This window comes from Triticum urartu, chromosome 1A, assembly GCF_056163025.1.
Source record: "Triticum urartu cultivar PI428250 chromosome 1A, HENAU_Tu73, whole genome shotgun sequence".
Lineage (NCBI taxonomy): Eukaryota > Viridiplantae > Streptophyta > Magnoliopsida > Poales > Poaceae > Triticum > Triticum urartu.
Genome location: NC_141873.1, coordinates 403585608 through 403657696, shown reverse-complemented (window position 1 = coordinate 403657696; position 72089 = coordinate 403585608). Strand labels below are relative to the sequence as shown.

Below are 72089 nucleotides of genomic sequence, written 5' to 3'. Positions count from 1 at the left end.
CCCTGCGCCGCCGTCGATTAGGGTCTTGGTGACTTGCACGTTGCTGATGATGGGTGAACAAAGCATCGGGAGGACGCCGGCAGTAGCCGTGCACTTGAGGTGGTCTGCTGAGCTGAATGTGATGGCACACTAGGACCATCTAAGCGGGGCGTGGCCTCGAGCTTAAGGATGGCAATTTTATCCATGGATATGCATACCCATGGATATCCAACCCGAATGGATAGGGTTTGGATATGCTTTTGTGCCCATGGGCAGCGCCCAAACCCAACCCGATTGCTCGTGGGTAGGGCATGGATCTAATCTTGTACCCATGGGTATACCCAAACCCGACCCGATAGTATGATTTAATGGGCCAAAATCTGCTATCCTTACCCCACGACCACATGTCCCACTTCAAGTTTTCACTTTGTTATCTAAAACATGCAAAAGAAATTGCATAATCCCTGTCGTAACTTCTATTAGTTGACATTCAATCCCCACCGCAACATACTCCAGCGCCTTCCCTTATTTTTATCTCCTCGTTAAATCACTCGTCATTCTCATCTTTTAGTAAAAATACTAAATGATATTGGGTTGTTAGTGGACGCTGATTGGCCATAAGTTGATGTTTACTATAAGTGAAGCCTAGCCTGCCATGAGGTGAATAATGGAAGAGCTTACGTTAACATGGTGTTATGTCTTATTTATATGCCTTGAGAGGACCTAATGGATATCCAGTGGGTATGGATAACCATCGGGTTTGGACATGGACACAACTTTTCACCTATGGATTTTTTGATGGGCAGGCAAAGACTGTTTTCATGGATATGGATATGGATTTGATATTGTTCAACCCGATCCAAACCCGACCCATTGCCATCCTTACTCGAGCTTGGGGAGGACTGCATTCACCTCATGAGCAAACTGTTTGAAGATACGCTGTGAGGCTGGGGCTTGAGCTCCGCCCAAGATGCATGCGATGGCACGCGGCTCCTGGAAGCCCCCAGCCCCCTCGTCTTGGTGGTGGTCGTCATTCCTTCTTGGTGGTGGCGGTAGTGGAGGAAGACCGGCATTGCCCTGAGGGCGATCCTCACGAGGCTGATCCCTCCAGGCGCCCTCACGAGTCTGATCCTGCCAGTGGTCCTCACGAGGCCGGTCGCGCCACTCCTGGCACGGGCCACGGTCATCCCAGTGTCCGCCACCATGTCCTCCTCCTCCTCGGCCGTAGCCCCGGTCGTTGCGCTCAGGGCGTCGACCGAAGCGTCCTTCTCGAATGGCTCTGAGCTCTCGATAGTCGCTGGTGTTGTGGCTATGCAGGTTATGGAAGGCACAGAACGGTCGGCTGCTCTTGGATCACTCAGGTTGGTCGCTGCCGTGCTTTGGAAGCGGCCATTCTCGCTCGATGTGGACCTTGCTCAGCAGTCAGGACCATATGAGGTTTCAGGAGTCCGGGCTCCGCCTTGGGATGCGGCAAACGGTGCTCAAGGTCCTGACAGGTGTCCCTTCGTCGGACGACTTTCCTGGGAAGAATTGTCTGTTGTACCACTACAAGAACAAGGCTGAATTCGCAGGGAGCATGCCTCCCTTTGACGAGTGGGGGCTGCGTCTGGACAGCCTGGTGGGGTCCCGCAAGAACCCTGTCATCGTGGTTCCCCTCTTCGTCGCTGGCGCCGAGCTCGTCCCGAATGTGGGTGGAGGGGGACGAGCACCGCCAGAGGCTGGCGACTCGAGTGCTGATGTGCGGACGCCGCCTGGGGCTCCTGGGGCGTCGTCCTCAGAATCCCGTGATTCTGGGACGTCGGTCGCTGAGACGGTGCAGCATGCGGCTCCCGAGGCCGAAACTCCGGAGGCCTTGGGAAGTCGCGGTGAGACGGCGCCCGACTATTCTCCGTAGCCAGGCACCCTTAAAGTTGTTCTCTCGAGCACTTCTCTAGTTGCACCCCATACTGGCCGCCACGTTCAGCGCTTCGGTCAGCTTTGCGTGGACTTCGAGGAGCTCCGCAAGAGGAAAGGATCTCTGAGCGGGAGCGGTATCTTCGGGCCGTTGAAGCGACGAAAGTACATCGCCGTCGACGAGTAAGTACTGCACCTCGTGATTTCTTGATTGCTACTTTCCTCCCTGGCGCTGGCTCTTCAGAACCCCTTCTGCCAGGGCCGTTGAGTCCCTAGAGAAGCAACCCCCGCCTTCTTCTGCACCCCCGATGGCCTTGAGCATCCTGAGCCTGCATGCTGCGCCTGGAGCCGAGCCGGTCGAGGGGGTGCGCTTGCCTTCATGGCGTTTTGAATCTGCGGCTCCGTCGACCTTCCTCCACGGCCTAGCTTGGAGCTTGGCAGGCGTTCCCCGGACTCCTCCTCTGGTCATGGACAGCAGCTGGTTGGCTTCGGTCTTCAGCTCCTCCTCAAGCAGCGGGCCCCGACTGGCCTGGGCCCCTCGTGAGGTCAGGCTGGCACCTGGAGCGGCACCAGCCCACAGCCCCCTGCTGAGAGGGGGTGCGCGGCTCCACGTCCCGCCTGCAGCCCCCGTAGCGGAGGACGAGGTGGGCCGTGCGTTGGAGTTCGAGCGCGGGCGGAGCGTCGTTCGTCATGAGCTCTTCCAGGAGGCGATGGGCGCGATGAGCCGACTTGGTGAAGAACTCACGGGTGTCGACGCGCGCCTCGAGGCCGAGGGTCTTCGGCTGGCGAAGGAGTGTCACAAGCTGAAGGTGGCCATCAACCTCGAGCGCCACCAACGCGAGCTGGACAACAGGAAGGCCGAGGCTTCCCTTTGTGGCGTCCCGTGAGGCCTGCTCCCGAGCTTTGGAGGAGGCTTGGGAAGCTGACCGCCATCGCGAGGCCGCGGAGAAATGTGCGTGGGAGCTCCAAGCCAGGAGCGTTGTCTTGGATCAGCAGGTAGAGGCGCGCAGGGCTGCTCTTGCGTCGTTGAGGGGGTCGCCCGCTGAGGAGGAAGAGATCCGGAAGCGCGAGGAGGCGCTGGCGCTAGAAGCCATGGAGCGCGGCCTTGAACTCGAACGGCTGGAGACAAGGGAGCGCCAGGTTGCTCAGGCAGAGGATGACGTCGGCACGCGCGAGGTCAGGGTCCAGGAGGAGGTCGACCGCCGTGTGGCCGAGGCTCACACGGATCTCGAGAGCAGGAACAACCTGAAGCTGAAGCTCGTGGAAGCTGGGGCCGCTGGTAGGAATGCTGCCCTCAAGTCCCGGCTGGTCGAGGTGGAGCTGCGCGAGGAGGTCACCGCATCAGCCCTGGCCTCGGTGCAGGCTGAGCTGGTTTCATCCTGCATTGAGCTGCTCTCTCTTCGACAGCAGGTCACCGACACCGAGTCCGTCGCGCGGCAGAACAGGGATGACATGCTTGAGGGGCGGACGTTGGAGCGTGTGCACGCCCCCATGCTTGAGGACCTCAGGAACAGGGCCAACACTGCCATGGGCCATATCTGCGATGAGAATGCTCCTCATCCCCATGCAAACGACTACGCCAGCCACCTCCGCTTCTTTGGGGATGTGGTGACACGCCTGCAGAACCGTTCCGAGAGGGCTCACCAACTTGTTGAGGAGAGGAGTCGCAGTCTGCTCGGGCGCGCGTTCTCCTCCGTCTTCAGCCACCTCAGGAACATTGACCCCAACTTCGATTTTGACGCCACCATTGCTCCTGCACCAGAAGCCATCTGGGGCGATCTGGCGCGATGGGTTGAGGACAATGTGGATGCGCTGGTCAGGGCCTTCACTTCTGACGACGACGGGGTAGTGCTCGTGGCAGACGAAGGCGTCGTGGTTGACGACGGCGACGCCGGCGCCGGTGAAGGTGGAGGTGACGCCAATGATGGCGACAGCGACGCCAGCGGTGCATCAGAAGATGATATGGGAGACGCAGTGAGCGCATATCTGGCTGATTCCTCGTTCCCCTGACGTTTATCCTATAAAAACTTGGGCGTGGCCCTGGAAGACTGTAAGAGCATTTTGAGAGGGGGAGCCCCTCATGTAAACAATCGCAGCTTTTATCCTTCTGTGCTAAATTGAGTACGTGTCTTCACGAGCTTACGCATACCGGGGCAAGGTTGTTGTTGTGGTTTACCTTAGCTTGGACGAGCCCAAAACCGGTCTGAGAGATTGCGGGTTTTTGAAGAGCTCCTGATGAGTTCATCGACACGCCCGAGGGGGGCGCATGATAAGCAAGCGCCAGCCACGGCTTGGCGCGTGCGTGGCTCGTGTGCTTCATGCCCAGCCCGGCTCGCGAGGGGCCCGCGAGGGAGGAGCGACTCGCGTGAACTCCGAAATAAGGCAAGAACGAGACTGCGGTAAATAGCTCGAACGAGAAAAGGCATCCCCCCACGCGCATCAAATAAAATTCAACTTCAACTTAAATCCAAATCCAGAAGGCAGGGTTACAGAAAAGAGATCCAAAGCAAATGGTCGCGTCCGGCGTCTAGTCTAGTCTTCGACGTCTTCTCACCAGCACGGAGCTAAGTGCTGCCACTAGGCGTAGGAGGGAGCCCCCGAGGCCCGGGGGCGGCTCTCCTGAGGCTCCGAGGCGTGTACAGCCCCACTCATTATTACGTGAGAGTGTCACAGGCGGAGATCTTCACAGGCGTGAGCCTTACTTCATATCGCCTGACGAGGGCCCCGCCTTGCGCCACCCCCTACCACCGCTGGGACGACCGGAAACCAGGACGGCCCAACGTGGGCAGAGGGGACGCCAGCGGCGCCCTCGGCGACAACGGGTCCTCTGCCAGGGGAAAGGTCGCCATCGCCACCCCGGCAGAGGGCCTACCTTCGGGCATTGCCTTGCTCCATGCGATACGGGGAGGGGCCTTGCTCCTGGCCCCGTCCACGCAGCCCCCAGCGGGTCTCTCCTGTCGGGGCGGGCATTGCCTTGCCGGAACCATCGTTTGGCACCATGACCTGGTTCATCTGTGACTCATGGTTAGCGTAAGCTTGCCACTAAGGGATTAATGGTACCCTGTATCTGTCGTCGATGGCGCGACCGGCGGGGCTCTCTGGCGGCTCCTGGAAGGCTTCAGCTCCTAACGCCTCCTCCTCCCATCCTGGCCCGAGGAACGAGCTAGGGTCGTCCTCCGGCGTGTACCCCTGGTCCATCATGCGGGTCACATCGGCTTCTCGGGCTGTCACCCCAAACACCTCGCCGTAGTACCCCATGCTCCACATCGCCCGTCCCAGCGCGGCGTCCTGAGGATGATAGCGCGACGCCTCGCTGGGGCCATGGGGGGCAGCGCTCCTGCCCATGCTCGTCGGAGGCGGCGTGGGGGCAACGGGGCCCCCGGCACCGTCGGACGTCCTGGTGTCGATGAAGCCCCCAGGCGCCCCCGAGGGCGCGTGGTTGTGGCCAGGCCCGTCGTGAGGTCCAGTAGCGGCCCGGGAAGGGAGCAGGTAGCAGAAAGGCGGCGCTCCTGATGCCGCCGCATCCAACAGCTCAGCGATATGTTCCAGCAGTGCGTCGCGTCCGCTCTCCATCAGCCGGCACCGCAGCAACTCCCGCACCACCGTGAGCGTGACCCACATGTTCACCTGCTCCCGCCGGGTGTGTTGTGCCGTTGCTGCGGCGTGGCTTGCAACCCATGCAGCGGCTCGCGCTTGTCGTGGAGTGAGGGTCGATGATGCCTGGCAGCACCGCCCGCGCCCCACAGTGTTAGGCGGCGCTCACGCCGCCTGGAGCACGAGGTTGAGGTCTTCATGGGCAGGTGGCGCCGCCTAGGCTGGCCAGGCTGCCCAGCGGTCGGAGTCGGCCCTTGGGTCGCCGGACATCAGGGCCGCGGAGCGTCGGCGGGTCGATTGGCGGGGAAGAGACTCCAGCGCACCCCTACCTGGTGCGCCAAATGTCTGATCACGGGTTCAGGAAAAACCCTCGAGGTTCGAACACTGGGGTGCACCCGAAGGTTTTCTCCCTATCGATCCACGCCCTAGCTCGCTAAGATCTCGCAGATGAACTCGACGAACTCACAAGACAAAGGCACAAGATTTATACTGGTTCGGGCCACCATTGTGGTGTAATACCCTACTCCAGTGTGGTGGTGGTGGATTGCCTCTTGGGCTGATGATGAACAGTATAAGGGGATGAACAGCCTCCTGAGGTTGAGATGTTCTTGTGCTTGGTGAACTTGTGTGAGTGAGATGCCTCTGAATGAGTTCTCCCTCTCCCCGAATCCATCTTTTTCTACTATGGTGGCTAGTTCTACTTATATAGGCCCTGGTCCTCTCCCCAAATATTGAGTGGGAAGGGAGCCAACAACGGCCAATTTGAAAGGGGACAACTAGTACAACTTATCCTGACAAAAGTAGTCTTCGCCTGCAAAAGTTTCTGGTGGTGACGCCATCTTGGGCTCCATGGTCACCTCCATCTTGTTGTCCTGCTGGTCTTGGTCTCATTGCACCGATATGGAAACCTTTCCTTGATGCCTCAGTACTCCGCGCCTGCGCTTGCCCCCTTGGCACCAAAGAGGAAGCAAGGACACTGCGCGCTGGCGCCCGCCTAGTCTCGATCATCATGGCTCACGTCACGAGGACCTCGCGAGGTTTGCCTTGTCTTGATCTCGCCGCCCCTCGTGAGCCTGCCTGGCGAGGCCGCTCCTGAGGAGGTCTTGCATCGTCCGCCTCGCGAGGGTCTTAAATACCTTGTCGATGAAGATGGGCCGTACAGACCTGCTAGCCCAGCCATGTCGTGGGCCGCAGGCAGGCAAGCCTGGGGACCCCCGTTCTTGGAACGCCGATAGCAGGCGATGGGGAACGACGGGGTGGCCCGCCGATGGGAGCCGTCTGAGCGATGCGGGCGGCGAGGGCAGCCCGACGCTCAGCGTGAGTGCGGCAAGCGTCCGCCATGGAGACGATGGAGCAACAAGACGCGGAGCGACGGAAGGGAAGCTTCGGCTCACCCCTACCTGGCGCGCCAAATGTTGGATCACGGGTTCTGGCAAAACCCTTAAGGTTCGAACACTGGGGTGCGCGCAAACATTTCCCCCCTACCGATCCATGTCCTAGCTCAGCTAAGATCTTACGAACTAACTCGACGAAATCACAACACAAAGGACACAAGATTTATACTGATTCGGGCCACCGTTGTGGTGTAATACCCTACTCCTGTGTGGTGTGGTGGATTGCCTCTTGGGCTGAGGATGAATAGTACAAGGGGAAGAATAGCCTCCTGAGGAGAGGCGTTCTTGTGCTTGGTGAACTTGTGGTCGTCCTGGTCTCTCTTGGCCAGACCGACCGATCGATCGATCCCCTAGCTACGGTGGTGGCTAGTCCTATTTATAGGGGCCCTGGTCCTCTCCCCAAATATTGAGTGGGAAGGGAGCCAACAACGGCCAATTTGAAAGGGGACAGCTAGTATAGCTTATCCTGACAAAAGCAGTCTTCGCCTATCAAAGGCTCTGGTGGTGACGCCGTCTTGGGCTCCACTGTGACCTCCGTCTTGCCGTCCTTCTGGTCTTGGTCTTGTTGAACTGATATGGAAACCTTTGCTTGACGCCTCGGTACTCTGCGCCTGCGCCTGCTTCCTTAGCACCGAAGAGGAAACAAGGACACTGTGCGCGCTGGCGCCCGCCTAACCTTGCTCGTCATGGCCCACGTCACTAGAACCTCGCGAGGTTCGCCTAGCCTTGATCTCTCCGTCCCTCGTGAGCCAGCCTGGTGAGGCCGCTCCTGAGGAGGTCTAGTGTCGCTCGCCTCACGAGCCTCGACCCCTCGCGAGGGTCTTGAGTCCTTGCTGGTGAAGATGGCCTGTACGGGTCCGCTCGCAGAGCTAATGACCCACAAGTATAGGGGATCTATCGTAGTCCTTTCGACAAGTAAGAGTGTCGAACCCAACGAGGAGCAGAAGGAAATGATAAATGGTTTTTAGCAAGGTATTCTCTGCAAGTACTGAAATAAGTGGTAACAGATAGTTTTGTGATAAGATAATTTGTAACGAGCAACAAGTAACAAAAGTAAATAAAGTGCAGCAAGGTGGCCCAATCCTTTTTGTAGCAAAGGACAAGCCTGGACAAACTCTTATATAAGGAAAAGCGCTCCCGAGGACACATGGGAATATCGTCAAGCTAGTTTTCATCACGTTCATATGATTCGCGTTCGGTACTTTGATAATTTGACATGTGGGTGGACCGGTGCTTGGGTGTTGTTCTTACTTGAACAAGCATCCCACTTATGATTAACCTCTATTGCAAGCATCTGCAACTACAACAAAAGTATGAAGGTAAACCTAACCATAGCATGAAACATATGGATCCAAATCAGCCCCTTACGAAGCAACGCATAAACTAGGGTTTAAGCTTCTGTCACTCTAGCAACCCATCATCTACTTATTACTTCCCAATGCCTTCCTCTAGGCCCAAATAATGGTGATGTGTTATGTAGTCGATGTTCACATAACACCACTAGAGGCTAGACAACATGCATCTCATCAAAATATCGAACGAATACCAAATTCACATGACTACTAATAGCAAGACTTCTCCCTTGTCCTCACGAACAAACGTAACTACTCACAAAGCATAAACATGTTCATAATCAGAGGGGTATTAATATGCATATAGGATCTGAACATATGATCTTCCACCAATTAAACCAACTAGCATCAACTACAAGGAGTAATTAACACTACTAGCAACCTACTAGCACCAATCCCGGACTTGAAGACAAGAATCAGATACAAGAGATGAACTAGGGTTTTGAGATGAGATGGTGCTGATGAAAATGTTGATGGAGATTGCCCTCTCCCGATGAGAGGAGTGTTGGTGATGACGATGGTGATGATTTCCCCCTCTAGGAGGGAAGTTTCCCCGGCAGAACAGCTCTGCCGGAGCTCTAGATTGGATCCGCCAAGGTTCCGCCTCATGGCGGCGGAGTTTCGTCCCGAAAGGTTGCTTTTATTTTTTTCTCGATGAAAGACTTCATATAGGAGAAGATGGTCATCGGAGAGCCACCAGGGGGCCCACGAGGTAGGGGGCGCGGCCTAGGGGGGACGCCCCCCACCCTCGTGAGCAGGGTGTGGGCCCCCTGGTCTTCATCTTTGGCGAGGATTTTTCATTATTTATTATAAGGTGTTCCGTGGAGTTTCAGGACTTTTGGAGTTGTGCAGAATAGGTCTCTAATATTTGCACCTTTTCCAGCCCAGAATTCCAGCTGCCGGCATTCTCCCTCCTTATGTAAATCTTGTAAAATAAGAGAGAATAGCCATAAGTATTGTGACATAATGTGAAATAACAGCCCATAATGCAATAAATATCAATATAAAAGCATGATGCAAAATGGACGTATCAACTCCCCCAAGCTTAGACCTCGCTTGTCCTCAAACGAAAAGCCGAAATCGAAAAATATGTCCACATGTTTAGAGATGAAGGTGTCGATAAAAATAAAATACGGACATGAGGGCATCATGATCATTCTTAGAACAGCAACTTATATAATTCTTGTCATATGATATCTTATGCTAGAGTAATAATTCAATCACAATATCAAGTATGAATCGTAAACTTCATTGAAAACTAACAAACTATAATCTCAGTCATTGAGGCAATTGCAATTTACCATAACATAGGAAAGAGTCAATATATAAGAGCTTTTCAGCAAGTCCACATACTCAACCATCATATAATCTTTCACAATTGCTGACACTCACGCAATACTTATGGGTAAGGAGTTTTAATCGGACACAGAGAAAGATAGGGGCTTATAGTTTTGCCTCCCAACATTTTACCTCAAGGGTAATGTCAACAGTAATAGTTCATGAAAACTCACATCCAATTAGCCATATATACCAGGATCTTTCCAACATACTGTGCTTGCCAAAGGATAAAGTGTAAAAAGGAAGGGTGAAAATCACCATCACTCTTATGCAAGGTAGGAGATAAAAGTAAAATATAGGCCCTTCGCAGAGGGAAGCAGAGGTTGTCATGCGCTTTTATGGTTGGATGCACAAAATCTTAATGCGAAAGAACGTCACTTTATATTGCCACTTGTGATATGAGCCTTTATTATGCAGTCTGTCACTTTTATTACTTCCACATCACAAGATCGTATAAAGCTTATTTCTCCCACACTAATCAATCATACATATTTAGAGAGCAATTTTTATTGCTTTGGGTCGATGACAACTTACTTGAAGGATCTTATTCAATCCATAGGTAGATATGGTGGACTCTCATGGCAAAACTGGTTTAAGGGTATTTGGAAGCACAAGTAGTATCTCTACTTGGTGCAATGAATTTGGCTAGCATGAGGGGGAAAGGCAAGCTCAACATGTTGGAGGATCCAAGACAATATAATTTATCTCAGATGTAAGAAAACATAACCCATTACATTGTCTTCCTTGTCCAATGTCAACTCTTTAGCATGTCATATTTTAATGAGTGCTCACAATCATAAAAGATGTCCAAGATAGTATATCTATATGTGAAGACCTCTCTTTCTTTATTACTTCCTATTAATTGCAACGATGACCAAAACTATGCTTGTCAACTCTCAACAACTTTTATTCATCATACTTTTTCTATGTGAGCTCATTAGTCTCCATGGGATCCATATGATCTCTTTGTTTCTTTTTATTTTTTTCTCTTTTCTTCTCTTTTATTTGGGATCATGGCAAAAATAAGCAAGCCCTTGACTCAATCACTAATCTTTATTATATAGCTCACGGACTCGATTACATAGAAGGATAATAAAGCAAAACTCACAACTAGATCATACCATAAACTTTAATCTACTAGATCAAAATACTCCTAATAGGATCGAACTAAGGAAAACGGTAAAGATAAAAGTGATGGTGATACGATACCAGGGCACTCCCCCAAGCTTGGCGGTTGCCAAGTGGAGTGCCCATACCAGATACTCAATTCTTCTTTGTTGGAGGAGACGGTGGAGGTGTTATTGATGATGCAGGCTTGTCATCCATCTTCCAAGGCATAGGTTCACCATCATAGAAGGATGATCGAGTCTCCGGAATCCTCGAATCTGCAGCCAAACTCATTCTTTTGAATCTATATTCATACTCACAGTTTTGGTTTTGCAGGTCATAGATTTGGGCTTGGAGGTGCTCGATCTTCTCATGTAGCTTGAAGATAGCCTCCTCGGTGTTCTTGGCATCCGGCTTGTAGTTGTTAGTGAACTCCGCGAGCATCATGTGGCTAGCGTTGATTCCACGCTCCACCATCCCCTGGCACTTGAAAACTTGTTGCTCCATTGCTTCGAGCCTCGTCTCCATGCTTCTGATTCCCTTTGGTCCCTCAGCATCGCGGATGTACAGCAACCCATCACGCATCTCAATAGTTTGAGGGTGTCGCAACACCTCCGCGAGGTAAGGGTTGATGACCTTCTCGAAGAACTTGTCCTTGGAAGCACTTGGGGACGTCATGATAATCTAGATCTGTCAGAAAAACAGCTCGAAACAAAAACGGGAGATTTTTGCGTGATACGGGAGTCAATACTCCCGGGAGATTATATAGTGAATTTTTACCGACCAAAATACGTATCGTGCAAGAAAACGGAGTCCGGAAGGCACACGAGGTGCTCACGAGGTAGGGGGCGTGCCCAGGGGGTAGGGCGCGCCCTCCACCCTCGTGGGGCCCTCGTGTCCTTCCTGGACTGCTACTTAATTTTCTATTTTTCTAAATATTCCAAAACGGAGAAATATTGCCTTAAAAAATTGTTTTGGAGTCAGTTTACTTACTGTACCACATACCTATTCCTTTTCGGAGTCTGAAACATTCTGGAAAGTGTCCCTTATGTGTTCCTCTGGGGTTACGGTTTCAATAATATTGGTTTCAACATTTATGGGATTACCTAAGATATAATGTTTGATTCTTTGGCCGTTTACCACCTTCGGATTTGTGCCTTCGAAGTTGTTGATTTTTATGGCACCAGAACGATAGAGCTCCTCGATAACATAAGGGCCTTCCCATTTAGAGAGAAGTTTACCTGCAAAAAGTCTTAAACGAGAGTTGTATAGCAATACATAATCACCTACATTAAACTCACGCTTTTGTATCCTTTTGTCATGCCATCTTTTAACCTTTTCTTTAAACAATTTGGCATTTTCATAAGCTTGGGTTCTCCATTCATCAAGTGAGCTAATATCAAATAACCTCTTTTCACTGGCAAGTTTGAAGTCATGGTTGAGCTCTTTAATAGCCCAATATGCCTTATGTTCTAGTTCGAGAGGTAAGTGACATGCTTTTCCATATACCATTTTATACGGAGACATACCCATAGGATTTTTATATGCAGTTCTATAGGCCCATAATGCATCATCAAGTTTCTTGGACCAATTCTTTATAGACCTATTGACAGTCTTTTGCAAAATTAATTTGAGTTCTCTATTACTCAATTCTACTTGACCACTAGACTATGGGTGATACGAGATGCAATTCTATGATTGACGTCATATTTAGCAAGCATTTTACGGAAAGCACCATGAATAAAATGTGAAGCACCATCAGTCATTAAATATCTAGGGACTCCGAACCTCGGAAAAATAAATTCTTTAAGCATTTTAATAGAAGTGTTATGATCAGCACTACTAGTTGGAATAGCTTCTACCCACTTAGTAACGTAATCAACAGCAACTAAAATATGTGTATATCCATTAGAGGCAGGAAAAGGTCCCATATAATCAAAGCCCCAAACATCAAACGGTTCAATAACAAGTGAATATCTCATAGGCATTTCTTGACGTCTACCAAAATTAGCAATTCTTTGACATTCATCACAAGATAGGACAAACTTACGGGCATCCTTGAAGAGAGTAGGCCAATAAAAACCGGATTGCAATACCTTATGTGCAGTTCTATCTCCCGCGTGGTGTCCTCCATAAGATTCGGAGTGGCACTTGCGTAGGATCTGTTCCTGTTCATGCTCAGGTACACAACGTCTAATAACACCATCTACTCCTTCTTTATAAAGATGTGGGTCATCCCAAAAGTAATGTCTCAAATCATAGAAGAACTTTTTCTTTTGTTGGTATGTGAATCTAGGTGGTATAAATTTAGCAACTATGTAATTAGCATAATCAGCATACCAAGCGGTACTATGAGAAGTACTTATGACATTTAATTGTTCATCAGGAAAGCTATCATCAATAGGTAATGGGTCATCAAGAACATTCTCTAACCTAGATAAGTTGTCTGCAACGGGGTTCTCGGCCCCTTTTCTATCAACAATATGCAAATCAAATTCTTGTAGCAAGAGAACCCATCTAATAAGTCTAGGTTTAGCATCTTTATTCTCCATAAAATATTTAATAGCAGCATGATCAGTGTGGATAGTTACTTTAGAATCAACAATATAAGGTCTAAACTTATCACAAGCAAATACAACTGCTAAAAGTTCTTTTTCAGTAGTAGCATAATTTCTTTGAGCATTGGGTAGAGTCTTACTAGCATAATGGATAACATTTAATTTCTTATCAACTCTTTGCCCTAGAACAGCACCAATAGCATAATCACTAGCATCACACATAATTTCAAAGGGTAAATTCCAATTAGGTGGTTGAACAATAGGTGCAGAGACTAATGCTTTCTTAAGTATTTCAAATGCTTCTACACAATCATCATCAAAGACAAATGGTATATCTTTTTGTAATAAATTGGTCAGAGGCCGAGAAATTTTTGAGAAGTCCTTAATGAACCTCCTACAAAATCCAGCGTGACCAAGGAAACTTCTTATACCTTTGATGTCCTTGGGACATGGCATATTTTCAATAGCATCAACCTTGGCTTTATCAAATTCAATACCTCTTTCAGAAACTTTATGCCCCAAGACAATACCCTCATTAACCATATAGTGGCACTTTTCCCAATTCAAGACAAGATTAGTTTCTTCACATCTCTGCAAAACTCGATAAAGATTTCTCAAGCAATCATCCAAAGAAGATCCATAGACGGAAAAGTTGTCCATGAAAACCTCACAAATCTTTTCACAAAAGTCAGAGAATATAGCCATCATGCATCTTTGAAAGGTAGCAGGTGCATTACATAAACCAAAAGGCATACGTCTATAAGAAAAAGTACCAAAATGGCATGTAAAAGTAGTCTTTGATTGATCTTTAGCCGACACAGGTATTTGAGAGAAACCAGAATAACCATCTAGAAAGCAGTAATGCGTATGTTTGCATAATCTTTCTAGCATTTGATCGATAAAAGGTAAGGTGTAATGATCTTTCTTAGTAGCCTTATTTAATTTGTGGAAATCAATTACCATCCTATAACATGTAATAATTCTTTGTGGAATCAATTCATCTTTATCATTAGGAACAACAATAATACCTCCCTTCTTAGGGACACAATGAACATGACTTACCCACTGACTATCAGCAACGGGATAAATTATACCTGCCTCCAGAAGCTTTAGTATTTCTTTTCTTACCACTTCTTTCATTTTAGGATTCAGACGTTGTTGAGGATCACGAACTGGTTTGGCATATGCTTCCAAATTTATTTTGTGTTGACATGGAGTGGGACTAATGCCCTTAAGATCATCAAGAGTATATCCAATAGCAGCACGGTGCTTCTTCAGAGTTTTCAATAATCTTTCTTCTTCATGCTCTAAAAGGTTAGCACTAATAATAACATGATATATCTTCTTTTCATCAAGATAAGCATATTTAAGATTATCAGGCAACAGTTTAAGCTCAAACACGGGATCACCCTTAGGTGGAGGAGGATCCCCTAGGATTTCAACAGGCAAATTGTGTTTCAGCATAGGTTCCTGTTTAAAGAATGCTTCATCTATTTCTCTTCTTTCATTCATAAACATATCATTCTCATGGTCTAGCAAATATTGTTCTAAAGGATCATTACGAGGTACGGCAATAGAAGCAAGACCAATAATTTCATCCTTACTAGGCAATTCTTCTTCACGCTGTTGTTTACTAAATTTAGAGAAATTAAATTCATGAGTCATATCATCTAAGCCGACAGTAACAACATCCCTAGTGCAATCTATGGTAGCATTAACAGTATTTAAGAAGGGTCTACCAAATATAATGGGACAAAAGCTATTTTGTGGGGAACCAAGAACAAGAAAATCAGCAGGATATTTAGTTTTCCCACACAAGACTTCAACATCTCTAACAATTCCCATTGGTGAAATAGTATCTCTATTAGCAAGTTTAATAGCAACATCAATTTCTTCTAACTCAGCAGGTGCAATGTCATGCATAATTTCTTTGTATAAGTCAATAGGTATTGCACTAGCACTAGCACCCATATCACATAAGCCATGATAACAATGATCTCCTATTTTAACAGAAATAACAGGCATGCCTACCATAGGTCTATGTTTATCTTTAGCACAAGGTTTAGCAATTCTAGCAGTTTCACCGCAGAACTGAATAACATGCCCATCAACATTATCAGACAAGAGATCTTTAACAATAGCAATATTAGGTTCTACTTTAACTTGCTCAGGGGGTGTATATGTTTTAATATTGCTTTTACGAACCATAGTTGAAGCTTTAGCATGATCCTTTATCCTAACAGGGAAAGGTGGTTTCTCAACATAAGAAGTAGGAACAATAGGATCATTATAAGTAATAGCCTTTTCTTCAACTTTAATAGGTGCAACTACTTTTACTTCTATGGGAGGATGATATTTAAACCACTTCTCCTTAGGGAGATCAACATAAGTAGCAAAAGATTCACAGAAAGAAACTACTATCTCAGAATCAAGTCCATATTTAGTGCTAAACTTACGGAAAATATTGGTATCCATAAAAGATTTAACACAATCAAACTTAGGTGTCATACCTGACTCCTTCCCATTATCGAGGTCCCAATCTTCAGAGTTGCGTTTAATTCTATCCAATAAATCCCATCTAAATCCAATAGTCTTCATCATAAAAGAGCCAGCACAAGAAGTATCAAGCATGGTGCGATTGTTACCAGAAAGCTGAGCATAAAAATTTTGAATAATCATTTCTGTTGAGAGCTCATGATTGGGGCATGAATATAACATTGATTTAAGCCTCCCCCAAGCTTGAGCGATGCTTTCTCCTTCGCGAGGCCAAAAATTATATATATAATTGCGATCACGATGAACAAGATGCATAGGATAAAACTTCTGATGAAATTCCAATTTCAATCGTTTGTAATTCCAAGACCTCATATCATCACATAGCCTATACCATGTCGATGCATCTCCCCTCAAAGATAAGGGGAAGACCTTCTTCTTAACAACATCTCCGGATACACCTACAAGCTTAAATAATCCACAAACTTCATCCACATATATTAGATGTTCATCAGGATGTTTTGTTCCATCTCCTAAAAAAGGATTAGCTAGCAGTTTTTCTATTATACCCGAAGGAACTTCAAAACAAGTATTTTCATTTTCATTTTCAGTAGGTTCAGTAGGTTGAGGAGAAACTCTTTGCTCTACTGGTCAGGGTGAAGATACCCCAAACAAGCCCCTCAGAGGATTACTTTCCATAATAACAAGTGACAGTAAATTTCAGCACACTATATAAATTTTTCCTCACCAAATTCCACCTACCAAAGGCGCTTCACTCCCTGGCAACGGCGCCAGAAAAGAGTCTTGATGACCCACAAGTATAGGGGATCTATCGTAGTCCTTTCGATAAGTACGCGTGTCGAACCCAACGAGGAGCAGAAGGAAATGATAAACGGTTTTCAGCAAGGTATTCTCTGCAAGTACTGAAATAAGTGGTAACAGATAGTTTTGTGATAAGATAATTTGTAACGAGCAACAAGTAACAAAAGTAAATAAAGTGCAGCAAGGTGGCCCAATCCTTTTTGTAGCAAAGGACAAGCCTGGATAAACTCTTATATAAGGAAAAGCACTCCCGAGGACACATGGGAATGTCGTCAAGCTAGTTTTCATCACATTCATATGATTTGCGTTCGGTACTTTGATAATTTGACATGTGGGTGGACCGGTGCTTGGGTGCTGTTCTTACTTGAACAAGCATCCCACTTATGATTAACCTCTATTGCAAGCATCCGCAACTACAACAAAAGTATTAAGGTAAACCTAACCATAGCATGAAACATATGGATCCAAATCAGCCCCTTACGAAGCAACGCATAAACTAGGGTTTAAGCTTCTGTCACTCTAGCAACCCATCATCTACTTATTACTTCCCAATGCCTTCCTCTAGGCCCAAATAATGGTGAAGTGTTATGTAGTCGACGTTCACATAACACCACTAGAGGCTAGACAACATGCATCTCATCAAAATATCGAACGAATACCAAATTCACATGACTACTAATAGTAAGACTTCTCCCTTGTCCTCATGAACAAACGTAACTACTCACAAAGCATAAACATGTTCATAATCAGAGGGGTATTAATATGCATGTAGGATCTGAACATATGATCTTCCACCAATTAAACCAACTAGCATCAACTACAAGGAGTAATTAACACTACTAGCAACCTACTAGCACCAATCCCGGACTTGAAGACAAGAATCGGATACAAGAGATGAACTAGGGTTTTGAGATGAGATGGTGCTGATGAAGATGTTGATGGAGATTGCCCTCTCCCGATGAGAGGAGCGTTGGTGATGACGATGGCGATGATTTCCCCCTCTGGGAGGGAAGTTTCCCCGGCAGAATAGCTCTGCCGGAGCTCTAGATTGGATCCGCCAAGGTTCCGCCTCGTGGCGGCGGAGTTTCGTCCCGAAAGGTTGCTTTTTATTTTTTTTTCTCGACGAAAGACTTCATATAGGAGAAGATGGTCATCGGAGGGCCACCAGTGGGCCCACGAGGTAGGGGCGCGCGCCCCCGACCCTCGTGAGCAGGGTGTGGGCCCCTTGGTCTTCATCTTTGGCGAGGATTTTTCATTATTTATTATAAGGTGTTCCGTGGAGTTTCAGGACTTTTGGAGTTGTGCAGAATAGGTCTCTAATATTTGCTCCTTTTCCAGCCCAGAATTCCAGCTGCCGGCATTCTCCCTCCTTATGTAAACCTTGTAAAATAAGAGAGAATAGCCATAAGTATTGTGACATAATGTGAAATAACAACCCATAATGCAATAAATATCGATATAAAAGCATGATGCAAAATGGACGTATCAAGAGCCACGTCGTGGGCCGCAGGCAGGAAAGTCTGGGGACTCCCGTTCCCAGAACACCGACAGATAGTAACTTGATATGAAGTTTCATGATCATTATCATTAGCTTCGTCCTCACTAATTGGTGTAGGCATCATGGGAACAGTTTTCTGTGATGAACTACTTTCCAATTCAAGAGAAGGTACAATTACCTCATCAAGTTCTATTTTCCTCCCACCCAATTCTTTCGAGAGAAACTCCTTCTCTAGAAATGATCCATTCTTAGCAACAAATATCTTGCCTTCGGATCTGTGATAGAAGGTGTACCCAACAGTTTCTTTTGGGTATCCTATGAAGACGCACTTCTCTAATTTGGGTTCGAGCTTATCAGGCTGAACCTTTTTTACATAAGCATCGCAACCCCAAACTTTAAGAAACGACAGCTTAGGTTTCTTGTCAAACCACAATTCATACGGTGTCATCTCAACGGATTTAGATGGTGCCCTATTTAACGTGAATGCAGCTGTCTCTAATGCATAACTCCAAAACGATAGTGGTAAATCTGTAAAAGACATCATAGATCGCACCATATCTAATAAAGTACGGTTACGATGTTCGGACACACCATTACGCTGTGGCGTTCCAAGTGGCGTGAGTTGCGAAACTATTCCACATTGTTTTAAATGAAGACCAAACTCGTAACTCAAATATTCGCCTCCGCGATCAGATCGTAGAAACTTTATTTTCTTGTTACGTGGATTTTCTACTTCACTCTGAAATTCTTTGAACTTTTCAAATGTTTCAGACTTGTTTTTCATTAAGTAGATATACCCATATCTGCTCAAATCATCTGTGAAGGTCAGAAAATAACGATACCTGCCGCGAGCCTCAACACTCATCGGACTGCATACATCGGTATGTGTTATTTCCAATAAGTCAGTGGCTCGCTCCATTGTTCCGGAGAACGAAGTTTTAGTCACCTTACCCATGAGGCATGGTTCGCAAGCATCAAATGATTCATAATCAAGTGATTCCAAAAGTCCATCCGTATGGAGTTTCTTCATGCACTTTACACCAATAGGACCTAAACGGTAGTGCCACAAATATGTTGCACTATCATTATCAACATTGCATCTTTTGGCATCAATATTATGAATATGTGTATCACCACGATCGTGATTCAACAAAAATACACCACTCATCAAGGGTGCATGACCATAAAAGAGATTACTCATATAAATAGAACAACCATTATTCTCTGATTTAAATGAATAACTGTCTCGCATCAAACAAGATCCAGATATAATGTTCATGCTCAACGCTGGCACCAAATAACAATTATTCAGGTCTAAAACTAATCCCGAAGGTAGATGTAGAGGTAGCGTGCCGACGGCGATCACATCAACCTTGGAACCATTTCTGACGCGCATCGTCACCTCGTCCTTAGCCAATCTTCTTTTAATCGGTAGCCCCTGTTTCGAGTTGCAAATAGGAGCAACAGAACCAGTATCAAATACTCAGGCGCTACTACGAGCATTAGTAAGGTACACATCAATAACATGTATATCAAATATACCTTTGTTCACTTTGCCATCCTTCTTATCCACCAAATACTTGGGGCAGTTCGGCTTCCAGTGTCCAGTCCCTTTGTAGTAGAAACACTCAGTTTCAGGCTTAGGTCCAGACTTGGTCTTCTTCCCAGGAGTAGCAACTTGCTTGCCATTCTTCTTGAAGTTCCCCTTCTATCCTTTACCCTTTTTCTTGAAACTAGTGGTCTTGTTAACCATCAACACTTGATGCTCCTTCTTGATTTCTACCTCCGCAGCTTTGAGCATTGCGAAGAGCTTGGGAATAGTCTTTTTCATCCCTTGCATATTATAGTTCATCATGAAGCCTTTGTAGCTTGGTGGTAGTGATTGTAGAAATCTGTCAATAACACTATCATCCGGAAGATTAACTCCAGCTGACTCAAGTGGTTATGGTACCCAGACAATCTGAGTATGTGTTCACTGACAGAACTGTTCTCCTTCATCTTGCAGCTATAGAACTTGTTGGAGACTTCATATATCTCAACTCAGGGCATTTGCTTGAAATATTAACTTCAACTCCTAGAACATCTCATATGGTCCATGAAGTTCAACGCGTCTTTGAATTCCTGATTCTAAGCCGTAAGGCATGGCACACTGAACTATCGAGTAGTCATCAGATCGAGCTTGCCAGGCGTTCATAACATTAATAGTTGCTCCTGCAATAGGCCTTTCACCTAGTGGTGCATCAAGGACATAATTCTTCTGTGCAGCAATGAGGATAATCCTCAAGTTACGGACCCAGTCCGCGTAGTTGCTACCATCATTTTTCAACTTAGCTTTCTCTAGGAATGCATTAATATTCAAGGGAACAGTAGCACGGGCCATTGATCTACAACATAGATATGCAAAAACTATCAGGACTAAGTTCATGATAAATTTAAGTTCAATTAATCATATTACTTAAGAACTCCCACTTAGATAGACATCCCTTGAGTCATCTAAATGATCACATGATCCATATCAACTAAACCATGTCCGATTATCATGTGAGATGGAGTAGTTTTCAATGGTGAACATCTCTATGTTGATCATATCTACTATATGATTCACATTCGACCTTTCGGTCTCAGTGTTCCGAGGCCTAGGCTCGTCAAGTTTAACCCGAGTATTCTGCACATGCAAAACTGTCTTGCACCCGTTGTATGTGAACGTAGAGCTTATCACACCCGATCATCACGTGGTGTCTCGGCACGACGAACTGTCGCAATGGTGCATACTCAGGGAGAACAGTTATACCTTGAAATTTTAGTGAGGGATCATCTTATAATGCTACCGCCGTACTAAGCAAAATAAGATGCATAAAAGATAAAAATCACATGCAATCAAAATATGTGACATGATATGGCCATCATCATCTTGTGCCTTTGATCTCCATCTCCAAAGCACCGTCATGATCTCCATCGTCACCGGCTTAACACCTTGATCTCCATCGTAGCGTCGTGGTCGTCACGCCAACTATATATTGCTTCTACAACTATCGCTAACGCATAGTGATAAAGTAAAGCAATTACATGGCGATTGCATTTCATACAATAAAGCGACAACCATAAGGCTCCTGCCAGTTGCCGATAACTTTTAGAAAACATGATCATCTCATACAATAACGTATATCACATCATGTCTTGACCATATCACATCACAACATGCCCTGCAAAAACAAGTTAGACGTCCTCTACTTTGTTGTTGCAAGTTTTACGTGGCTACTATGGGCTTCTAGTAAGAACCGTTCTTACCTACGCATCAAAACCACAATGATGTTTCGTCAAGTTTGTTTTTTAGCCTTCAACAAGGACCGGCCATAGTCAAATTCGATTCAACTAAAGTTGGAGAAACACACACCCGCCAACCACCTTTATGCCAAACAAGTTGCATGTCTATCGGTGGAATCGGTCTCATGAACGTGGTCATGTAAGGTTGGTCCGGGCTGCTTCATCCAACAATACCGCCGAATCAAAATAACACGTTGGTGGTAAGCATGATGACTATGATCGCCCACAACTCTTTGTGTTCTACTCGTGCATATCATCTACGCATAGACCTAGCTCGGATGCCACTGTTGGGGAACATAGCATGCAATTTCAAAAAATCCTACGATCACACAAGATCTATCTAGGAGATGCATAGCAACGAGAGGGGGAGAGTATGTCCATGTACCCTCGTAGACCAAAAGCGGAAGCGTTAGTTTAACGTGGTTGATGTAGTCGAACATCTTCTCGATTCAAACAATCAAGTACCGAACATACGACACCTCCAAGTTCAACACACGTTCAGCTCGATGACGTCCCTCGAACTCTTGATCCAGCAAAGTGTCAATGGAGAGTGTGTCCATATTGGCTCCTACATATTCCATGAAGAACTTTATCGGCTAAACCTTATGACAATATATGTAATTCCCTTTGTCCATCGGTATGTTACTTGCCCGAGATTCGATCGTCGGTATCTTCATACCTAGTTCAATCTCGTTATCGGCAAGTCTCTTTACTCGTTCCGTAATGTATCATCCCATAACTAACTCATTAGTCACATTGTTTGCAAGGCTTATCATGATGTGCATTACTGAGAGGGCCCAGAGATACCTCTCCGATACTCTGAGTGACAAATCCTAATCTCGATCTATATCAACCCAACAAACACCTTCGGATATACCTGTAGAGCATATTTATAATCACCCAGTTACGTTGTGATGTTTGATAGCACACAAGGTATTCCTCCAGTATCCGGGAGTTGCATAATCTCATAGTGAAAGGAATATGTATAAGTCATGAAGAAAGCAATAGCAATAAAAATTAACGATCATTATGCCAAGCTAACGGATGGGTCTTTTCCATCACATCATTCTCCTAATGATGTGATCCCGTTCATCAAATGACAACACATGTCTATGGTTAGGAAACTTAACCATCTTTGATTAACGAGCTAGTCTAGTAGAGGCATACTAGGGACACTTTGTTTTGTCTATGTATTCACACATGTATCAAGTTCCCGGATAATACAATTCTAGCATGAATAATAAACATTTATCATGATATAAGGAAATATAAATAACAACTTTATTATTGCCTCCAGGGCATATTTCCTTCACTTATTACAGGCAAAAATTGATTCTTCCCCCTGACTCCAACAGTTATATCTTCGCACAGAACGAAGTGCATCCATAACTCCCCTGACAGTTGGGACCTACCAGGTCGAAGCGTACGTAGTGTTATGTGTCTAGTCGCAAACATGTAGGTACATACTGGTGGATCGTTCTCTTTCCAACGATGAACAGTGGCTGAGCAAGGACCGCCGTGTGTCGTAGTAGAGCCTCGATGTAGCAGTTCAAGCAGTCCTATAAAAATGGTGTACATGGCCACGCTACAAGAAAGTAAATACGGCCACGTACGTACATACGGGCGGAGTCTCGAATGCGTACAGCAACGGCGTCCTGTTCATCTACAGCCAACTGGCTAGGCCGGAACGGAGGAAACAACGTCATGTTCATGATCGAGAGGCAACCGATTGGGTCGTAATGCGTCCTGCTCATCGGGAGCCAGCCGGCTTGGACGGAACAGCCAAAATGGGGTCATGTTCATCGACTCAGGGTCTGGCGTACCACAAAACGGAGGAAATAGAGTTCTCTTAGACCGCCTACGGTCGAAACGGTGTCCTATTCATTGATAGGGGTGTGGCATTCCGCAAAACGGAGGAAACAAACTTCTCTCCAACCGCCTATGATCGAGACAGGGTCATGTTCATCGGTAGGGGTGTGGCATACCGCAAAATGAGGAAACGGACTTTTCCCCAACCGCCTACGGTCGAAACGGGGTCCTGTTCATCAGGAGGGGTGTCGCGTACCGCAAAACGGGACTCCACGGGCTACTGTTCATCCACCATCGATTACCTCTCCAGCCTCCACCTGCTACTATTCATCCACCGTCGACTTCCTCTAGCCTCCACCTATGACTGTTCATCCACCATCGACTTCCTCTAGCCTCCACCAGCCACTGTTCATCCACGGGCTACTACCCATCCAGTCTCTATCGGCTACTGTTCAACCAAAGTCCATGGGGTCCTATTCATCCACCCCAACCGACTGGGGTGTATGGCGGCCTTCTCGGGGTCCTGTTCATCTAGCGGCAAACGCATACTACCACGAGGTCCTGTTCATCCAGCAGCTACCGCCCACACACGGTCGGGGTCCTGTTCATCCAGCCCTCACCGAGAACTGTTCATCCACAGCCATCCAACTGGTTGGACTCACCATGTCTTGACTCATTCTACATATCGCGCGTGCGGCAGAAACGAGCACTGTTCATCTAGAGGCAACCCAACTAGCTAGCTACTACATCTCGCACGGGGTTTCGATCGGCTTTAGTAAGCAGTAGCAGCGATCGATCGGGTTCAGTTAGCAGCGAAGGAGTCGGTCGAGATCAGTTAGCAGCAAAGGGATCGATCAATCGACTTCAGTACGTAGCAGTGCGATCGCTCGGGTTCAGTTATAACGACACGGCTCGCACCACATGCGCGTGTACGAGAGAGAAACACGCAAACCACACTGCATCGCTCGGCCCTAACCACCAACCATAACCGGGAACTCCGCGGAAATTTCCCCGCCCTCACTTCTACCATGATTTTTTATGTCATGGACGGCCCAAAGACTGTCATGCAGGTGTTTCCCCAGCCCGCCCAGGACGAAAAGCCCATTTTCTATCATAGAAGTAGGAACCCACCACATATATGATGATATGTGTTTTTGTCACAATTATCATCATAGAAGTGTCATAACCATGACAGAAAAAATTCGTTCGGGCCATAATGTCACAGATGTGTCTTTTTTAGTGTCCGCACCATCGCAAATCAACTCTTCCTTGTATGCTCCAACATCCTCATTCTTCTTGCCTAGCTTTGCATTTTTTTGTTCATCCGGACGAGCATGAGGAGATCATCATCAACATGGGTGTTAAGCCTTTGCCTCTTGGTGGTGTTTTAAAGTTCCTTCGTTCTCACTTCTCATTTCCAATAAACTCCTTGTAACAATGATGCACAGTGAAGCCTTTGAAGTTTTTTCTCTTGTTCCTTTGCTTGTAAAGAGCTTGAATTATGGGCTCATACTCATTCTTAGGCACTCCAGTTTGGCAGTGCTAGGTCGACTTGATCAACACATCTAGACTGCCAGTTCCACTGGTCTTGGATCACACTTCGACGATGAGTGAAACTCAATTGTGCGGTTGGAGGGAATGTACACATGTCTATTGTAGAGTCCCTGAGCCTCATAAAAAATCGGTCCTTTGTTTGATACATCCCGGTCGTGGCATGAAGAGAGATGTTCATCCAGGAGACACACAAAGCCACATCTTCCTCGGTCTTGTAGTTGCACAACTCACTAGCCTTCTTTTTCCATGTTTGGGTGTCCAGCTCCTCCAATTCGTCCTCCTCGACCTCGTCATTTCTCATTATCTTTTGGCTTTGTGGCATAGTCATGGCAATATCGTCAAGGTCAACTGTGTGGCCTGCATTTAGTTGTTCCATGAAACCGTCTGCATTATCATCCAATTGCTCACTACAATAGCAAAGAAAAGAGTCTAGCGGTCGTGCCTCATTCAATTGGGAACTATAAAACAAAAAAGAAATAAAAAGGAAGAAAAATACCATGTGGGCATTTCCTCGAACACCCCGGCCTCACTCCTCTTCGGCCGCCGAAGGGGTAGGGGGTGGCGGTGCTGTTGTATGAGCCCGAGGGGTAGACGTCGCGCCTTAAGTACCACAGATGGTGTGATTGCTGCATTTTCAAAGTAATAGTATCGATCTCATAGAGAGCTTAGAAAAATGGTCCTTTGCCTCTTATAGAGGTTTATCAAAATGTGCCTGCAAATTATTTTAGATTTCAATCAGTAGTGGTGCGAATATGAAAATATCGCAAGAGTGTGTGAACAGAGAATAATGTGTGCTAGTAAGTAAGAACACGAGAGTAATGGAAATGATGTAAACTGCACTAGGGCTAAAGGCGTTCTTTGGGTGTCTGGATTCACCACTAGTATTCATGCTACTTAATTATGCGAAAGCACAATTCTCTGTTCATATATGCAATCCTTGTTATATGTTTCTTTTGTATGGTCGGAGCCAAATTAAGGTACGTGCATAAAATTGTAGAGCCATATCATGCAATCCTTGTTATATGTTTCTTATAGAGGTTTATCAATTCATAGTATTTCCTGTGCAATTTACGAAGACGTTGAGTGAATAAATTTTCGCTTTACGAAAATAACGGTCTCTTCACCAATCATTTTATTTTATTTATTTTCGGAAGTCCTGATTCTTTTTGAGACAAGAAAGTCCTGAAATACAAAGACCATTGCCCAAAACCTGTCTAGGGATGTGCCATTGGGCTGTGAATGCACCCATGCCACAAGCCCATATACACCTACATGTTCTTCTAAAAAAAACTACATGCTCATACGGCGACGCAAATACTATTTGGCGCGCGGGTCGCTGCCTAGCGACCGCACACAATCCCCTCTTCACGCTGCCTATATGTTTGGGCAGGCCCAGCTAGCAGTTTTCGGTTTTAGGAAGGAACCTTCCCAAACCGGTTTTTCTTTTTTCTTGTTTTTCCTTTCATTTTTTCCTATTTTTCTTCTTCATTTTTTATCTTTACTTTATGTGTTTCTTTTCTTTTTATATTCACATTTTCTTGAAATGCATGAACATTTTGAATCAGTGATCAGTTTTTGAATCAATGTCCGTTTTTGGTTATTTTTGTTAACTTTTGTAAAAAATATTCATGATCATTTTTTGAATTAACAATTTTTTGTTCAAATTCAAACATTTTTCCAATAGGTGAACTGTTTTGTAAAATCATGAACATTGTTTTTAATCCAGGAACATTTTATGATTTCAGAAGCATTTTCCTAAAATTCATTTTTTTTTTGAATTTGAAACTTTTTTGAAATCTCAAACTATTTTGAAGATGAAAAATAAAAACAGGAAAGAAAACAAAGGAAAACGCTTGTCTTCATCCGACTGATCTTTCCGTGCGCATCCACCACCTCCGTGGGTGTTTGATGTGTTGTTGATCAGACGGTCAAGTGTAACCATTTTTTTTGCGGGGTAAAATTTTTCAATCAATCAACTAGGAACAATACAGTCCTTTGCCACGAGTTCAGCTATCTCGTCAGGCCCCTGCCTCAGCCATACGGCAGTCCTAGGGTCAGCGTGACCCATCTGCCCAAGAACATGGCTGACATTATTTTGGTTTCTACTCACATGCATTAACACATGCTCTCTACCTCCTTCCAGTAACAAGTTCTTTATTACACCCACTGTCGTCGCCGCTGGGGATCTTATCATATCTGATTTTTTTTCTTCAAGTATGAAAGGTAGCGTACACCACTCCAGGGTCAATGCAATCCCTTCACGTATAGCTTCGATCTCCGCCTCCAGTGCACTTGAACACGTCCTCAAGAATCTGCAAGAAGCAAAAATGACGGTGTCATGTTCGTCGCGCAAGATCATGCCCGAGCCACTTGTGCCATCCGCCTGAATATATGCACCATCAACGTTTAACTTAGTCCAGCCTGGTGGAGGCCTGTGCCATCGCTCTGGAGGTCTGGTACAGGCTGCCCTTGCTGGTCTGAGCTTCTCCTGGCGTTGCTGAAACTTGGAGACTACCATCTTGCCCTTTGACATGCCGACATTGGGATGTTGCTGGAGGCACAAGATAGTGTCGACGTAGCTTGATAAAAATCTCTTGGATACTTCAATTGGGGGAGCCAGCTTGTGGTGCGTGATTTCGTTTCTCACGTGCCAGCACCTCCACATTGTCATGAGAATAGGAAGCCGGATGTGCTCCTTTGTTCAGTAGGTGAAGGAGCCATTCTCGACCAGTGTTCTGCAATAGATCCACGTCCGGGAGGCACTAGTCTTCCGCCATTGCTTTCCAGAGAGCTCACGCTCTTGAACACATGTAGAGTGCATGGAAGGTGTCCTCTCGTTCCACCCCACAAAGAGCACAAATATCCGTTAATTCTAGGGTCCTCTTCTTTTTGTTCTCCGTTGTAGCCAGAGAATTTGATGACACTCGCCAAGCAAACACACGTACCTTCGAAGAGGGTCAAGCGTCACCCTCACCTACTTAATGTTCTTACAACTCCACCTCTGTTTCAAAAGCGTTTCTACAACTCAGCACCTGTTGTAGACAGACTACACAACCAAGTAGGAATCCGGTATCCTTTTTCCATCCCTGCAGGCTAGGGAGTGTAGCGGTGTCATCGTCGGCGTGCTACAACCATTTTTTAGAAAAGGAGGATGTACCCTCAGCCTCTGCATCTGGACGATGCATGCAGCCATATTATTAATTATTCACAAAGACCATACAAGGTGATACATCAATAAGCCTGAAGCCACCATCTTGGCAACGGATGGTGGCAACACCGTTGCTACTCCTGCTCCCTTGATGAAGGCGTGCCGAATGTCCGGACCTAATACCAAACAGACATCGCACCAAAGCCTAACATCTAAAGCCGGGTGTCCCATCCAAGCCACTACCTGGATTGGGTCCCACACCGATCTGGCACACTCCCAGTGAGCACCACACACTGCAAGGGCCGTCACCTCCATCATCCCTCGGTCCATCCTCAGAGCAGAACTGAAGCACCGACCTTGTCAGGCCTCTCTGCCATCAACGCCACCATGACGCCAGACAGCTTCCTCCTCCTGCGTGAGTCCATCTACGCACATCAGACGCCGAATCTCCACAGCGCCACGCCGCTGAGATCCGCCACCAACGATGTGTAAGATGAAGCACCGTGCCACCAAAGACGCCGTCCTCTGGTCCCTCGAGCCCGTGTGCACCTCCAAGAATGACGCCCCCAAGGGGGAAACGACAACAGAGAGCCGCCGTCATCTGATCTACTGATCTAGGGTTTCCCCCAGAGGTAGCAGAGAGTAGCCTTGAACTTCTCCTCGGCGATGCCTTCAGGAAGGGAACAACGCGGACATCATCGCCATCGTCGGCCTTGCTGTAGGATCGAAAGTATGTCTAGAGGGGGGTGATTAGACTACTTGACCAAATAAAAGCTTATCCTTTTCCCAATTTTAGTTCTTGGCAGATTTTAGAAACTTTGGACAAGTCAAGTAATCTTAACACAATTCAAGCAAGCATGCAAAGAGTATATGAGCAGCGGAAAGTAAAGCATGCAACTTGCAAGAATGTAAAGGGAAGGGTTTGGAGGATTCAAACGCAATAGGAGACACAGATGTTTTTGTCGTGGTTCCGATAGGTGGTGCTATCGTACATCCACGTTGATGGAGACTTCAACCCACGAAGGGTAACGGCTGCGCGAGTCCACGGAGGGCTCCACCCACGAAGGGTCCACGAAGAAGCAACCTTGTCTATCCCACCATGGCCGTCGCCCACGAAGGACTTGTCTCACTAGCGGTAGATATTCACGAAGTAGGCGATCTTCTTGCTCTTACAAACTCCTTGGTTCAACTCCACAATCTTGTCGGAGGCTCCCAAGTGACACCTAGCCAATCTAGGAGACACCACTCTCCAAGAAGTAACAAGTGGTGTGTTGATAATGAACTCCTTACTCTTGTGCTTCAAATGATAGTCTCCCCAACACTCAACTCTCTCTCACAGGATATGGATTTGGTGAAAAGAGGATTTGAGTGGAAAGCAACTTGGGGAAGGCTAGAGATCAAGATTCATATGGTAAGAATGGAATATCTTGGCCTCAACACAAGTGTAGGTGGTTCTCTCTCAGAAAAAGTAAGTTGGAAGTGTAGGTTTGTTCTGACGGCTCTCTCTACAAATGAAGAGGTGGTGGAGGGGTATATATAGCCTCCACACAAAATCTAACTATTACACACAACTCGCCAATCTCGGTGGGACCGAATTGATAAACTTGGTCGGACCGATTCAGCAAAGCTAGTGACCGTTAGGAGTTTCGGTGGGACCGACATGCAACTCGGTAGGACCGATATGGTTAGGGTTAGGGCATAACGTAATCTCGGTGAGACCGATTTTGGTAATAAGCTAACCAGAGAGTTGGTCAGGTAAACTCGGTGGGACCGATTCGCTTATTTCGGTAAGACCGAAATGTTACAAAAGGGAAACAGAGAGTTTACATTGCAATCTCGGTGGGACCGATCGCTCATCTCGGTGGGACCGAAACGTTACGAAGGGAAACAGAGAGATTACAATCTCATCTCGGTGAGACCGAGATCCCTATCGGTGAGACCGATTTGCCTAGGGTTTGTGGCAGTGGCTATGACATTTGAACTCGGTGGCGCCGGATAGAAAGAATCGGTGGGGCCGAGTTTGACTTTTGGTTTAGGTCATATGTGGATGTGAGAGTGTAATTCAGGGTTTTGGAGCATATCACTAAGCATTTTGAGCAAGAGCCTCATTAAGCAACACCTCATCCCTCCTTAATAGTATTGACTTTTCCTATAGACTCAATATGATCTTGGATCACTAAAATAGAAAATGTAGAGTCTTGAGCTTTGAGCTTGAGCCAGTCATTTTGTGCTTAGTATTTTAAGGGGTCCACTTTTCTCATCCATGCCATGCTAATCATTGAGCTTTCCTGAGATATTAATCTTGAAATAGCATTAGCTCAATGAGCTATATGTTGTTAGGAATTACAAAAACCATCTAGGGATAGTTGCACTTTCACTTGGCAATAGCCAATAGCAGGTTTTCACCCAGATCTGATCGAAAACCTCCATCTCTCGTGCACGGGCCGCCGCCATCCTTGCCGGGATCTAGATGATCCAGGCCGCCGCTGCCAGATCTCAGCAAGGAGAAGTCCCCCCACCGAGACCTGTCGGCCGAGCGGGGGAGGCCGATACCGCGCCCGCATGACCAGATCCACGATGGATCCATGCCCGTGCCGCCGCCCCGAAGCCAACCCCTCATGCAGCCGCCACGGCCTGGCCACCTGCTCGCGCCGCCGTCTGGCCGCGTGCCGCATGACGCGCCCTCACCGCAACAGCCAAGACTCCACCGCGCCGTCGCATCTCGCGCTACAGCCGCATGCCAGGAGGAGAAGAAGGGCCCCGCCGCCGCCGACGCGCACCGGGCTTCGCCTGGCGGCAGCGAGGGTAGGGGATGGTGTAGGAGGCGGGTGCGGGATGGGGGCTAGGGTTCCCCCGCCGCCGCCCGCGAGAGCGACGCGAGGGACACGGGGTGGGGGTTGATCGGGCCCTTTGTTTGGTATTCTTTAAAATTGGGGGAGAATTTCACTTCCCCGGCCTCTGCACCATCTAGGGACGCATACGGTCATTTTTAGTATGAGTACCAAGATAAACATAGTCCTCGAAATTTTTGAAATGAGTATCAAGATATTTTTTGATGAGTGGTTTCATCACACACCAAACTTGACCCTCAATAGATGGGGAAAAACCCCTGTGCATCACCTGTCAATTCTAGGAATTGAAGTCGGGTCGTTAGGCTACAGCCATGGAGGATGCAGTCCCAACAGCCAAGCTCCGCCGTATGTAGACTGTCGTTACCGAGCACATCCATGCTTGCTCTCTGCCGCCAAACGCCTCCCCGTCGACCGGATCGACGCATCCGGTATGCCACAGCACCGCGATGTACGTCCACGCCCACCCCACGCTCGGCCTTGCGTTGTTGTTCGCGAAATCACCCCTGAGACAAGTTTCGACAACAACGACGTTGTTGCGGAACGGCGACAACAAACGACGACTATGCTAGTGCGCGATACGGCTGGACATGCTTTTGCAATTTTTACAACAAGAGTCTTGTTACAGAAAATTAAAAAAAAAAAGAGGTTGTGCAACACGAATTTTGTTGCAGAAAATTAAAGAAGAAAAGGCTTTGCAACAAAGACCTTGTTGCAGAAATTAAAGAAGAAGAATTTTTGTAACAAAAGCATTGTTGCAAAAATTAGAAACTAATCGACTCGTACATATCCAATGGGACGGCTCACGGCCCGGCTGATCTTTTAAAAGGATCAGCCGGGGACGCGTAGCAGGCCCAAAAAACAAAAGAGCAAAATGAAAAAACTGGGTGACGCTCCGGTTCGCTGAGGGCGTATCGGGAGGGGAGGACGTGCGCGCTGGCTCGTTTGCCAGCGCGTCACCCAGCACATTTGTGCAAACTCTCAGCAACACGCAGCAAACGTCATCCGGCGATACGTTTGGCTGTTTTGCGATTTGTGCAAACTCCCAGCAACACGCAGCACATGGAAGATTGACAGATGCCGTGAGCCTTGTCACGCTCCATGATGCATCACTCGTACCCAAGATGATCGATATAGTCACAGCTCACAAGGTTAACCATAATTTTGTCCGTACATAATGAACGGATGTCAAGAAACATGTGTTCCTACATGTGGTGGACAGAGAGGCTGCCTCCCGTTTTCACCTCCGACATGTTCTAAGAGCCATACATCCTCATTGCTCCTTGTTTGGCTCCTTCCCATAATAACCTGGCAATGGCATTTTCTGTTCCTCTGTCCCATCTGAAACCGAAAACCAAAAGAAAACAAAGGGAGAGCAAACAAGGCGAGACGGAAGTGAAGGCTAGAATCGTCTCCGTTCGTCCGATCCCGATCAGATGGCCTGGGTTGCGTCCAGCTGTGCCACCCTCGTGGCGCAAAGGTCCTCCCTGAAACTTTGCAAACGTACAGATCATATCATTTCGATCCAACCCAAGGTTGAACTGATACGCGTGACAATGTATGTATGGTGCAGGAGGGGATTTTCCTCCGCGATAACCGCCATCGGAGTGTCCGCGAAGAAGGTTGAGGAGAAGGCGGTGAAGCTGGGCACGGCCGCGACGGAGGACACCACGGAGGACAAGACGGCGTTCTGGGAGCCGGACCCCAAGACCGGCGACTACCGGCCGGTGACCGGCACCAAGGAGGTGGATCCGGCCGACCTGCGCGCCGAGATGCTCAACCGGAGGTTGCTGCAGCAGCAGTGATGCGCGTGCTGCAAACACGCTGCCGGCCCAGGCTCATACCGCCATGTACAGCAAAACGTTGACGGGCGTGCTAAACTATATTTACTAGGCGCCATGTCGGACAACGACTTGTCGGGAAATTGCTTCCTGTATCACTGTATGTAAGTCTTTAGCAAACACTTACACATTTGCGTGTTCTACTCAAATCGTCTAAAATTTCAGTGACTTTGCGCATCATGACAAAATTTCAGCAGTTCAATTGCGGGAATTGCCATTGTAGCAACTTCTGAGAGCTCGCGCATGGGGTGCTTTCCATCTGACAGCCTTGTAACTGAATTCAATCCAAATTCATTTGCTATGAAAATCTTCTAATCAAAGAGGAGGCCCCTACTCTCTTTACTGGGCAGAAGAAGATGCAAGTTTCAACCGGCAATTTTGAACGAACAGCCATAGACATCTCCAGGCTGTATGCTGTCTGTGATCCGATGCGCACATGCCACGAACACACTCAATACGGCAATACGGGCAGCGCAAGTGAAGATTGATAATAATTGTGTATTGATCTATGTCTCAATGGGCTGTTTATATAAGTACAAAGTCTTGGAGTCCAAGTATAGAAGAGATAGATTACAATTCAAAACTACCAAAAACTAAACCGGCCAAATATACTCTAATATCCCCCCGCAGTGTCAACGTCGGGCGTGACGATGTTGAGACTGGAGCGTATGTCTGTGAAGGATGCATTGAGAAGCCCTTTGGTGAAGTTGTCAGCAAATTGCGCACTTGTTGGAACATGGAGAACACGAACCTCGTCAAGAGCCACTTTCTCACGAACAAAGTGAATATCTATCTCAATGTGCTTCGTGTGACGATGCTGAACTGGATTAGATGCCATATAGACTGCTGAAATATTGTCACAGTAAACAATGGTAGCACGCTCAAGTGGCTGATGAAGCTCCACGAGGAGTTGCTGGAGCCAGACAGCCTCGGCGACAGCATGAGCAATATATAGCCCGATACTCAGATTCAGCGAAGGACCTGGAAACTGTATCCTGCCTTTTCAAAAACCAAGAAACAACATTATCACCCAAATAAACACAATAGCCGGATGTGGATCGACGAGTGTTGGGACAACCCGTCCAGTCTGCATCAGAATATACTGTCAGGCTTGTTGGAGAGGAAGAATTAATAAGGAGGCCGTGATCAAGAGTACCTTTGAGATAACGAAGAATGCGTCTAACATGAGCAAGATGAGGAGCACGAGGGTCATGCATATAAAGACAGGCTTGTTGAACAGAGTAGGAAATATCAGGACGAGTGAGGGTAGCATATTGAAGAGCGTCGGTGATGCTGTGGTAAAAAGTAGGATCGGAAACGAGTTCACCATCAGCCGACAATTTGGCACCAGTGTCAGCAGGTGTGCGACAGGGTTGACAATCAGACATGCCAGCACGTGAGAGCAAATCTATAACATATTGACATTGGGATAGAAAAAGAGTAGAGGAAGTACGAGAAACATTAATGGCAAGAAAATGATGTAGAGGACCAAGATCAGTCATAGAAAATTCATGCTTGAGAGAAGAGATTATTTGGTGGAGGAAATTATCGGAAGAAGCAGTGAGAATAATATCATCTACATATAATAAAAGATAGGCGGTTTGATTAGAGGAATGAAAAACGAAGAGAGAGGAATCGGATTTAGAAGGAACAAAGCCGATGGTTTGGACAAAGGTAGCAAAGCGTTGGAACCAAGCTCGAGGAGCCTATTTGAGACCATACAATGATTTGTTAAGGCGACAGACAAGAGTTGGTGAGGAGGGATTTTCGAAGCCAGAGGGTTGCTGGCAATACACAGTTTCATTTAGTGTTCCATGGAGAAAAGCATTTTTAACATCTAGTTGGTGAATAGGCCATGAAGAGGAAACCACAAGACTAAGAACAACACGAATGGTGCTAGGTTTTACCACAGGAGAAAAAGTCTCTTCAAAATCAATGCCGTGCTGCTGGGAAAAACCACGACAAACCCAGCGAGCTTTGTAGCGAACAAGAGAAACATCGGCATGAAACTTGTGGCGAAAAACCCATTTGCCAGAGACAATATTAACACCATGTGGTTTTGGAACTAAAGTCCAGATGTTGTTTTGCTGTAGAGCATCAAATTCGTCTCGCATAGCAGAAAACCAAAGAGGATCAAGAAGAGCCCGTTTATATGAAGTGTGAATAGGGGAGACGGTCGGTGTGGCCGTGAGATTAAGACGGCGAGTAGGGAGATGAAAACCGCATTTGCCACGAGTACACATGACATGATCGTTGGTGGGAGCTTGAATAGGTACAGCATGTGGAGGAATGGGTGAGGAAGGACTAGGGGCTATAGGAGAAGGAGATGAAGCAGGAGGTGTAGAAGATGGGTCAAGGGATGAGGAAGGGGAAAGGTTGTCTGTAACAGGAGTGGAAGGCGGACTGGCTTGTGTAGTATCGGCCGTGGACGGGGTGGTAGTGGTGCTGGTTGATGCGGTGGCGGGTGGGGAAGGTTCCGCGGCCGAGATGATGCGAAGAAGAGAAGATGGATGGGTAGTGGAAGATGGTGAGGGAGAGGAAGAGGCAGTGATGGCAACGGCAAAGGGAAAAACATGCTCATCAAAGGTGACATGTCTCGAGATAAACACACAACCGGAAGAGGGATCGAAACAGCGATGCCCTTTGTGATCATCGGAGAGGCCAAGATAAATGCAGGGTAGAGATCATGGGGCTAGTTTGTGAGTTGTGATGGATGTGATGTTAGGAAAGCATAGGCAACCAAATACCCGAAGAGAAAGGTAGTCGGGATCAGATAGAAGAAGTGATTGAAAGGGTGTATAGCGAGGACACATTTTGGTGGGGCGGATGTTAAGAAGAAGGGTAGCAGTGCGTAGAGTTTCGACCCAAAAAGGGGGAGGAAGAGATGCTTGGATAAGTAGAGTGCGTAGGATATTGTTGATGGAACGAAGAGAGCACTCAGCCTTCCCGTTTTGAGAGGAGGTATAGGGACAAGAAAAGCGTAGAAGAATCCCATGGGAGAGGAAAAATGTGCAGTTGGTGACGTTGTCGAACTCACGCCCGTTGTCACATTGGATAAAGCGAATAGGTAGGTCAAAGTGTGTTTGGACGTAAGTGCAAAAGGTGAGAAAAAGTGGATGCACATCAGATTTAGCAAGTAGAGGGAACGTCCATATGTAGTGAGAATAATCATATAAAATCACAGGATAATATTTATATCCAAAGACCAATGCCAGAGACACTAGGAATAGGAGAGGTCCATAGATCACAATGTAAAAGCTCAAAAGGAAAAGTGCTAACAGTAGATGATGTTCCAAAAGGAAGGCGAACATGTTTGCCGCATTGGCATGCCGCACAAAGAGAAGAATCATGTGACACGCTAGTGCTAGGAATAGAAAATTCTTGAAGTAGAGATGACATCATTGAATTATTGGGGTGACCGAGCCGACGAAGCCACAGATCAACTGAAGCCAGCATGGCGCGAGGAGAGGATGCAGGCGCGCCATGAAGTGGATAGAGATCGTCTGTGCTATTGTAGCGAGCGAGAAGTGTCCCCGTTCTGAGATCCTTCACAGATAGACCAAAAGGATCAAATGCTAGAATGACAAGATTATCAATGGTAAATTGACGAACAGAAATAAGATTTTTGATTAAAGAAGGAACAATAAGAATATTGCGGAGTTGAAAATTGGCATGATTTGTTTGTATAGAAGAGTGACCGGTGCAAGAGACGGGAACAATGGAGCCATTGCCTATGGCGATGGAAGAATAAGCGGAAGGAAAACAAGCTGACAGAATATCCATATTTGAAGACATATGCGAGGATGCACCGGAATCTAAAATCTAATCCGTACCTTGGTTATTTAGTGTAAAGTTGTTCATGACGGCGATGAAGGCGGCTTGATCCCAGGCTGGCTGTGGTGGAGGAGCTAGCGGTCCGGGCGCAGGCGCGTGCGCGAACGGCATGGGTGAAGCATGGTCGTAGGCGTAGGGCGCATAGGGGACCGGCAGGTAGCCATGAGGTGATCCTTGGATGACTGGCGATGGAGAGGTCGTGACATTGTAGACATGAGGCGGTGGCCGTGGACCAAGGAGGCCAGGAGAACCGGTAGCAGGGCGAAGGCCCGGGCTCCAGTTCCCGGTGTACGCGGGAGGAGCGCCGTATGGAGATGGCACCGACCAGGGCATGCGCCACGCCTGAACTAGACTAGTCCAGGGGTCTTGCTGAGCGGCCGATGGAGGAGGCGCCGATGGTGCAGCCGGTGGTGGTGGAGCAGCAGGTCGAGGCTGTGGCAGCCGGTAGACGGGATTTTTGCCCCGATAGTTAGGACTCGGGCGCCATCCTGGAGGAGCCGAGGATGTAGGCGTCGGTGGAGCAGGCGATGGAGGCAGCGCAGATGGTGTAGAGGGTCGGGCAACGTGAAACACCTGGGAAGGACGTGTCGCCTTGCACGCCTGGTTCTGTGCCTCAAGCTGCAAGATGGAGCGGACCTCCGCGAAGGAGGGGTAAGATCGCAACATAGGGATGAAGACGACCTGCTTCTCAAACTATTCCCCAAGGCCGACGAGGAAAACGTTGATGAGGGTCTGATCCTCAACGTGATCACCGAGCTCATGGAGTTCGTCGTCGAACGCCTTGATGCGTTGGCAATAGACAGTGACGGGTACCAATGGTAGAAGTTGTGGGCGGTGAGGTCTAGGGTTATCAGGATGAAAGCTGAGACATCGGCAATAGTATCGACGAGGGAGAGCTGAGGTGGTTGGGGTGGGGGTAGGGTTTTGGGTAGAGGTTGAAGAAGATAGAGGAGCAGCGCCGACAGCGCGAAACTCGGTGATAGTGAAGAGCTGCCGCGGCGGCAGCGAGGGAGGAGTTGGCGGCGAGGCCATGCCGAGGACAGAAACCTAGGCGTCTAATACCATGAAGATTGATAATAATTGTGTATTGATCTATGCCTCAATTGACTGTTTATATAAGTACAAAATCTTGAAGTCCAAGTATAGAAGAAATTGATTACAATTCAAAATTACAAAAAACTGAACCGGCCGAATATACTCTAATAGCAAGACACTCACTTGTGTCTCGACTTTGCAACCCACTGTCCTGACTGTTTCTATACCCGCAAGTGTTTCAACCACTGAACCATTTTCTATCCTAAAAGGATTCAGGCAATGTTTCGACAATATGTTCATTTTTCTAAAAATAATCTACTCTACAAAATTGGCTCTCATGTCTGAATGTTTAATTTTACTCTTACCTCACGCGTTCAAAGTCACTTTCTAATCCCTCGCGAAAAAATAGCTACTTTCTATTTTACCATTCTGGGATAGCCTCGAGAGTTTCGTGCTTGGAGAACACACGATGAACGAAAACAGCAGAAGATTCTGAGCAAACCTCAATGGTAGTAAGGCGCACCGCAACTTGCAAGCGCAAGTTAACTGTTCTGGTTTAAATTCAAGTGCGTACATATTTGCAAGCGCAACTTGCAATCCTATAATCAATTTGGATCAGGCAAAATTGCTGCAGAAACGGCCCCGTCTTTGCTCCGAGCGACACGGGTGGCGAAAAGCTAACCACCGCCTCCTCCGCCGTCTTCCCCCTCGCCGGCGCCGGGGTGCGCCGCCAGTCAAAGGCCGTGTGGCAGCTTGCCTTAACCCGCATTATCCCTTGTCTTCATTTGGAAACAAGGAGCAGGTTTTTTTTTTTTTGAGACAAACTGCAAAGCTTTATTAGATCGTCACAATGTTTACAGGGACGAAATCAATTTCGTTGGGCTGGCCTAACCAAGCATGGCGGCCAGTCCCGAGAGATAAAGCGTGCTTTGCCAGTTTGTGAGCCTCGATATTCGAGCTCCTAAACTCATAAATAATATTACAAGTTTCAAAAGACGATTTATATTGCATATTCTCCTGCACAATTGCACCGTAGCTCCCTTTATAATGCTGATGGATATCGCCGACGGCCACCTTGCAATCCGATGCCACATGGATCCTTCGGACGTAGAGATCAACAGATAAAGCCAGTGCCTCCCTGATAGCAAGAGTCTCCAGAATGCCGGGATCTGATAAGTTTGGAAAAACCACCGCCGATGCTCCCATGAAAGCCCCATCTCGATCTCTGCAGACAGCTGCCACGGCTCCAAGCGATCGTCCCACTGCTGCGTCTACATTGAGTTTAACTAGCCCATCCGGCGGTGCAATCCAATGACTTGGGCGGCGTTGTGGCGGGCCCCTTCCGGCCACTCCCGGCTGTTGTAGTGATTTTAGTTCTGCTATGTATGATGTAACAAAGCTGTTGATGGCAAAGGGTGTTTGGAAAATATCCTCGTACATGGCCTTTCTTCGTGAACTCCACAACGCCCATAGGGTGACCACAAAAGCAAGGAAATCCTCCTGGTTGAGAGCTTCATACATTACGAACAGCCACCTCTTTGGATTTTCCTCTCTGCAAGTACTCAGTTTATCCAAAACAGCTTCCGATGAGAGTGCCCAAGTGCTCCTCGAGACCGAGCAGTCCACCAAGGCATGTCGCCAAGTATCAACAGCCCCGCAAAGGCAACAAGCCCTGGAAGATGACGTGTTTCTATGGTGGAGAAGTGCAGCTGTAGGAATAGAGTTTCTAGCGAGCCTCCACAAGAAAAATTTCAGCTTGGAGGGAACCCTGATCCGCCAAGGATCAGTCCAGCCTTGATCGGTGCCCTGGGAGTCGGAGGAATCTCCCTGCTCGTACAGCCATGCCTCTCGGCCTAGCTTTGTCCGTTGAATCATTCGATACGCCGAACGCACTGAAAAGATACCCTTACGATCCTCGGACCAAGCCCAAAAGTCATCTATCTGTCGTGTGCAAAGCGGAATTTGTAAGATGGCCTCTGCGTCTATCGGTATAAACACCGCACGCACCAAGTTCTCATTCCAGGTGGACGAGGTATGGTCGATCAGCTCGGCCACCTTCCTCGGTGGATCAGGGATCAAACAAGCAATCGGCCTTTTCGCATGTGATCTCAGCAACCAGTTGTCCTCCCAGATATTGGTTGATTTCCCATCTCCAATCCTGCGCACCAAACCTTGAACCATAATGTCCCGACCATCAAGAATGGCTCGCCAGATCTGCGAGGGGTGTGATCCCAAGGCTGCACCGAAGATATCTGTATGAGAATGATAGACTGCTTTCAGAATCCTCGCGCTCAAAGACAAGGGGTTTTGCAACATACGCCAGGATTGCCGAGCTAAGAGGGCCAAGTTAAAGATTTCCATGTCTCGAAGACCAAGGCCTCCAAGGTTCTTTGGTAATGTCATCACGTCCCAAGCCACCCAGCTAGGTTTCCTCTTTCCTTGTTTGCTCCCCCACCAGAATTGTCTGATTAGCGAAGTAACACTCTCGCATAGGCCCCGAGGAAGACGGAAGCATGCCATTGAGTATACTGGAATTGCTTGAGCAACCGCCTTGATTAGTACTTCTTTCCCTGCGAAGGATAAGAGTTTTTCCATCCAACCTTTCACCTTTTCCCAAACACGATCCCGCAAGTACTTGAAGGTCCCATTCTTCGAGTGTCCGACCTCCGTTGGCATACCCAAATACCTGTCACTGAGTGACTCATTTTGCACATTCAGAATATTCTTCATATCATCTCTAACCTGTTGCGGGCAACCTCTGCTGAAAAAGATTGATGACTTATCATGATTTATCCTCTATCCCGAAGCCAAACAGTATGTGTCCAGTAGGTTTGATACCGCTACTGCCCCCTCGTTCCCTGACTTAAAAAGCAGCATGTTGTCATCGGCGAAGAGAAGGTGGTTCACGGCGGGAGCCGTAGGTGCCACCTTTGATCCTACAATGTTGGATGACGAAGAACTGGTTTTCAGGAGGCACGAAAGGCCCTCTGCTGCAATTAAGAAAAGGTAAGGGGATATCGGATCTCCCTGCCTTATACCTCTGCTTGGTATAAACTGATCAAGCTTTTCTCCATTAAACAGAACTGAAAAGGAGACAGACCGCACCATGCCCATGACAGTTTTTATCCAGGGGACGGCAAACCCTAGCTTTCCCATTATGGCCTCCAAATAGTCCCACTCCAACCTGTCATATGCTTTCATCATATCAAGCTTAAGAGCACAATAACTGTTAGCCTTCGCCTTACTGCATTTCATGAAATGAAGACACTCGTAAGCACTTATAATATTATCTGTTATGAGCCTGCCTGGGACGAACGCCGACTGCTCCTCAGATATGATGTCCGGAAGAATTTGCTTCAGCCTATTTGCAATGACCGAAGCAATTTTGTATAGGACATTGCATAGGCTAATAGGCCTAAATTGTGACAAGATGGTAGGGTTTGTTACCTTGGGAATCAGAACGAGGATGGTGTCGTTTATGCTCTCCGGAGTTTCTTCCCCTCTCACAATCCTCAAAACAGCTTCTGTCACCTCTGCACCACACAACTCCCAGTGTCTTTGATAGAAGTGTGCCGGAAAACCGTCGGGGCCGGGCGCCTTTTTTGGGAACATTTGAAACAAGGCTGCCTTAACCTCCTCATTTGAGTAGGGGGCACACAGAATGTCATTCATCTCTGCTGACACTTTAGTTGGGACGCAACTTAAAACTCTCTCCATATTGCTCACCCCCTCCGATGTATAGAGAGTCTTATAGAAGTCATTTACCATCGCCTTCAACTCCTCCGGATCATCTGTAATTACCCCCAGCGAGTTTTGTAAAGCCTTGATCATATTCTTCTTTCGACGGATACTTGCCCTTAAGTGAAAAAATTTGGTGTTCCTGTCACCCGATGTGAGCCACTCCACCCTTGATCTCTGCCTCCACATAATTTCCTCCCTGTGGTATAGCTCAACAAGTTTCTCGTTGATTTTGAGCTCAACATGTGCTGGCGCAGTACGGTTGGCATCCGATTTGAGCTTCTCAAGCTCCCCCTTAAGCTGTTTGATCTCCTTGCGGACACTCCCGAAAGTGTCTCTGTTCCATCGGCCCAAGTCCTGTGACACCGTTGAGAGTTTCGCTCTGAGCTCTTCTACCCTAGCAGCGGCTCCGTGTGTGGCCCATGTGTAACACCCCGGATGTAACTTTCCCAATTTGTACTCCAACTCTTGCCGTTTCCGGCGTTAAGTTAATTTATTTTCTCGGGTTCGGGTTTTTGTCTCCGTGTGTTGTTATCGTTGTCATGCATCTCATATCATGTCATCATGTGCATTGCATTTGCATACGTGTTCGTCTCATGCATTCGAGCATTTTCCCCGTTGTCCGTTTTGCTTTCCGGCGCTTCGTTCTCCTCCGGTGGTCGTTTCTACCTTTCTTTCGCGTGTGGGGATTAAATATTTCCGGATTGGACCGAGACTTGCCATGCGGCCTTGGTTTACTACCGGTAGACCGCTTGTCAAGTTTCTATCATTTGGATTTCGTTTGATACTCCAACGGTTAACCGAGGGACCGAAAAGGCCTCGTGTGTGTTGCAGCCCAACACCCCTCCAATTTGGCCCAAAACCCACCATAACCCTCTCCATCATCTAGAGCGTTCGATCACGATCGCGTGGCCGAAAACCGCACCTCATTTGGACTCCCCTAGCTCCCTCTAGGCCTATAAATAGGTCCTCCTCGAAAGTCTCGGATCCCCCTCCCCGAAACCCTAAAAATCCGTCTCCGCCGCCGCCGGACGTGTCCGGACGGAGCCGGACAACGTCCGGATCCCACCGCCGCCAACCGCCGCCTGCCACGTGGCACCCCGCCGCCTGTCCCGCCGCCGGCCCGGGCGAGCCCGAGTCGGGCCCCCGCACGGCCCGCGCGCTCCGCCGCCGTTCCTCTCCGCCGCCACCGCGCCGCCTCGCCGCCCTCGGGAGCCGAGCTCCGCCGCCGACCTCCCCGGCTCCGGCCTCCTCCTTCTCCCAAGACGCGCCGGCAAGCTCCACCGATTCCGGCGCCGGTGAACAGTGCCCCGGCCATCCTCGTTTTCCGTGTCGCCCGATCCAGATCTGGAAAACCCTAGCCGGTTGACTTTTGCCCGTCCTAGTTATTTTTTTTGCAATATTCATGGCCTCGTAACTTTGCATCCGTAGCTCCGATTCATGCATATAGCATATCAAAATGTTCGTCTCAGAGAGTACATCATTTCATTCCATTGCATCATTTTCATTTGAGCTCATCTTGATGCCCGAAATGCTGTTAGAAGAGGGCTACTTGAGTTAATTGTCAGATCTGCTACTCCATTTGCATATTTGTCATTTTTGCCATGATTATTGTGTGCATGATATGCCCTGATGCTCTACATATGTTTTGTTAAGGGTTTTTCCATCTCTCCAGAGGTGCAACCCATGTATTTTTGTGATGTGTGTGGTGACTAGCACAAGCTTGCAAAGTGGTGCACTTGGTAATTCTGATTTCAGGCACTTAGCATTTCCACTAAGTCCTTGATCTGTTTATCTCATGATGCCATATGTTCATGTTGTTTCCTAGTGATCCGTGCCTCTTTTGAGGATAATCAGTAAGGATGTTTTGTTAATCTTGTAGTGCTCTATCCATCCATGTCTTTGTTTGCAATTATGGAGCACCCTAGCTTGAGTCAATCGAGCTCTACTTTTGTTACTTTGTGAATCTGGGCAGATTGTCAACTTGTTTGCAATTTTGCCGGTGATGTTGTAGTTGATCCGTGCATGCTATGCTATTGTTCTTACCATGTCTAGCTTGCATTTTGTGTATTCTTGATAGATGTATGCTTAGATTATCATGAATTGCTTCGTAGTGAGTGCATCGAGCTCGTAAACATGCCTACTTGAGATATGTTTCAGCATGTGCCAGTTTTCACTAAGTCTGAAAACTGATTATGTTTTTGCTATGTTCACATGCTTGCAATTGTATTTTCTGATCCCTTTTGGCTCAAGGTCACTAAGGGACTTTTGTTAAGCTCTTTGAGTAGCTCCATGCCATACTTTACTTTGCCATGTTCAGGTCCTGTAGCATGTAGTTTTGTTGCTCCGAAGAGTGCTACTTGATCTGAAATTCCAGACAAGTGTTAATTTCACTAAGTCTGAGATCTGTTTACCATATGCATTTTTGCCATGCTTGTTTGAACCTGTTAATGGATGAATTGGCCGTAGCTCAGTGCTAGACTTTTGTTAAGAATCTTGAATGCATCCCTGCCATGTATTTTGTTGTCATGTTTGAGTGTTGTAGCTTGTTCATCTCATTGCATTTAGATGGCTACTTGCTGTAAATCGCAGACCGGTGTCATATTTGAATCGCTTGCCATTTCCAAACCGTAACTCCGATTCCGGCGTTCTTTATATCGTTTTCAAGCGATTTCATCTCATCTTTCCAGTGGCACACTTGGATTTCCAAGTTGAGGCCAGGTTCATGCATTTCCTGTCATATCTTGCATATGCATCCCGCATCGCATCCCGCATAGCATACCATCCTTGCATCGTATTGTTTGATCCTTGCACGTGGTTGATTGTGTCCTTGTTGCTTGTTTGTCTTGTTTGGGTAGAGCCGGGAGACGAGTTCGCTAACGAGGAGCCCGTTGAGTTTGCTTTCAAGGATCCAGTCAACTCTGACAACTTTGCAGGTAAGATGATCATACCCTCGAAATCACTACTATCTTTGCTATGCTAGTTTGCTCGCTCTTTTGCTATGCCAATGCTACGATGCCTACCATTTGCTTTCCAGCCTCCCGAATTGCCATGTCAAACCTCTAACCCACCATTGTCCTAGCAAACCGTCGATTGGCTATGTTACTGCTTTGCTCAGCCCATCTTGTAGCATTGCTAGTTGCAGGTGAAGATTGGAGGCCGTTCCTTGTTGAAACATTTATTTACTTGTTGGGATATCATTATATTACCTTGTTATCTTAATGCATCTATATACTTGGTAAAGTGTGGAAGGCTCGGCCTCTCGCCTAGTGTTTGTTCCACTCTTGCCGCCCTAGTTTCCGTCATATCGGTGTTATGTTCCCGGATTTTGCGTTCCCTACGCGGTTGGGTTATAATGGGAACCCCTTGATAGTTCGCCTTGATTAAAACTTTTCCAGCAATGCCCAACCTTGGTTTTACCATTTGCCACCTAGCCTCTTTTTCCCTTGGGTTTCCGGAGCCCGAGGGTCATCTTATTTAACCCCCTCCCCCCGGGCCAGTGCTCCTCTGAGTGTTGGTCCGAACCAGGCAGCCTGCGGGGCCACCTCGGGGAAACTCGAGGGTTGGTTTTACTCGTAGCTTGACCTATCTGAGTGTGCCCTGAGAACGAGATATGTGCAGCTCCTATCGGGATTTGTCGGCACATTCGGGCGGTGTTGCTGGTCTTATTTTAACCTGTCGAAGTGTCTTGAAGAACCGAGATACCGAGTCTGATCGGAACGTCTTGGGAGGAGGTCTATTCCTTCGTTGACCGTGAGAGCTTGTCATGGGCTAAGTTGGGACTCCCCTGCAGGGATTTGAACTTTCGAAAGCCGTGCCCGCGGTTATGGGCAGATGGGAATTTGTTAATGTCCGGTTGTAGATAACTTGAACCTTAACTTAATTAAAATGAATCAACTGGGTGTGTTACCGTGATGGCCTCTTCTCGGCGGAATCCGGGAAGTGGACACGGTGTTGGAGTAATGTTTGCGCAGGTTGCTCTTTAGTTTCTCGCTCGCGCCTTGCCTCCTCTTCTCGCTCTCTTTTGCGAATAAGTTAGCCACCATATTTGCTAGTCGCTTGTTGCAGCTCCACATATTTTACCTTGCCTTATCTATAAGGTTAAATAGTCTTGATCGTGAGGGTGCAAGATTGCTGAGTCCCTGTGGCTCACAGATTACTATTACACCAGATGCAGGGCCTGATGATTCCGCTCCAGGTGACGCGCTCGAGCTCAAGTGGGAGTTCGACAAAGACTCTCAACGTTACTATGTTTCCTTTCCTGATGATCAGTAGTGGTGCCCAGTTGGGGTGATCGGGACCGTGTCGCATGTTGGGTATCTTTTATTTTGGCGCCGTAGTCGGGCCATGAGTGTTTGGTTGATGTAATGTTATTTATGTACTTGATTGACGTGCCAACTATGTTATCTCCCCTTCTATTATCGATATTACATGGGATGTTGTGAAGATTGCCTAACTTACGACATATGCCTTCAATGCGATTATGCCTCTAAGTCGTGCCTTGACACGTGGGAGATATAGTCGCATCAAGGGTGTTACACCATGCCTCGGTAATCTTACTGCTCCAAGAGTCATGCCCCTCCCACATGACCTCATATTTAAAAGAACCAGAACTCTGACTCCTCTGATCTATGTTCGTCCTTGCTAGTATCGGGCTGTGATCTGATGTGGCAGCCACCAGATGTGTTAGATCAGCCAAAGGGAAGCGTGCGTGCCACTCAGCCGACACCAAGGCTCTGTCGAGGCGCACCCTTGTGAAAGTACCTCCACTCACCTTCTTTTCAAATGTCCATGGTATACCAGAATAGCCAATATCCAGCAGCATGCAAACATCAACGGCATCTCGAAAGGCTTGTATCTGCGCATTGCTACGTTGCCCGACTCTCACGTGCTCATCCGGATGTAACACTTCATTAAAATCACCAACGCAGAGCCACGGGAGACTGCTCAGAGTACTGATGTTTTTCGAAGTGTCCCATGTCTTGTACCTCAGGTGGGTTTGAGCTTCGCCGTATACTACGGTTAATCTCCAAGGTTCATCGCCCGGTTCTAGGACCGAGCAATCAAGATGATAATCCGAATAACCCAAAATCTCAATATTTATTGCATTATTCCAAAACAAACCGATTCCTCCACTTCTACCACGACTGCTAACAGCATAACCATTATCGTAACCAAGTGTTCCTGCTAAAGCTTCTACCCTAGAGCCTTCCAACTAGGTTTCTACTATACATAACAGGGTAGGGGCAAATTTCCTCGCGAAATCGCGAAGTTCACGAACCGTCGCGGATTTGCCCACGCCACGACAGTTCCAGCAAAGAACACTCATTGGGCTCGGCGGTGCCCGTCACTCGGGCCCGCCAACTTTGGATCTATCTTGCTTAGCAACATGGACTTCACCGCTGAAACTTTCTCCGTCTCTGTCCCCACCTTTGCTCTCTTTGTTTCCTGTGTAGAACTCGGGCTTGATGGTACCATTGGGGGAGGCAGTGCAAGCATCTTCCCTTTTAACCCCGCCTGGGAATGTTCAGAGTCCTTCGGGATCATATCCGGTCCCCGATTCACGGGTGACTCGCACGCCCTCTTCCTGACCCTTTCAGCATCCAGCATCTCCAAATCTTGCTCAGAGTATTCAGCTTCGGCCCCATCATGTTGAGAGCTTGAGCCCCCGCTTCTTCCAGTTTGTCCTCCTCTGCGCCCCCCCCCCTGCGTCCACGGCCACCTCCGGGACCGCTGCCGTTCCTCATGAACCAATTTGCCCTGAGCTTCTTAAAGACAAGAGCCGATGGAGGGTGAATGCATGTACTGTGTTCCTTGTAGAGATGGCCTAGCATGTCGCATACCGCACACCAATCCGGTAGCTTTTCATATTTGACCTTGTAGATTTGCCTCTCGCCTCCCCTGATCATAGATACGGTGTTCTTGAGCGGCTTGTTAACGTTTATCCTGACGCACACACGGTAGAAATTTCCCGTGAAATCGTGCGATTGGGTTTCAGTGAAGAGGACCTCTCCCACCTTGGCTGCCAGGGAAGGAACTAGGTGGGCGTAGAGAAGCGATACATCATGAATCTGGATCCATGTCTCGATTGAGTCCAACCTGACAGTCGATGGCTTCGTCACCCCATCATATTCCTTGAGAATTATTGCATCACCTCGGAAGTGCCACGGTCCCTCGTGCATGACCCTCTCCCAATCCCCTAGACAGGAAAATTGGATAGTGTAGAGGTTCTCCTCCAATGGCTTGAACTTGGCTTCTTGTGCAAGATCCCATGCCGCTCTCATGTTCTTAAAGAACCAAAACTGACTGTAGGGTTTATCGGAATTAACCCTAGCGATAGCAATCCACCTAGCCGCCTCCTGCGGGACATCTTTCTCATCGAAGATCACGTCATCCAATTCGTCCTCCTTCAGCCCTAGCTCCTCCATCAACCTTGCGACGTCGTTGATCCCTTCCGGAAGCGGGGATCCATCTGCCGCCATGTCGAAACCCTAACCCGAGTTTAAAGTTCGGGTCTCTGCACTCGCCCTATGCCCCCGATCCTTCAGAAACAGCCAAGGCCCCCGACCAGGAGACGCCGAGGGGGCCCCCGCGGTCCAGGAGAAGTAGCTGCGGAGGGGTCGCGGGCGGGGAAGATCAAGACTCGACGGCGGCGAGAGTCGCCCCTCGAGAAAGCAAAACCCTAACTAGAGGGAAAAAAGAGATCCACACCTTTCCGTTTTGGAAACAAGGAGCAGGTGGAAGCGTGCTTCGCGCTTTCGAGCCTTCGAGGTTAAGCAACTTGTGCGGGCTTCTCTTCCCAGCTCTGCTCCCGCTCCCGGCCGTCCGGAGTAGTAACAATTTTCAATTTTTCACATACACGAAAATTAAGCTTGAGCTTTGTGCACAAGATTGCAGAAATCGTATTGATGGTGACGCATCATAACAGTAGTTGCCTCTTACCGGACGTGGTGTTTCTTGGGTGAACAGTAATAAAATCCAAAAAATATATCTGATTTTATTTGGTGCAAACATTGACAAAAGTTCTCGGTGCTCATAAAATTTCATCACGAAATAACATTTGTGAAAGCTGTAGAAAAAAACCATAATTGATGCTCCAAAAGTGTTGTTTTCGAAAACATTTTGGAGTGCTGATTTTGTTTTTTTTTACCACGACTTCTACGAATGTCATTTCGTGATGTAATTTTGCAAGCGCTGAGAACTTTTTTCAATGTTTGCACTTAAAAAAAATCAGAATTTTTGGAAAAAATTTCTATTTTCTTTTAATTTTACTGTTCATCATTTTGCCTCTTACCACATACAGTATGCCTCAAGATGGTGTTTTTTGCTTAACCGAGTGGAAGGAAGAGTAGAGCACATTCCAGAATCAAAGGAGGCCAATAACCGAGACTGACTTTATTTCGCACAGCTCGAAATACGCTTTTCTGTGTTATATAAAGCAGGCCCCAATCACATTGCCTTTGCTCCAAATTTTCAAGGGCGGAAAAGGAGCCAAGACAATGGCAGGCCGGGCTCGCATCCACTATTCTCCAAAAGCTTCTTCTTTTTCCCTTCCCTCTGTATTTTGCATCAGCGTAGCCTACTTTTACCTCCATTATTACTTCGTCCTTCCCTTTTGCTTTCCCGTTTGGACACCACTCGCTCGGCTTCTTCTCTTCTCCTCTCCCCTCCTCCCGGTGCGTTCGTTTGTGATTGGTCGGAATCAATGACCACTCCTACTCCATACCACCTCCTGTCTCCAAGAGCCATCGTCACCAAGATCATCAGCATGAAGCGGCAGGAGCCGGAGCCGCCGCGGCACCGGACCAGCCCCGCGATGTGGTGCGCTGCCATCGTCTGCTTCGCCTTCAGCGTCCTCCTCATCCTCGCCGGCCTGGTGATCCTCACCGTCTACCTGGCGGTGAAGCCGAGGACGCCGTCCTTCGACGTCGCCAATGCCGCCCTCCACAGCATCTATGTCGGCTCGCCTCCTCCCTACTTCAACGGCGACATGACGCTGACGGCCAACATCTCCAACCCCAACCACAAGATCGGCGTCGTGATCCAGTCCGGCGCCATCGAGCTCTTCTTCCGGGGCAGGCTGGTGGCAGCGCAGGCGCTGCCGCCGTTCGCGCAGCGTGTTCACAGTTCTCAACGTCCACATGCTGTCTAGCCAGGTGGCCTTGGAGATGCTGAACCAGATGAAGAGCAACAAGATCCTCTACACCATCAGAGGGACCTTCAAGGTCCGGGAAAGGTTATGGTCTTGGCACTACACCTACCGGATGACTGCCATTTGTGACCTGGAGCTCACCGCGCCTCCCTCTGGATTTCTCGTAGATAGGAGATGCACAACATCAACGTGATTGGTATCTGGATGCTCTTTTGATCTTTTTTTCTTGTATATCAAATTTCAGAGGATGTATAGCAGTACAAACTATTTTGGATGTATTTTTTTATGTAAAGTAAAACCCAAGTAAAGCATTCACAGCAATCTAAAATTATCACACGATTTCCTCTGTTTATGTCTGAAAACCAAACAAACAAGGGCCTGGAAACATCTACTGGTACCATATTTAGGTAGGTTATAATAGCTGAAGAAGAAAATCATTGGACACATTTATCTGTAATAACAGTTAGGGTAACAAAAACAATCTGTGAAAGCGATGCTGCCCCTGGTTTCTAAAACCAATTTCCATCACAACTACTTTTCTCATGACTATACTAGAAACAGAAACAAAACAAATACTCTGCAAAACTCAAGATTGAATGCGTTCCCTTAGTAATTCATTGTACCAGAAATGTAATTATTCATAAGGACCCCTCCAAGATCATATTTATTATAGTCCTTGTCTAAGCACAACTCATTCCAGCTCTCTGTCTTAGCAGACGAGAAGAATATACTACTCTCATAAGAAAATGAGAAGTTATTGAATCTCAACAAACAATCTAAGCTTAAGCTACAATACCCTGCACCCTGTAGTGCTTCCAAGTGCCAGACCAAATAGTAGTTAGCACACTATTCATACATAGGATAGAAGAAACACCTTCGACCTTCCAGCCTGCCTGATTCATGGCATCCTGAGTGATTTTGCTATTCCAGTTAATTTTTCATCTTTCTGTTAGAACTTTGGTATCATCAGTTTTTTTAAGGAAGCTCTTTGGTATCAGCATGTTTGTTCCCACAGTATATGTATTGGCTGTGATTTTGCTATTCGGTTTTCTTTCATCGTTCTGTCAGAGAATTTGTATCAGCTGGTTTGTTCCAAGTATGTGCTGGCTGTACTTTCATGGTCTGTAATTCTGTATGCATCATGGATGGGGAGCTAGCACTTCTTTTGTGGGTGTATCAGGCTTGATATGCTTGCAAAGATTCAGTAAGAGGCTTCCATGTCAAAGAAAGAACTGTCTGATTGATCAAAATATGCCACAAAATGAAGGGCACAGAACATGAATACATAGAAGGTTGATCATGGATGCAGAAGCCGGGAGCTAGAATTAATTTTTTTGTGGGCGCATCAGCTTGATATGTTCGCAAAGATTCAATAGAAGAATTCCATATCACAAAAGGAACTGTCTGATTAATCAGAACTGCACAGAACATGAATAGATCACAGGTAGTATTTAGGAATATGAAACTTTTATTAATCTCAAGTGTTTTACTCTAAACTTTCTGATGAAACAGTACAGCACTCACACACGGACCCATCGAAATCGAGTCCTGAAATTGTTGGTCCATCTAAAACAGGAACAGCACTAGAAAATACTACCAGCCCCTTGGTATCTTCGAGCAACAAGAGCATGAATAATCCATCCAAGAACTAGCTTAATTTTGAAGGGGCGCTTGTGACTTGTGAGAGAGCTCGGTGGGGGATCCTAGAACGCACCTCGCAGGCGCAGGCTTGACCCGGCGGTGGACCGCGGCAGCAGCAGGTCGTTGCAGTCGAAGCCGCAGCCGCAGGTGGGGCTCTCGAGGAAGTTGTCGAGGCCGAAGTCGGCGGAGGCGATGCCGACGGAGAAGCCGAGCTGGTCGCCGCTGCGGGTGACCTCGACGATGTTGAGCCAGAAGAAGAGGACCTTGACGGTGACGCCCTGGAGGTTGGTGAGGCGGTCGACGGAGATGCGGCCGCTGATGTCGGGCTTGTAGCGGAGCGAGTAGGAGCCCTGGATGGAGAACTCGCAGGTGGAGGAGGAGTTGATGTGCGCCGTGAAGTCGCCGGTGGCGTTGTCGAGGGTGTAGGAGACGACCCCCTTGGGGATGATGCCCGGGGGGAAGTCGAAGGCCGCCAGCGCCTCGTAGGCCGTCGGCTTCGCGGCGGCGGGGCCGGCGACGGCGAGCAGGAGGAGGAGGGGAAGCATCGCGGATTTCATTCTCATTTTTCTTGTTTCTTCAGCGGTGGCTTCGGGGGTAGCTTGCTTGAGGTCGTTGGGAGGAGATCTGGGGATGCGCCGGTGTTAAAGACAGCGGGTCCACATGCTAGCTAATCTGACAGTGCACCCTGCTAACAAAAAATGAAATAGTCGAAAGAAAATTTTGTCTTTGGTTGAGACTTTTTTTGTTTTTTCTATGATATGATGTGTAAAAACACTCTTTTTTTAGAATAAAACACTTCTCTTTCTATGGTGCACCTGTGCTCACTCTCCTATTTTTTACACACACAAAATACATATCTTTCCCTCGCAAAAAATATAAATACATATCTTGCCTTTTAGGATATTCGTTCACAAAAATAGGATTTTCTTCCTAAGTACAAACGTACACAAATCCAGACCAAGAATTGGTAAGGCAAAAGCAGATCAAACGTGGTCGTGTTAGTTTTTGATTGCTTTCGGAGGTAGCGAACCGCAGTTTTCTTATGTTTTAGCTCTTCAACTGATGGAAAGTTCAATATCCCCATCCCCTCCAAGTTCACTGGCGGAGGAGCCCAGTGGGCAAGGTGTGGCAGCCGCCACACCTTAATTTGGCACCAACTTTATATATATATATATATATATATATATATATATATATATATATATATATATATATGTATGTATGTAAAATGTTTGGGGCACCTAGGTGTCTGGGCACCTAGGCCCAAACATGGCAAGTCATTTTTATTAGTGCATGACGTGCAATCAATGAAATACTAATTTCCCATTTTTCATTTGCATGCACTAGTACACTCAACGGTCAATGATTACTTTCCAAAATATATTATGCTGATTTCCTAGCAATAATTTTTTCCAAATATTATGTTGACCTATTATACCTAATAAAAATATACACATAAGCAGGCTATTATATCTAATGAAAATATACATATACCGTAAATATTACTTAATAAAAAATATACATATACCCATGCTATTATATGTACTAAGAATATACACATACCCGAAATCTCATGAGTATGTAGATACCTCGAGAATATCATGAGTATATACTTAAATTTGGTATGTATATATCTAAATGGTGTACATACTCCAAAGCATTGACACATGCCTGAGGTATCAAATACCTGCTAACGAGACACAATGTATATACCCAGAAATTTCATGAGTATGCAGATACCTCAAATAAATTTGTGAGTATGTGAACTTTTTTAGTAAAAAAGATATTCTCGGGTATGTTTATACCCAAAATATTTTTGGGTATATGCAATATTTATTAATATGTACCTACAACTAGCTTATCCACGTACAATAAACTTAAAACGATGTACACATTTACTTTTTTGGGTATTTTATATTTTTGGATGCGTGAAACATGAGAATACCCAATATATTTCTAGATACCTTTGTTTTTAATAAGATTATACATGCACGTACTAGGAAATACAACCTCAGACACAAGAAAAGGCCGCATTTCAAAAAATTGAAGATATATATGACGTGCTAGGAAATATGATTTTATTAGTTTGGCATATGCGTGGAGTGTCCATACGACTATTTCCATGTACGAGTCATGTAGTTAATGCACGTCCAAAATTAGGGAGATATTTATTTCCTTATTGTCGTTGACCAATCAGATTAATACCTCATTAAAAAGGCAAGTAATCACTAATTTAAATAGTGCTAATTGATGGCAGCACTGCAGATTTCTTTCCAAATATAAGGTACTATAAACATGCATGCTTACTATATTAGCACGTATCCTAAAGCAATCCAACGGTGGGTACATAACGTGCCTGGGCTCTTAGGTGTCCCAAACTGTCATCCTATATATATATACTTTTCTTCATGAAAATGCAAACATATACTGCTCGTTAGTTTTAGACCACACTAGATTGATTCATTCAAACAAAGCTAGATGAATCACATAAGTAGATCGAAAGCACACAAACTGGCAGCTTAATTGATGTGTTGCCCAACACATGCCCATCTCACTACGTAGACGTACGCGAACCAGCTCGCTTTCACTGCACATGCCCATCTCACTATGTAGATGCAGTGGCGGAGCTTAGTGGAGAGCAACCTGGGCCATTGCCCCCCCCCCCCCAGTCCATGAGAAAACTAGCATATATCCCCTAGTATTCAGCCCATATGCCCAGTTAAAATCAGCCTAAAGTCATATTTCTTGCCCCTCCACAAAATCAGCCCAAGCTCCGCCACTGCGTAGATGTATGCAAAATAACTATCTTTTGCATCTCTAAGACTAAAAATACCTCTCCAACAGATAGTGTAGATGTAAAAAATAATAATAATACATTTCCGTCTCCCAAAGATGCAAACCACAACACCTCACGGTGCAAATTTGCATCTACACCTCTAGGAGATGTAAAAGGAATGGCAGTGTGTCAACCGCCCAACCGTCTTCATTGCACCTCTGCCAGCCCGCCCGCCGGTGATTTTTGCCATGAAATGCGTCGCCGTCGCCTGTCGGCCCATCCCTGACCCCACCGCCGGCAGCAGCGTCGTAGCCGTGGCTGACCCGCCGATTTGAGTCTGCTACGCTGATGACTGCCCGCCTCCGCCGCTGGCGATTTGTGCCCGAAAACGCCGCCGCTGCCGCCTGTCCATCCATCCCTAACTCCATCGCGACCCCACGGCCTATCCCCGCCACTGCATGTGTCTTCTCTAGACATCATTAAAAGATTCTGTGCAGTGCAGTTTGAATTGGCTATTATGTCTTTGCATCATTTTTTTAGAGGCATCAATTTTGTCTAGTTGACAGTTTGCCACACCTTAATTTTTTTTCGTCCTCCGCCTCTGCCTCCAACCCCGACTCTTAAAACGAGCATGGTAACCGTTCGTGAATGCGCCCATAGTGATACGGAAGCCGGCTATCCAATCATGTTCGCATAATTTTTAAACTGGATTTGAACAAACAAGATGGTTTTCATCTAAACCGGACGAAAATTCACGACATATTTTAACTAAACTATAGTGGGTTAGACTATTCTAACCTAATCTAAATGATCGCCGGCCGTGGCGGCGCCCGTTTCCCACGAGAACATGCTCATCCGCCGGCCATGAGCCCCCGTAAGTGAAGCTTCAGCGGGAGTGAAAGAGTAGTGACCTCCGTGAAGCTCGGGCAAGCTCATCGGCTGGGAGGCCCGACAAGATGTTGGCGGTGGCATTCCTGGGACCCCAGCGGCGACGTGTGGCCTCCCATGTTCTATCCTTCTACTCCATCAACGGCGGCGGATGTGGACGTGACAACCTCGTCATTGTGGCGGTGAGACGCGAACGGCCGTGGTGACGCGATCAATGCGGAGCTAGCGGCATCCTCAGTCTCGTCCTCAAATTCCTCCGTCGTCATCTCGATGTCCAGGAGCAAGGCATCTCTCTCCACCCTATCGATTGACTTGTTTTTTTTTCTGCACATGTCAAAATGATTAATCTTTCCTCCTAATAGTTTGCAAATAGCATTTAAGTGTGACACTAAACCCTTTTTCTCTTCTTTTTTTACATTTGCAAAAAAAAAAGTTTGATGCATAGGAGCATATACTCCCAAGAGCCAAATTGGATTTCTGAAATAAAACATGTAATTTCATTAATGAAGCACAACCACATGCAAAGCTGGAAATTTACTCTCATGTTTGACCACATGAATATAACTGCATATATCGCATACCATAACCCATATCTTTAATGGGCCAATGAATAGAGTACTCCCTCCGTCTCAGTTTATAAGTCATGTGCGTATACCTAGGTTGCCAATTTTATCACCACAATATAAACTACTCCCTCCGTTCGGAATTACTTGTCTCGGAAATGGATGTATCTAGAACTAAAATACATCTAGATACATCCATTTCTGCGACAAGTAATTCCGAACGGAGGGAATACATAATATAAAAATTATACCGTTTGAAAATGGAACATACGAAGTTTATATCGGTATATCTTTTTGTAATATATGGCTTGTATTAGGTTGATTAAATTGACGATCTAAAAAAACGCACACGCCTTGTAAACTAAAAAAGAGAGAGAATACCATAGAGAAAGAAAGGTTATAAAGATTCCACTACAAATCTAGATTTTCTTTTAACATTTCCAATCAAATAAATAAATATGGTTACACCTACCATATTTCTTGACGTCCACCGACGCAGAGCACTGCCCTTTCTGTCTCTCGCCGGAAACAAAAAGAGTAGTGCTCTAGCTGGTCGACTAGCCAGACCTCGTGCTAGTTAGGTTTTCGGGTCCGGTCTTCCTTATAAACTGGACCAACTCTTTTCTTCTCAATGAAATGCAGGAACCCCCTGCCTCTTTCGAGGTGTTCTGAAAAAAAAAGACCTTGTGCTAGTCACCTCCGGGGCCGTTCGTGTTGAGTATAATGTTTATTAGGAAAAATGAGATAGACTAGGATTTGTTCTGGCTTATCTTGTACTCCGAGTAGATGATTGTACTCCTATATATATGCCCACGAGGCTCAAGCAATACAACAACTATTCCACCAATCCCTCTCTCTCTTTTAACATGGTATCTATCGCAAGTTGATCCTAAATCCTAGCCGCCGCCGCTTCTGCACCTGCGCGCCGCCCCTGGGGCGATCGGTCTCTATGACCGCTGCCGGGGGCCGCGCCGCCCGTACCTAGGGCTCGTCTGCCGACCGTGTTGGCCGGCTGCCCTAAAGAGTCTTTTTTCCCGATCCTTTGATCCGGGTTCTCTCTCTCCGGTCGCTACTTTTTGGTTTTCCGGTCTATGTGATCCGGTTTGCGTCGCCCACCGCCGTCGTCGACCCCGTGCGCCTCTACTCCAACACTGGCGCGATCGGCCGGCCTCTTCACCGACCCGGCGGCCTCGTGCGTCGTCCGCGCGTCTGCTCGCCGGTCGCCCCGACCCGGCGGCCTCGCGTCATCGCCGCCGCCGTCCCGCCCGTCGATTTACGTCGGCCGTCACCGCCCTGCTCTGACCGGGACTCCTGCATCACCCGACCCGGCGGCCTCGCGTCATGCAGCGGCCAATCATAACCGCCCAGCTGACCGCCGCCGCCAGCCTCATCTCGGACTCCGCCGCCACCGCGTCTCCACCGAGCGGCGTCCCCGACCTCGCGCGCGATCGGATTGATCACCCGCCCGCCGCCGCGATCCGCCTCATCCTACGCCGTGCGACCGACCTGGCCCGTTGGTTGCGCGCGCCCACGCAGGCCCCGTGAAGACCGTCCCGAGTTCACCGCGTCCCTCTCCCGATCGAGCATCGGGCTGCCGCTGCGTCGCCCCGTCGGGCCGCAGCGCCACCGCCCCGTGGTTCTTCTCCCAGCTGCAACGACCCGCGTCACCGCTGCGTCGCCGCTTCAGGCCGTAGTGCCGCGGCCCGCGGTCCCCCTCCGCCCCGAGGGCGTCCGCTCTAGGCCGTCCCGTGGCTGCACCGACCCTCGCGCCGCCGCTGCGTCGCCCTGTCGGGCCGTAGCGAGCGTGGCACGCGGTCCACGCCGCCGTCTCAAGGTCGTCCCCGCGGTTGCACCGACTCGCGAACCGCCGTTGCGTCGCCCCTACGGGCCGCAGCGTCGCGGCCAGCGGTCCCAGCCGCCGCCCAGAGGTCTTCCCGCCGTCGCCCCGACCAGCCTGCCGCCGCTGCGTCGCCCCTTCGGGCCGTAGCGCCGCGGCCCGCGGTCCACTCCGCCTTCACCGCGCGTCGACCTCCCGTGGTATGCGCCGCGCCGTCTCCCTTGGCGCGGGAACACCACCGTCCGCGCCGGTCTTCGTCATGCTGTCGGGTTCTTCGCCTACTTCGAGCACCACCGCCGCGCTCCTAACCTAGCCGCCGCCGCCGCCGTCAGGCCGCTGCCGCCGCTCTTCTTTGGCCGCCGCCGCCGCTACCCACGTAGCCGCCGCCGCCCGTCCACATCCTTCGTCTTCGTCCAGCACCAGCTCGTCGCCAGCGTCGCTGTCATCTACCCCGACCACTTCGTCTACTCCGACAACCGCGGGCGCGACATCGGCCCCGCGCCGATTGGCGCCGCAACCGTCGTCGAGTCCTTCTCTACTGGCTTCTCCGACTTCTTCGACATGGCGTACAACTCATGCAGGTCCCAGTCTACGCATGCCCGGTGCTGGCAACACCGAAGCGTGCCTTCGTCCACGACGTGTCCCCGGGCCTGGCAAGCCTGGTGCGACGCTTCGTCAACTTCGTCTTTGTCCGTCTACGCATGCCCGGTGCTGGCAACACCGATGCGTGCCTTCGTCTACGATGTGTTCCCGGGTTTGGCAACCCCGGCGCGACGCGTCGTCAACTACGTCTTCTTTCTGGCGCACCACTACTTCGACACCACTGCGCCCATGACTGACTCGGCGCCTCCTTGCGCCCGCGGCTCCACGGCGACTTCCTCGACACTGGCTACCCCGATTCAACATCGACCACGGCATTCTTCGCACGGCTACCTCAACCACGGCTCCACCACATACGCTCTCGGCTACATCGACAAACGGCATAAAGGGCTACCGCCTTGCTTGAGCAACCTCGTCGGTTGCCACTCCAGCCACGACTCCGCGATGCGTCGACCGTTACGACTGTGGGGGGTGTCCGTCGGCTTGCCTTCGGATTCTTCTCCAGTCTCACCGTCTGCGTCGCTACCGTTGTGACTGCGGGGGGATGTTGAGTATAATGTTTATTAGGAAAGATGAGATAGACTAGGATTTGTTCTGGCTTATCTTGTACTCCGAGTAGATGATTGTACTCCTATATATATGCCCACGAGGCTCAAGCAATACAACAACTATTCCACCAATCCCTCTCTCTCTCTTTTAACAGTTCGATCCGAAAAGCTCATAACCATTTCATCCAATGGGCATCGTCCTCCCCGCGATCTAGATGCCCCATCCCTTGTTCTTGCTCCCTCCTAGCCCCCTTCGCGCTGCTACGCAGCAGGACCACCGCCCCTCATTGGTTGCCCTTTCCCCCCATCAACCACCCTCGCCGTAGGTCAGAGTTCGGTGTCAAGGGCGTGGTCGCAGCACGGTTGGCCATGGTCATACCGTCCCCTGCAACCGTTCCAGCATATCCAAGCCGTGATCGTAGCGTCCCCCCATTGTTGGTTCCCAGCAGCTACCGACCATGGCATCGTAGCATTCCCCTGCATTCGGCTCCATATGTGGTTACCACAATGCCAACATCTCAGGTGGTTGATCCCAGCATCCAGCCCTGTCAGTCGCAGCATCCCGACGGCGAGAGAGCATGGCGTCAGGTGGCTCGGAGCACCCCGACTCGATAGTTGCAGCCCCCGATATTTTAAATTGGATTTGAACAAACATGATGATTTTCATCTAAACCAGACGAAAATTCACGACATATTTTTGACAGTTGAAGCTCTTCTTGGGCGGTGAAAGGGACCTGAGTGAGCTTTCCACGCTTTTCCACCGGTCTCTAGAGCGTAGGCGTTCTGTTGTGACGAGCGGAGAGCACGGTGCCGCGAGGGCCGAGCCGGCACATGCACGCTCTCCCCACACGAGCCAGGATTTCGTTGGAAGTTGAAGCTGGTCAGACGCTGCTGCAGGTTGATGTCGACTGCCTTCCTCCCTTGGAGTTGGATAGAGAGCTGTGAGGCCGGCTACGGTTGCGTTTCGGTTTCTCCAGTTTGTTCACGCGCACTCACGCTGTCACGCAAACTGCAAGGACGGTCGGGACTTGAAAGAAGAAATCCAGACGTGGACGTCCGGTGTGTTGCTGAAGCGTTGGCCTGGCCAGACGAACAAACACGACCCGCTCGTCAATCGTCGCCCGCGCGCCTTCGGGAAACGGCCGGAGCACGTGAGCAGTGCCGGCGGCCGTGGAGTCCATCCACGTCGCGCGCGGAGTCAGACGGACTCGTCGTCACCCACCAGAAATTCACGCCGCAGTAGCTACGTACCGGGAAGCTCCTTCACCTGGTCGTAGGTTTGCTTTGCTCTTCAAAGTACGGTACGGGGATAAACGCCGCTTGGACACGTATCGACGTTGGAGGCACAGCTGGTACGGTACGTGGAGGGCTCTGTGTACGTGCTGCACGCCTTGCAGTTGCAGCTGCAGATCTGCTCTCGGTACATGAACCAGCACATCATTTCCTGCATCTGCATACGGCCTGTGAAATTTTCACGGGCACCCAGCACATCATTTTCGTTTTCCGCAGTCGCAAAAATACAGCGCTTCAACAGAGGTTGGTATATACTACCTCCGTTTTCTCTAGATATAAGACATTTTAGAGATTTCTATACATACTACATATAGATGTATATAGACGCATAGTGTAGATTCACTTATTTTTTTAAAAATATAAGATCTTTTAGAGATTTCAATACAAATTATATATGAATGTATATAGACGTATTTTAGAGTTTAGATTCACTCATTTTGCTCCATATCCGTATGTAGTCTTCTATTGAAATCTCTGAAAAGGCTTATATTTAGAAACGAGGAGAGTATATGAAATCAACGCATGAAAACCACACAAGGTTGGCGTTTTATTTCCAGAATTGCCAAGGTTCGCATCCCTTGTCCTGTAAAAACATACAGAGGTTTTGTGGACATGTTGCAACAATGCGCCAGGGGAATCCGCAATGCAGAAAACTACTACACCGTGGGTAAGATGAATCCGCAATGCAGAAAACTACTGCACCGTGGGTAAGACCATGGCAACACATAAGGGGCGGACCCACGTGGTCGTTGCCGGTGTCACAGGACACCGGGTAAAATTTCTCGTTACGTACTATATAAGGCACATATACTCCTGTGACACCGGTAAAGTTAGTCGATGGACACCGGCTAGAGCCAGCGAAACGGTGCACGAGCAATGCCCATCTAATAGTCCAGGCACACGACAAGATAGAGTTTGGTCGATCTGGTTTGGTTTGTGTACGTGGGCCTCCAGCCTGCTGGCTTCTCGCATCTTCGCGTTGATTCCTCAGAAAGCTCACGCTAGCCCTATCGCCGCCCACCTCCCTGCTCGCCATCGAAACATCGCGGCGCGCCAGTGTCGCCCCGCCTGACTCCGTGACTCGCCCAGATCACCGGAAAGAAAAAGGTACGGCAAGAGAACCCCTCGATCTGTTTCAAGTGCGTATCTCTATTTCTCACAATTTTTGTTTCTCAAACACCGAACTAGGGCTTCAAATCTTAAGGATGTTACAATTATATATTGGATTACTGCGTTTTTTTTTGGACCTATGCACGTGTATTTGAGAATAGGATTACCGGGATTTTTCAATATGTATGCCGCTACGAATTTGTTTGAGAATTGAATTATTGTGAATTTCCAAATTTTGGGAGTGCTTATCATTTTTGCCGATCATCCTTGTCTCCATTGTTTGGAGTTTTTATGCTTTACTATTTTTAACTTCATATAATCAGCTAGTAATTGCTAAGGCTCTGTTTGGGAGTAATTTGTTTGAGACTACAGTTTTTAACCCCATGATGACAATGAATATTTTAGCTTATGAAACCATCAGTTTCTAAAACTACTGCGAAAATGGTGCTGTGTTTGGCAAGCAACATACTATGTAGTATTGTATTTGACCACCACTAGTGTCCTTTGTTGTTTTCCTCGGTTTTTAAAATAGAGGTCCTGATCTTTTTTTTCATACAGCAAAAATACCATAGTTTTGTGGATACTTTCAAATACTTTCAAATACATTACTACAGCAAAAATACATTAGTGCATTATTATTTTTTGCTTTCAAATACTGCAAAAATACATTAGTGCATTATTATTTTTTGCTTTCAAATACTGCAATAATGCACTAATGTATTTTTGCTGTAGTAATGTATTTGACTACAAGAAATTGCACTGATTGTTTTTGCGGGAAAATACTGCAATCTTAATTAGAGGCAAACATCTCAAAGTATTTGAAACGGTACTTTGTCAAAATAGTATTCTTGAAATACATTGTAACCAAACGCACCCTAAGTATGTAATTTTTATGTATAGCATTGTATATTCCTATGCATATGTGATGTGCATGTGGACACCAGGTCATTTTTGTTCTGGGTTCGCCCCTGAACACATTACACGGCAGCAGCTGCAGAAGAAAAAGACCGCACTCACCAACACTCAAAACCAACCTATTCCCTTCGTCCCATAATATAAGTTCCTTCACCTGGTCGTAGGTTTGCTTTGCTCCTCAAAGTACGGTATACGGATAAACGCCTCTTGGACACGTATGGACGTTGGAGGCACAGCTGGTCTGGTACGTGGAGGTGGACAGTCTGCCTTTCCTTGCGTATGTATATGTGCTGCACGCCTCGCAGTTGCAGCCGGAGATCTGCTCTAGACACACGAACCACCACATAATTTTCGTTTTCTGCAGTCGCAAAAATACAGGGTTTTCTCTTTATGTTAACCCAGTACATCGCCGAAAGACATAAAATAAATTCAGAAAAACACGAATACCGGTGTCTAGAATTTGAACACGGTGATACCACTGACCTTCTAACCGTCCAACCATTGGTTTGCAGTTTCAACTGAGGATGATGTATATGAAATCAACGGAAGAAAAGACACAAGGTTGGCATTTTATTTCCACAATTGACAAGGATCGCATGTACTATCCCTGGCCCTGTAAAAACATACAGAGGTTTCGCGGACATGTCGCAACAGTACGCCAGGGGAATCCACAATGCACAAAACTACTGGGCCGTGGGTAAGACCATGGTAACACATCACACAGCAGCAGTTGCAGAAGAAAAACAGCCGCACCCACCAACACTCAAAACCAACCTAGCATTTTTGCCGTGCACTTTATTACATCTAATACACGATCGTATCCGGAACATTCCAGCTCCTCCATCCCGATTGGACATGGCAAAACACCCAGGTAAACCATCTAGAGTCGCGACTTGGTGCCATCAGCTGTGGTGGCAGCCTGCAACAGTTTTCAGGGGATGCACAATCAGGTGATGCAAAATTCACTAATTCAGTAGAATGAGAAGAAGCGCCATTCCGGATCCCAAAGCTACATCAATGACGCGGAAATGCGATAGAATCTTACCAAGGATGCGCCGTGACTAGCTCTGGCAGCTAGATATTCACAGGGTTTGAAGAACTCTCCATAATCTTTGGACCACCCGTCCAGTCTGCGGTACACGTATTCCGCGCTGAGAGAGTCGGCCCAAAACATCACTCCACCCCTGGTGTAAAAAGAGATCACATAGGACTGATCAGTTAAGATAAATATATCAGTTAGGATAAATATATATCAGTTCAGGGGTAAGCAGTTGGACCTAAAAGAAGGGAAGCCCATTCCCATAATGGATGCTACATCAAGATCAGATGCTTTCAGTGCAATTCCCTCATCAAGGACTCGGCAGGCCTCATTCACCACGGGAAAGAAGACCATCTCTACGATGTCCTTGTCTGTTAATTTCAGCAGCTGAGGGAAATGAAATCGCTTGTCAGATTTCTTTGAGCAAAACGAGTGAAACACTGAATCGACAGGCTAGTATGTACACGGTGTGCAGTACAACGATGACAGGCAAAAAGATGCACACACAGACAACATGTACTCGATCACAAACTGTGATATGGTACAATGTTCACATCTTGTAATTCACATATAGCTTATAGTGCACTGAATAGTGCCCCGAGTTATTTTGGACTTGAACTAATCATTTAAGTTGGGTTTATCTCATAGCCAAATTTTCTGCATCTTACAGATCATCCAAAGAAAATGAACACAGAAAAGAAGATACAACACATGCCAGAGATAGAGAAAGGTACCGTGAGAACTAAAATGAATACATCTGTGACACTGAGATGTGTCCATGCAGGTGATGTACAGATAACAAGATTTTCTTTTGGGTTCAAATCATTCTTTAATAAACCAGAAGTAGATAACTAAGTTAGATATAACATGACCTTAGGATCTTGTGCAACACCTGCCATCTTTCTTGATTTCTCAACATACTTTTTGATATCAGGGTCTGGAGAAGCTTGTCGCTTATCATCATAAAGATAAAATCCCTTACGAGAAGATTCACCTGTCCAGGATTCCACAAGTTAATTAACAATGAGATACCAAGCACTAAGTGGAGTGTATTTTCGATATGGAAGAACCTGTCCTGTTCTCCTCCAGCATAATTGCAGTAAGAAGCGATTTATAGCATCGCTCTGGGTAACTCTGATAATATTGCTTTCCAGTGGCAACGGCAACGCCAAAGCCTACAAGATCAGCTAATCTGTACAGACATGATAAAAAAGAAACTACTGTCAGACAAATAAATATATATCTACGAAAATGTTCCATAAATGAACATGAAGGTGTGTACATGTGTTGCATTAATCTGAACTAGATTGCATGGGAACAATGTTAAGGCACTCTATGATAATAAAAACCAAGAACTCTACCAATATCAAAGCAAATAACAGACAAGCTCTATAAAGCAGCCAAAAGAGGAACAAGATAGCATAAATATGTTTTCCATCAAAAGACTACTTTGGTCCTACCACAATACTCTATTGGAAACCAATAAAAACTCAAAAGGAAGTAGCTACTCTGATTTATTAACTTAACAGGTGCAAAAATGCGGCAGCCAAATTCTATCTAACTCAACCAAAATATATTACAAGTTCCCAGATCAAACATAAGTATTTGACTAGGAAAGAAACAAAGAAAAATGACCATATGGCAGAGGACCGAGATTAAACACTACCAGTGCAAGCTTACATCTATTCATCTAAGTCAACACTGAACCATAATGCTTTGTCAAAGCTGTGGACAATAGTTGGTTCCTATGATACCAGAAATCAGAAAGCAAGGGCAAAAAAATGATCTTAAAATTCTGCAGTAATTCACTAAAAGCCGTAGCCTAACTGCTTGAGTATGCAAGGGAACTGGCCAATTGTGCAGCTCACAATAGCTGATATATCCTTACCGAAATGGCCCCATCGGCATTCCAAATTGTGTTATCACATGGTCTATGTGATATACATCCAAACCATAATCAACAAGCAAACCAGCCGCCTGTCCATAAGGAAAAAACATCCTATTGACAGCAAACCCAGTGCAGCTCCCAACAACAATTGGTGTTTTCCGTATCTTCTTCGCCACATCTAGCAAGTCCACAATAACTTGTGAGGAAGTCTGCTGAGTACGAACTATTTCCAACAGTGGCATGACATGAGCTGGACTGCAAGTATACTACAGTTAGATACTTGAGTTGAGAAAGATGGGATATGGAATATGAAGTGCATAATGGACTACCTGAAGAAGTGGGCACCAACAATTCGATCTTGACAAGCTGTCTGTTGGCCAATTAACTGCAAATCTATCGTCGAAGTATTTGTGGCAAATATGCAATTAGAGTGACAGCTCCTTTCAAGGTCAGAGAATATTTGCTGCTTCAGCGATATATCCTCAATAACGGCCTGCAAGATTTTATCAAGTAGCCGTCAAGATCATTATGTGCTCTCCTTCATCTAAGCATATAGATTAGTGCAAGTTAGAATGCTTGACTCAAAAGCTGTGGTGAACATAATAAATGATTATACATAAGCAAATGTTTGATAAGAATGGTAGTACTTGAAATAAGAAAATATTTCTTGCTTCCACAATCTTCCAAGACTTGCACTAATTTTCCATCACAATCATTGTCCATTTGGCCCTAAGCTAAGTAGATATTTTTGTTTAACAAAGAGGAAAAAATGTTGTAAAGCGAATATCCTGATACCATTTCTGATTTTATAACTATGGCACTATGCTGGAAGTTAACACAAATCAGCGACATTTTACTTTCCCAGCGCAGTTGCATGTTAGTACTGTACAATTTTATATTTCAAATATCACCACTATCTATATATGATAATCTTGTCCATTATAACTTGTCCCTAGCACAATAAGCGGTACAGCTCCTTGTTTCTGGGTTTATAAGGAGTTTGTAGGATGTTTACATTTTAGATTATTGTGGGGCCTACTAGTCGATTTTCCTATTTAGAATTCTAGTACGATTTCTTTAGGCATCAAAGCGAAGGAGGTGCCTTGAATATCACCAGTTGCATCCGCTTATATAGATTATTATCGAGGAGCAGGATGAAACGAGCACTAGATCAGTGTTCAGTGATATTTCCTATGGAATAAGATCATAGAAAGAAGTATTTGTCAACAAACTGGATCTACCTCAATGACCACATCTGCATCTCTAAATTGCTCATAGTCAAGAACACCGGACAGTAGAGAAAGTTTATTTTCATAATCATCTTTGGTCATTCTTCCCTTTTTGACAAAACTCTGCAAATTGGCTGAACAGAAAAGAAAGAATATATGATAAACTGCAAAGACAATCTCAATAGAAGTTTCCAAGGTAAAAAGAACTCACCTTTAATTCTGTTAATACCAGTATTCAAGAACTTCTCATTTACTTCTTTCAAGACTACCACAATGTCACTCAGTATGAACGCAGTTGCAATTCCGGATCCCATTAGACCTCCCCCAACAATAGCTGCCTTTAGTATTCTCCGTGGTGTCAAACCCAAGTTGGTAATATTTGGTATCTATTAGAGCATGAGACAGTCAGTTAAATGAATGCATACATCATGCTAAACCGCTAACTTCCAAGAAAAGCTCAGTTTCCATTTAATATTTATGGTCCTATACCGACCTTATGAGCATTTTTATCAGTAGATGCAAAAGGAGCTTACATGTAATAAAGGAAAACCAGAATACAAACATCCGGAATTTTTGCACATGTTACATTCAGATCATAAGTTTCATCTTCTAAAATGAATAAATATATGTTCTGCACTTTATAGTGTGCTGACCTTCAACTAATTAGACTGAAAGAAACATAAGAACTATTGTTGTGTTTTGGTTTTACTGGGAGCCGATAACTAAATAACACTAACTTCTGAGGCTGGATAAAAGCAAGTATGAGAACAAACATTTCCAAAGCTTTATCCTTGCAGTTCTACCAACCTTTGAAGTCGCGTGTTGGGCGAAAAAGACATGTCTTAAGCTTTTGCTTGTTTGAGATTGCTCAAGCATTTTTCCAGAAAGCACTTCCTGTCAATTGTCAAAATAGAATATTGAAAAGCACTACGAACCACTAAGGGCTTATGGTAGATGCTCCACGATGTAGGACTACCTAGTGATTTACCTTCATGAGGGCGGCACGAGGGCCAAAAAGAATTCCTTCTTCAATAACATCAATGCAAACTAACGGATGTTGAAGATTAGCAGACTGTTTTAGGGCTTGTACTCTCGCAGATTTAAGAATTTTCTTTGCTTCCACAATATCTGTAAGTCTATCCGTTCTCAGGAGACTCTTTAACCATGGCTTTTTGTGTTCGTGGATTTCCAGAGCACAAGAACAGGCAGTGCTGACCAGCTTATCAGCTGAAACTATGGCATCAACCAAACCGAATTTGTGAGCCTCTACTCCTTTTATAGACTTTGACATCTATTAAGAAAAGACACAAGTATTCATGGTCAACGCACAACACTCTCATAATTTTCTTGCATGTTCAACACGAGGAAAACAACTGTGCATGCATTGCATCTTGCAATGTACAAATCAGCCATACCAACATCATCTCAAGAGCTTTTTGCAGGCCAACAAGGCGGGGCAATCGTTGTGTTCCTGCAGTAGGTGAAGACCTTTCAATCAACATAAAACAAGAAAAGAAAATTTGAGCAGCCTGTGAATTTAGCAGAGAAATCAACATGCAAGGAGCCGTCTCTTGAACTTGCAGTGGAACATTTTTTATACCTTTCCTTTAAAATGATTATGTATCATGGTTAGCTGTATGATACAGCAGACCGATAAACAAAAGAGTGTTTTTAACAGATTACACCAAGTTCCCTTTCTTCCTAGTTTCTTTCATATGTATACTGTGGATTATGTTTATTGAATGAAATGCCTCAGGCCTGAGGAGGCCTAGTTAGTTCAAGAAGTCATAATTCTACATCTACTGCGTACCGCATAGGGCAATTGCTTATGGGGTTAAATCTCTTCCATCCTACGGCATATGGATCTGCCATTCTTCTTTTGCTTCCTTTGTATCCCATAAGTAAAATGGAAATATGAACAAGAACACGGTAGCCTCTTTCCAAAGGGGACAGGTGCAGTGCACAATGTACTCATGTTTAGACCAAAGGTAAGAAGTACACACAGGGAAGTATGAGCAAATATAATATCACATGCAAGACCATGCTGAGACTTGAGAGTACCTCCCATTCCAGGAATGATACCAAGCTGAAGTTCAGGTAGTCCTAATTGAGCTGACGGTGTAGAAACGCGAGCATGGCAAACCTGCATAAGAAGAAAGTACAGTGTTGAGCAAATAGACACTTCTTCAGAGAAACCGAAAAGGTCTAAGCATAACCCCAAATATAGAACCTAACCATACCATTGCAAGCTCTAAGCCACCACCTAGAGCAACACCATCTATAGCAGCCACTGACGGCTTCTGAGCATCTGGCAGCAGCTAGTACTTAGTGATGAAATGTAAGGAAAAGGTCTACTTGTTGACAAACTTGGGTTAGACGAAGAGGCTCATAAGTTACCTTCCACTACGCCAGTCAGAAAATCAATCGAAAAGGACCCGGGCTTCTCGTTTTCTGGGTGGGTGGGGGGACACGGAGACTTAGCAATGGAAGTGAGCAATGCAACAAAATACTCAATGTACCATCTTGTTCTTACTTGGTTTATTTCCGAATCCATTTATATCAAATCCACCTGAAAACCTCCCTTTGGCCCCTGCACAAAGTGTAAAACACTAGAAATATCGCACTTGCATAGGATGCCTGACAAGGTGATTTTGTTAAATACCAGTGAGAACGATGGCCTTGACATCATTCCTTCTTAGAGCTTCTCCATAGTTGCTCTGCAAGCTAGCTATGACTGCAGAACAGAAAAGAGAGGCCTATCATGCCCACATTACTAGTCCACAGAATTTACCTACGCTTGGAAAATGATTGAACACTGATGGATCATCAGTTTGTCGGTCAATAAACATGGCACACGGAACAGTGCTGCTATCTAGATTGCTCTAAGAAGCACTTCAATTCAATAAGTTAATTAGTTTCATAAACATAACGAACTTTTTTAGTCCATAGCAACGCACGTTGTTTCTTGTCCCGCTTGCATGACACAATACATGGGCATGAAGAAATGGGCATACAGTTCTATATGTGGGTGGAGCAATGTTAGTCGGTAATCTTTAGCAGGCAGCAGGCAGAACCACTCCGTTGCCGCGGCCATGGCCGATCGTTGTTCTGCATATGTGGGGGCTACTGAAACGTGATGCGCAGATCAATTTAGGAAATTCCATGATCTTGGGAGAAAACCGAAGAATTCCCCAATGCGCAGCAAAATCGCGTCATCAAACAGCACGCTGCGCGCTCCAGCAGACGAGCCGGGCCGCTCCTGGGCGATGTGAATCCCACGCGGATCTTCCGGAAACCGCGCGGAATCGAGGCCAAATCCGGCGGAAAACGGTCGGGGGGAATGGAGATGTACCGTCAAAGGAGAGGGCGTTGACGGGCGGGTTGGAGATGGTGATGACGGCGACGCCGTCGGCGCGGACCTCCATGGTGGTTGCGCCCCTCGCCATCTCCGTCGGGGACGAGACGGCCGGCCGGCACAGCTGAAGCTGCTTCTTTTGTTTTCTTGAGTGAAGCACAGGTGAAGCTGCTTGCGTGTGCAGTTAAGAGCATCTCCGGCAGTACAGTGTCTATAACAAATCCTGCTGTTGGCCAAAAAAGAATTTTAAAAAAATGCTCCAACAATTCGATGAACTCGTAAAAAAAAGAAAACGCTTAGTTTCAGCCGGTTTTTTTTCCTGCTGGCGCAAACCTCCTCCCGAGCCATCCGATCTCTAGAGATCCGTGTGGCTCCAGTCATTAGCGCGGTTTCACTTCCGCTTTAGAGCATCTTCACCCGCCCTTCCAGGACATCCCCGAAACACCTTTTTAGGCTCGGTTTTAGTCTTGGCGACGCTTTTTGTCGAAAAACGGCCTAACTACGCCCCAGCGCCCCCCCCCCCCTCCTCTCCCCCCTCCCAGGACGTCAAAATAGCACCGACAAAATCCAGGCAAAACCCAACACGTTGGGGGACTCTCGGGGGCGCCGGCAAAAGTTTCGACGAATCGTGTCTCTCTACATGTCCTTTTTCTTGGACCATTTAATTGTTTCCCTCACAAATTTTGGTTGAAGTGGGGTGTAGCTGGGAAGATGCCTCCCCATGCACTCCTATTTCGACCTGATGAAGCATTTGGCCTCTCAAAATATCATTTTTTTATTTAATGGTGTTCTGGCAGCTCCAACAGCTGGAGATGCCCTTATTCACGGGAAGTGCTGAAAGGATGAAACGGCTCTTTCACGTATCACATGGACGGTAGGCCAGGCCCAAAAGGCTGGTCAAATGTAGGCTTGCAGCAAACCACGGACCCATTAGTATCTACACCATTAATTTAATTTTTAAAGAAAACGACATATGTATCTGGCACATCAGATGTTTTTTGCAAAACTGCCGAACAACATGAGCGTAGTCAGATCTCAATCGCTTGGCTCGTTTTCGCTTCGTCCTCCTCCCTGCATCACCGTGGGAACGATAACTTTGCGTGCACGTCATCGCTGCTCGGGTACTCGGCGTCCGGGACGTGGCCGCGGCGCACGAGTGCGCCATCTGCCTGGGCGATTCGTGGGACGGCGACGACGTGCGGCCAAGACTTCCACGCGCGCTCATAGAGCGTTGGCTCGTCGTCCCTGTCGCTGGGGCCCGCCGTCCCTCCTACCTGACCTGCCGCGCACCGACAGCGCGTCCTCTGATGTCCGCCGCTCACGCGCGAGGGCCCTTGGCCAAGAAACCTGCCGCTTAGGCCAGAATGCAATTACCCAACCCGGCAAACTGCCCCTCGTGCCAGCTGAGGAACGGGGTGTTTGTTTTCAGGGACTTTTTTACGTAGGAATTAGAAAAAGTTCCTTTTTGAGACTTTTTTACCAAACGGAAGGGGCTTTTTAGGGACTAAACTAGGCATTTGGGACTAAATGAAGAAAACTCTCAAGGAGAGTCTTTTGAGGACTTTTTGGGACTTTTCCAACAATGCCCTTCCATGCATCCATTGGCCCGTCACCTCATGGTATTATTTGATTGTTATTTTTCTATATACTAGGGGCAACATGATCATTTAATAACCTCTAGGAAGAGACTAGGAACCTTTTTGTCTCTAAAAACAAACAGGAAGGGACTTTTCAGGGACTAGGGACTTTTTAGTTGGAACTAGAAAAAATCCTAAAACTAAAGAACCAAACACCACCGAAAACTCTGCTCCGACGCAAGCATCTGACTAGGAGGGTGACACCAAAGCTCCATTTTGAAGCACAAGTGCCATCGTCGGACATGCAGATCAGAGCAGGCAAAATCCACTTGCGGCTCGGACCCAACATCAATTGCAGACAAGAAGGCGGTGGCAACGCTACATCTGCTCCACCCAAGGGCCATGGCTGGTTGCGCAAACCAATGCCGATGGCCGCCGCCAGCTATCTTTCATCTATAGCTGGACTTGGCAAATCCGACCTCAAAAACTCTCGCAATGATCAGTCACGTCTCAAAAAATGCATTTCACATCTGGATATCTCAAATTAGAAACCTCAAATCCATATTATTACATGCAACGCAATGATTATTGAGCGGAGCTTCATCCAGTTTCGCTCCCCGCTCGTCCGGCTCTGCCATGGCTATGTCCGGCGGCCAGCTGCACCCCTCAGAGTGTTGGTCCGGTTGCCGGCAAGGTAGAGTGAGGCATGGCGAGCCGGCTCACGAGACTCAAGGTGCCGCTGTCTCCCATGCCTTACTCTTCCTTGTCGGAGCCCGTAACCCGAACGGTGCCGGTGGACGTCAAATTGATAACGTATCCGTCCTGGGACAAGCCACCGACGTCCACCACAATGTGGTTGCGGCGTCCGGACTGATGTGCCATACGGGGCACCAGAGAATGCGACTCCGCCTCACCGACGTCCACCACTGTGAGGGTCGCCTCCCGCGTCCGGTGCCAGGCACGGCGGGCACGACGTGCCATGTACTCGTCTTGAGGCCCATGGTGCATCCTGATGCTCGGCGCGCCAACGGAGGGGTTCGCGTCCGCCACCGCGTTCGGACGCCAGACGGACTTCACCGCCTCTGACGAGGCAGCTACGGCTGACCTAGCGCCGGATCTAGCGCCATTTGGGAGGACGCAATGGATTCCCAGCGAAAGGAGCCCAAGCGCTGCCTTGCACGCGCATCCTCCCGAGCGCGACGGAGCGCAAGCCGAACGACCATCTCCTTCTCAGGGCTGCGTGGGATGAGTTCGAGTTCGACGGATCTGGAGGTGAAGGACTCGGATCCGCTGCCCGCCATGCCGGAGACGGTCGAAAGGTGCCAGAGACGAACTTGGGTGACGGAGGAGAGTGGAGTGAAGTGCCTAGGGTTTGGTCCGGCGAGTGGATGAGGAGAAATATATGTGGGGTCGGGTGGGTCAGCGTGGGCCGGGTCCGACGTGGCAGGCGTGCCCGGGTGCCCCATATCTGCCCTTATTTGTGTTGGATATGAAGGATGCTGGTCAGCCCGGCCGTTT

At 47.2% G+C, this 72089-nt stretch overlaps 3 protein-coding genes and 1 pseudogene across 3 annotated transcripts; 2 read left to right on the top strand and 2 right to left on the bottom strand.

The window, feature by feature from the left end:
- Nucleotides 1–32033: 32033 nt before the first annotated feature.
- LOC147991436 (late embryogenis abundant protein 2-like) lies at nt 32034–32721 on the top strand. The gene is made up of 2 exons (XM_087522864.1): nt 32034–32192; nt 32286–32721. The coding sequence occupies exons 1-2, from the start codon at nt 32149–32151 to the stop codon at nt 32515–32517; spliced, it is 276 nt and encodes a 91-aa protein (XP_087378990.1). The 5' UTR covers nt 32034–32148; the 3' UTR covers nt 32518–32721.
- Nucleotides 32722–47819: 15098 nt separating this feature from the next.
- Nucleotides 47820–50463, top strand: LOC147991435 (NDR1/HIN1-like protein 26; annotated as a pseudogene).
- Nucleotides 50464–50762: 299 nt separating this feature from the next.
- Nucleotides 50763–51597, bottom strand: LOC125514700 (uncharacterized). Its single transcript, XM_048680045.2, has one exon. It carries the CDS (start codon nt 51514–51516, stop codon nt 51016–51018), a length of 501 nt encoding a protein of 166 aa, XP_048536002.1. The 5' UTR covers nt 51517–51597; the 3' UTR covers nt 50763–51015.
- A 10434-nt stretch (nt 51598–62031) lies between these two features.
- Nucleotides 62032–69190, bottom strand: LOC125514708 (glyoxysomal fatty acid beta-oxidation multifunctional protein MFP-a). The gene is made up of 18 exons (XM_048680056.2): nt 68992–69190; nt 68302–68373; nt 68173–68229; nt 68037–68090; nt 67880–67947; nt 67701–67782; nt 67055–67110; nt 66628–66930; nt 66447–66533; nt 65851–66025; nt 65652–65773; nt 64740–64903; nt 64411–64665; nt 63593–63714; nt 63395–63516; nt 62761–62909; nt 62529–62667; nt 62032–62402 (listed from the first exon to the last, which is right to left on the bottom strand). Exons 1-18 carry the CDS (start codon nt 69083–69085, stop codon nt 62364–62366), a joined length of 2160 nt encoding a protein of 719 aa, XP_048536013.1. The 5' UTR covers nt 69086–69190; the 3' UTR covers nt 62032–62363.
- Between the last annotated feature and the right edge of the window lie 2899 nt (nt 69191–72089).

Coding starts and splice junctions, on each gene's coding strand:
- LOC125514700 (XM_048680045.2), bottom strand. CDS start 51,516: ATGAGAATGAAATCCGCGATGCTTCCCCTCCTCCTCCTGCTCGCCGTC.
- LOC125514708 (XM_048680056.2), bottom strand. CDS start 69,085: ATGGCGAGGGGCGCAACCACCATGGAGGTCCGCGCCGACGGCGTCGCC. Junction 63,517..63,592: donor GCTGGAGGAGAACAGGACAG/GTTCTTCCATAT, acceptor AATCCTGGACAG/GTGAATCTTCTCGTAAGGGA. Junction 62,910..63,394: donor GTGTTGCACAAGATCCTAAG/GTCATGTTATAT, acceptor CATTTCCCTCAG/CTGCTGAAATTAACAGACAA.
- LOC147991436 (XM_087522864.1), top strand. CDS start 32,149: ATGGCCTGGGTTGCGTCCAGCTGTGCCACCCTCGTGGCGCAAAG. Junction 32,193..32,285: donor GCCACCCTCGTGGCGCAAAG/GTCCTCCCTGAA, acceptor TGTATGGTGCAG/GAGGGGATTTTCCTCCGCGA.